We start from the raw sequence: 60948 nt of genomic DNA, 5'->3' as shown, positions 1-60948 counted from the left end.
ATTTAAGTCTAAGTGCTTTATGGAACAGGTAAAACCTCAGTTTTAAAGAGATTTAGGCTTGATCAAGTTCTGAGGGACAGGAGTGGTCTGAGTCCATCTTGCTGTCCAGAAGATGATAGAAAGTTCAGTGGGTGAAAAGGGATTGTGTTAGTCTTGGTATTGGCATACCAGTAAGCAGGAAGGAGTCTGCCTTGGACTAGAAAGCTGCTTCCTTATTAATAGGCCCTGATCTTTGCCCTGAGTTAGTCAGTTATAGAGAAATACATTTTGTAGGCAGATTTTCTGGGAGATAAGGCATTGGCGGCTAGAGATTATCTCTGATGCTCTTTTACCATTGGAAGCAATGCTCAGACCACTCACTGTATGTGGAAGATGAAGGGGCATGCTCACATGGCACAGTGAAAAGTGAAATCCTTCCCCATCTTGGTGCAAGACAATACCTTGCACGTTGAAAAGCATGTGTGATCTGGTTATTTTTAAATGACCGGAAACGCTGGCCTTTTGAAGAATCAGGCGTTTCCTCAGCCCAGAAAATAAAGACTGGCGGCAAATGCGTCTAGATCCCAATTCTGGGCCCCTTTGGTTGCAGTTTTCAAAGGGATGTGTACAGTTTCCAAAGAGAGCACCACCAAAAGGACTCTAGGACCCAGAGGCTGCGCGCCGGGCCAGCAGGGCCCGCCGTCTCCTTTAGAGCTCCCGCGTGGCGCGAGCTGTCGCAGGGCGCGAGTTCGCGGCCCGCCTGGGGACGGAAACGGTCGCCACGGAGAGGCCGCGGGCGCTGAGGCGCGCGGGCGGTACACGGTGCGTGTGGGCGTGTCCCGGCGCGGTCGCGCTGCCCGCCCCACCCCAGCCAGGTCGGTCGCCCCAACTAAGGTCCACTTCCAACGCCGGGGCCAGTCGGCCGGGCCCGCGTGCCCTCGGCGGGCTACGCTGAGCTCGGGAGCAGATCGGGGCCGGGCATGCCGGGAGCCCCTCAGACAGCCGCAGCCGCCGCCGCCGCCGCCGCTACCGCCACCGCGTCCGCCCCCGGTACGCGCCGCTGACGCGCAGAGATGAAATTCCCGGCCTCAGTGCTGGCGTCCGTGTTCCTGTTTGTGGCCGAGACGACGGTGGCGCTCTACCTGAGCAGCACCTACCGCTCGGGCGGGGACCGTATGTGGCAGGCGCTGACGCTGCTTTTCTCACTGCTGCCCTGCGCTCTTGTGCAGCTCACGCTCCTCTTCGTGCACCGCGACCTCAGCCGCGACCGCCCGCTCGTGCTGCTGCTGCACCTGCTGCAACTTGGGCCCCTCTTCAGGTGCGTGTGCCACAGCCCCCGGCCTGCTCCCAACACCTGCCCTAGCCGAGGGAGGGGGGCGGCCTTCCGGTAGGGACAGGTGGCTGGGCCCACGGCCGGCCTGCCCCATCATTCCAGTCACAGGAATGCGACAGAGTCCTTGGCATAATGGTAATAAAGCGGAGGCGCACTGCATTACAGTTAGGTTCCATTACATGAAATTGCCAACATTTAGCTGATATTGACCAACAAAAATGGCAATTTCGTGTTAGACACATTGCTTTCTCTGCGGTCCAGTGGGCTCTGGCGGGATTGGCTTGTGTGGTCACAAACCCTTGGGAAATGTGTTCTCAGTGGCGGTTATAGCCACATCGTATACAGGTAATTTAATAATTTCTCAAAAATATGGAGCTTACTGTGTGCCAGGCACTGTTCTAAGAGCTTTACAAATATTAATTTATTTAATTCTGAGGAGGAAGTCTAGAAATCCACCCGCCATTCTTTTTCCTTGGTGGTCGTATGAATATTACAGGCTGTGGAAACATATGGGGTTGTAGAAATGTGTTCCGGCCCTGCCTAACATATAAACATCATCATGAAAGCTGGTACACAGTGTGCCATGAACACTAAAACTTACTGTGTGTTAAGTGATGAAAACCTGTTAGTGACATTTCTGGAAATTAATTTTTATTAACACAAAGCAAGTGGAAATATATGACAAAATAGACTTGGGCTTATCTAAGGAGCGTGGAGGGAGTTGAAAAATGTGTTGTTTTCATATATTTCATCTCTATAGGAAGAGCAAAACAAAGACTCTCTATCTGGATTAGAAATAAGTTTATACTACTGAAATTTAGACATAGGTGACCAGAATTTGAAGAAAGACCAGAGACACCTGAGCCGCCAGAAAATTGAGCTAGCCTAGAACCTTTCCTACCAGAAAATCAATACAATCTCTTTTCTTACACACATACACATACACACGCACACAGTCACCGACACACACACACAGAGTGGAGTAGCAAGATAGATTTTACAAAGACCTATTATAAAACTTTTGTGCCTTATATTAAAGACAACTGTCCCAGCTGACACTCAGACTACCGACTTGCAGTTTACATAAAAACACTACAAACTTGGTGAATGAGCTTCCCAGCCTCCAGAAGCTGCAGAATCCTAGAAAGGAAGAGAAACAGGTACACTGGCAGGAGCAAGAGGTTGCTGCTGACATCCTGATAGCCAGGAAAGGGTCAGGGGAAAAACGGGGTTGGAATTTAAAAAGTCCTGCAACCTTGAGTCATTTAGTGAGGAGAAAGTTTAGTCCCCCCCCCCAGCCAAGTAAGCCTTGTGATCCTGTTTGTATTCCTGCTCATTAAAATAAATAAAGCAATTTCAAGGCGCTCACCATTTCTTAACCTCATCTGTGAAAAAAAAGAACTCACGTTTAAGTGGAGTAACAGGGAAAGGGAGACTGACATTTCTCAAAAGCTTCTTGTGCTAGGTGGTTTGATATGTACTTACATGCCTTAGTTCATTGAATCCTTGCCATGAGGTATGTAATTCTCCCCATTTTACAGATGAGGAAAATGAGGCCCCAGAGTGACCATGTTCCTTCCCAAGGCTTCTTAAAAATGGAGTTAAGTATGTTCCCTATGCTCAGTGAAAGAAAGCCTAGGAGTATGTGGTACATTCTCTGAGTAGTTCCTTTCTAAATTAAGAAAAAGTTTGGTCATCTTGGCAAAATTAAGGAAACACAACCTAAATAGCCATCCAAGTAAATGATAATACCCTGTTGTTACTACCATTTAAAAATGTTTCTAGGAGTAACCCAAGACAAAGCTAACGACGTAATATATATAAAAACAGGATGACAAGTATAAACCTGAGCTCAAGGAAATATGCCAAGATGTTAAGAGTGGTAAATTCTAAATGGTGGGATTATGGGTGCTCTTGAAAAATATAGAAAAGTATATTATTTTTCTCTTATACTTTTAATACTTTTTAGTTATAGTAAAAATATTCTAACTTAAGGAAAGAAACAGGTTAGTGCTTTGAAAAGATAACTTCTCAGCTATTTAGAAAGTTTCAACACTATAAAAAGACCTATTTACACAAAGTTTTGAATGGGTCATTGTCTTGGAGGAAAATCAAAATAAAAGATAGAACAACAATCAACTCCCTTCCATTAACAAGGAGACTCTCGTTCTATTGCAGCTGATTTATTTCAAGGAGATATTGGGCCCATGATCTTAGAGCTGAGATATATAAAATATGGTTCCACGTCTCTCAGCTTCCAGGTGAAAAGAAAAGCAATTTGTTGTTGGGCATTATCATAACTTCATATCTTACTGGAATTTCTTCCTGATGACTGAGTCTATTTTAACTCTTAAGACATCTGCTTCACATAAAGATCAAAATGCTTTCCCCCAAACAAATACCAAACGTGGTGTTTCTCCCCACCATTCCTTACTGGTCGGATTTAGTAATATTTCTAAATTGATTTTGGACAGTTTAGGTCTATTTACCTTTGGGTGGGTAGTAGCCAAACTCATGTTCTTAGGTAGATGGTGCATTGAGTTCACACAGGATGATGTCCCAGTTAAACTGCAATACATTACACTAATGAGTCTGGGCTAAATACTACTAACTAGGCTGTGCTCCTTCTTTTCTTTAGGGAGATTTGGGGAGAGTACCATATTTCTTGTATTAGTCTCATATTTAAAGCTGTAGTTGCAGTTTGTGCGGTTGTTTCTACATTAAGCCAGGGTTTGAATGATATGAACTTTGGATAATGTCTTGAATTTACTTTTTACAATTTTAAGGAAAATCTTATTGTGAATTATAATAAATATCCTGGAAAACCACAGGGGGAAAACATCTCTTACCAAGAAAAACAATCATTTAAAAAAACATTTCTGTTTATCATTCTTTTACAGTTATACTAATTTTAATTAATTAATAGAGAAGAATAAATATACATGAGTTACAAGTTCTGAGAATCCCCTCCCATTTTTATTATGGATATAATAAGGAAATATGGTACATGAAAAATTTGGGTTTATAAAATAAAGGCTAAGAAGTTATAAAAATCTTTCTAGAACAAAGCAAAATGATTCACCATAGTATCTCTCTATACTAAACTTTCAAAAGAATTTAAAATAAAATTAGTCTACATTTGAAGAGCATTATTTTTCATTTGCAAAGTGCTTTTACATATAGTACTTAATTATGTCCACTGTAAAACCCTGTGAGCTAACTGTCATTATCTTATTTTTACAATCCAGGAATTGAGGTTCAGTGAGATTAAGTAAGTGGCTTTTTAAAAGTCTCACAGCGTTTTTTATTTAACCAGTTTGGTTCTTGCATAGCACATGTCATATGAAGATAACATGGCTTAGAGAAAATCATAATCACTATTTCTTTGGAAAAGCTATTTTTATTAGGGTCTCTGGTACAACAGGTTATTTTTGTGGGCATCAACATGTATGGTTTCAGCTAAGGAATAAACTCCTTCTGCCTTGATGCTTGAAAAATGCGATATATGGTGCTTGAAAATGGGGTAAAGTGAAAAATATAGATCAACCTGCTGATTATCTACTTCAGGGTCAGCAAACTGTGCCCCACAGGCCAAATCCCTCCCTACCTATTTTTGTAAATAAAACTTTGCAAAAGCTTTTACTCATTTACTCATGATCTCAGCTCTAAGATCATGGGTCCGATATCTCCTTGAAATAAATCAGCCTTACTTATTGGTTTATGTATTGTCTACAACTGCTTTCACACCACAGAGGTAGAGTTGAGCAGTAGAAACAGACTATGCCCTGCAAAGCCTAAAATAATTTACTCTTTGAAAATACTTTACAGAAAAAGTTTGCCCTAGTCTACATGATACTGAAAAACTACACTGAATGATTTTGATGAAAGTATCTAATTTCTGGCTTTATTTAGACAATCCCTCAAATGAAAAAACAAAAATGAAGAACAGATTTGGAGTAATTAGATGAGTCTTGAAGAATTCCAAGGACAGTAGTTTGTTTCTTATCAATATTCTTAACTAGCAGTGGCAGGAGGTCTTAGGGCCTTTCACAAATTTATTAAAAGCCTACTATGTGTAAAACTCTGTGCTAAGACAAATGTATTAACTGGAAAAAAACAATGGATTTCAAAAGGGTCCACTTGGACTTTAGGGCCACTTGTGCCATTAGCTCATTCTAGGACCTTCTTTTATTTCCATTGATAGATCACAGAATTTTAATTTCATCTACAGTTCTGTAGAATGCTTCCCATTTCAGATAGCCTATTCCACGGCATCAAGAGAATTGCTTTCTGCTCTGAACCCTCATTTCATTCATTCAGCTCTTATCATGTGCTGATGTTTCATTTGTTTGTTGGTTTTAGTCTTTAAAAACCCAAAGTTTGATTTTATCATGCAGGTAAAACATTTGTTGTTGAAATGACAGAAGATCAGAAACATATACACGATGAAGAAAATTAAACCTTTAATTCAGCTGCCTAAAGAGAATAATTCTTAATGTTTTTGTCGTGTATCCATAAGAATATCTTTACAGTGGTATGCTTGTAAACTATGTCTCAGGGAAAATAAACCCTGATTTTAAGTGTTTGCTGATTTCTCTAATGTGTATATTCCCATCATGTCTGATCAAGCTACCAGTTGTTTAACATCTGGCTCACAAAATTCCTGTTTCACAGTTGGCTCTCTTTCATCAGTATGAGCCAGCCTCGACCTTTGTTTTGTGTATATGTATGCACGTGTGTGAAATTTGTAAATATTTTCATATATGTGATTTTCTTTTCACAAAAAATGTAATTTTATATTGTAATTTGCTTCTTTCACTTACCAAATATGGTAAAAATATTTATATATTAGTATATGTATTTTTATACCATCAATTTTAAGGATGGCATAATATTTCATTGAATGGTTATATTATGATTTATTTAATTGTTTCTTATTTTGAATCCTTTAGAGTATTTCCAGAATTTTGCTATTACAAATAATGCTATGATTCAAATTCTTGCAGTATGGTTTTTTCCTAAGTGAGACAATATATGAGAACATATTTTATAAGCTAAATGTGCTATATAAATATTAGTTTTCAATATTTGTCATTCTTACGTATATATCTCAGTATTCCATTTAGATTGTGAGTACCTCCAAATGAGGGAGGGGTATCCATCTGTCTTTTCATTCCCCAGAAAAGCACTTAGAAAAGTGTATCTGCATTCATCATGTATTTGAGCATAGAGATGATGATCAGTTTATTCTATCTTCTAATTCTTGCTGTGGTTAGTGGTCCAACAGTATAAAGTGGCTAGACCTCCTACAGTCCTCAGTCATAGGTTTGAGTTGTCCCTCAGAGAAAATTCAGTTGGACCAGCTGGGCATGAACTCATGGCCTGAATATCATTAACATTATTTTCAGCTAAACAAACTGGTCCATGCTGTTTTACATGTTTTTTTTATGTAATATATTAAAGTGTCCTTGACCACACTAGACAAAATGTAGTAGAAAAACCTGTATGTCTATGTGTTGTCTGTCTGTCTGTCTCTCTCTCTTTTTCACACACACACACACACACACACACTCACTGCTATGTGCCTACTTTTTCCCAGGAGCAAATAAACAAAGGTAATAATCACAAAATATGTCCACTTTGTACTTGCCAAAAATGTTCCTGCATTTCCTCTCTTATATCAAAGTTTATTTTATTATTTCAAATTATAAATGTATTATTGTTGCCATAGCACCTGAGGGTGAGAGTATAAAGTTAACATTCAATAAAATAGATGAAGCCATAAAAGCTTCTAGAAGCATCATAAGGTTATTATAAAAGTGTGTACTTGAGGAAGAAAAGTCGTTTAACGATGTTTAAACCAAAGGCCATGAGCATTTTTCTTACTCCTGGGGAAAACCCATTTTTCCCTCAGCATTTTATTATGAAAATATTCAAATACACAGGAAAAAACTTGAAAGAATTCTACAGTGAACACCCAAGTACCCACTATCTAGATTCTACAGTTAACATTTTGTTTCACACATCTATAAGTCCATTTGTGTGCATGTGTGTGTGTGTATGTGTGTGTACTTCAAAGTAAATCACAAACATTGGTACTCTTCCCTGCTTCGGCATCCTTATCATTACCTACAGAGGAAATCCCAATTTTAAAAGCCAAGTACTCTCTCCATCTAGAGAGGTCACTGGATAAGGTTCCATCCCTAGGGCAGCCTTGGAATTCCATAAATAAGACATATCTGGCAGGCCTCCAGGCATGATTGAGTTTATCCCTGCCCTGTAAGAGCTCGTAAGAACAGAGACATAGGTATTAATATGTTGTGGTCTTCCAGTGAAATGCTAGATGAAAAGCTGCCCTGTGTTGGGGGATCTCCCAACAATAGCTTCTGCTTTAACTGGGGTGGTTTGGGGCATCTGTGGGTTTTGGAACATTTTTATGTATATATACATATATATGTACAAATATGTATATATATACACACATATACATATATGTATATATACACACACATATACTGTATTATTTCCATCTTTCACAGCAATGTAGCAATGTAAGTATTATCTCTACTTTATAATTGAGGGAAATGGCTCAGGGGGGTAACTGACTTTCCCAGGGATGCACAGCTAATATGTGTCAGGAAGGGAAATTGAACATTTTTCTGTGGGTCTGGAGCCCAAACCACTTTCCATTTTCTAGTAGACTTCCTTGTCGCAGTGGCCTTCAGTGTCACCTCTCAATTTGATTCTCTCCCAATTCCCATTGACCTGCTGCAGGGCCTCAAGAGGACTTTGTGCTCTGAACTGGTCCTTGGAGTGGATAATTCAGAGGAGTGACTACAGTCTAGAGTAGTCAAGTCAAGGTTTTGAGAATCAGGCTAAGTGTAAGTAGAATTAATGTGAAAAGACAGACAGAATCCTATCTGCCTCTAATTATTATGACTTGCTGGTTTGTTTCCAGGTGTTTTGAAGTTTTCTGCATCTACTTTCAGTCAGGCCACAATGAAGAGCCTTATGTCAGTATCACTAAGAAGCGGCAGATGCCAAAAAATGGCCTCTCTGAGGAGATCGAGAAGGAGGTGGGCCAGGCAGAAGGCAAGCTATTCACCCACCGATCTGCATTCAGCCGGGCTTCAGTGATCCAGGCTTTCCTGGGCTCAGCTCCCCAGCTGACCCTGCAGCTGTATATAAGCGTCATGCAGCAGGAGGTCACTGTCGGAAGAAGTATGTATACTTTTTACTTCTGTCTGCATTTGAGGATAAAAATGGGAAGTGATACATACTATTTGTTTGTTTCAAGTGAAATTTGTTCATATGTACATTCAGTCCTCAATCTGTGTTCCAGTTACTAAGCTCAAAACTTAATGGGCTAAAATAACATTTGTTTTGCTTATGAATCTGCATTTTGGGCAGGGTTCAAAATATATATGGTCCACTGTGGATCAGTCAGGGTGGCTCAAAGATGGGGGGCTAGAATCCATTGAAGTCCCATTCACTCACATGTCTTGATGCTGGCTATTATTGGGGGTCTCATATCTTCATTTGATCTCTCCATGTGGGCAAGCTTAGGCTTCCCTCATGGTATGATGGCTGCTTCCAAGGGTGAGTGTCCTAAGAGTGAGAGAAGGCTGGGTGGAAATCATATCACCTTTTGTGATCCAGCCTTAAAAGTCATGGGACATCACTTCTGCTGCCTTCTCTTTGTTGAAGCAGTCACTAAGTCCTACTGACATTCAAGGGAAGGGGAGGGAAGTAAACTCTGACTCTTGTTGGGAAATGGAAGAGTTCTGGAAGATCATGTCAGACCAAAAATATTGTGGCCATATTTAGAAAATATAGTTTGCCACAGTCTGAAAATATAGCTGCTAGAGGCTGGTTCTCTTGGGATTCAACTCTATCTTTCACTGATAGTTCTAAACTAGGTGAGGCAGTTGGTTTAACAGCTTTATGGTAAATGATGGAACAAGGCCACTTTCCTCTCTTCTTGGAGTTCCCATAGATATATTAGCTTTTAAGTGAATACAGTTTTCTAAGCGTTGAGCTATTCTCATATCATTAAATTGACAGCAGATTTTGGTTAAGTCAGGTTTCTAAAATATCCTCTATTTGTATTGGATGCAAGTGAAAAGCCTTCAAATGAGAAGGAGAAATAATTCTTCCCAAATATTACTATTATGGGTAAATGAAAACCAGACATTCTGGTAAGTTTTACTACAGATATACACAATGATTTAAAAGTCTTAAGTTGAAAAAAAAATACGTATTTAAGAAAACATTAAAATTGGAATTAAACACTCTTGTTTATTTCACTCCACTCAATTTTATCCTCCTTCTGCCTATATTTTAGACTGGCTGGCAAAATTTCTTAATTCTTGGTGGGGTCACAGGATACTTGCATGTTAGAACTGTTTTCCTTAACCAGGTTACCTGAATATGAGTCTTAAGATATGAGTCAGAATCTTAAGTAGAGGTCTTGAACCTTGGTGGATTAACATTTATATGAAAATCCCTCCCACAATCCCTGGTAGACAGTAAGTGCTCAAATATATATAGCAGCATCCTTGTTCTCTAAGGACTTAATGGTTCTTGACCAAAGTGAGTCCTCTGCATACCACTATACCCTTTTCCCAGTTTATTACTTTTTCCAAGTGGTACAACAAGAAACCAGATTTGGTGCTCACCTGTTTGATTTTTACAAGTAGATCCATTTCTTTCCTCCAGTTTTTGATAGTGAAGACTGTCTTATAGTTGAGGGTCTCTAGTTACAATAGAGACCATGGGGCCCACAAAGCCTAAAATATAGCTCCTTACAAAGAAAGTTTGCCAACCCCTGTTGTAGTCTTTCAGACAGAATTCTGTTCAGGAAAAAAATAAAACCTATTTTATAAAATGTCTTCAGTGTCACAAGGGATATCCTCCAAGAACTTGGAAAAATATAAGTCCTCTGAGAGTTGAACAAAATATATATTTATGTAGAAAAAAATCAACCAAGGAAGGAAAAGCAGAGTTGTAGATTTGGTCTAATAATTATTTTGAAATATGAGAGGTATCAAGTAATATGTAAATATAAAGGAATAGTTCTGTGAACAACGAAAATATATAAAGTGTTATTTACATGTGAAAGCATATAAGAACACTTATAAACAATATAAGATACTTTATTTAAGGTAAATGTTTGTAGGTACCTTGTTACCAAGTGAAAAACTAAATAAAATAAGATAATGAATTTAAAAAAAACAATACATCAAATAGATATGGGAAAAGGAAGTAGGCACAATCCTGTTAAAAAGACAGATGGCTGCCATTTATTCAGGTGTTTACTAACCCCAATCACTGCCTTAACATATCTGAGGAAAGAATCCTCACCCACAAGAGGCAAGGGCCTTATGAATGGAGCATGGGCTAGGGTGTGTCACAGAAGCAAATGTTGGTCGTGTGTGTCATATGGTTAGGAATGCATTTGGTGCAAGAGGCAAACACTTGATCATAGGTTTAAACAACCCAGGGTTTATTTTGTTCATTTACTAAAAAATTGGAGATGAGCAGTTGTTGGCATAATTTCACCTGCTCAACAGTGGCAAAGTTGATGTCTGTAAATCCACTGGCCTCTCACTTGCATTTCTATTGCAGCTCCAGCCATCACAGCTGCATTCAAGACAGGAAGAAGGGCTGAAGAGGGAAGGGCAGGTGTCTTTCTCCTTTTATTAATAAATATAGCTTTCCCAGAAATCTCCCTAATAGACCTTACTTTAGGTCTCATTGAACAGAACTGATCACATGGTCACTTAGCTGCAAGGAATGCTAGGAAAGCCAGGCATATAGGAATGATTTGCCACCAATGGTTTAAACCAGTATTCCTTAAACTTGCCTGAAGATGCTGGGGGCTTGTTAAATATGTACATTATCAGGGCCTATCTATAGAAATTGTGATTTTCCAGGTCTGGGATAGGAGCCAAGGATATTCCTTTTAATTTTATTTCTCTCTCTTTTTAAACAAGGGCCCCAGGTGATTTTATTCTCAGCAAAGTTTAGGAACATTGTATTAGACTAGTCATGACCTGCCTGAGTTTGGACTTGTTGCCACCTAGAACAAAACTCTGTTTTCTTAAAAGACAGTGGGATATTGAATAGATAACTAACAGTATCTGCCACACCACCTAAACACAGTCCAGACCAATAAAAATGTCTATCCTCTTGTCAGAAGAAGGACAGAGAGTCCATCAGAGCCTGACCCCATTTAACATTCAAATTATGTAACCCTCTCCTCTCTGATTCTGTGCTCACTGAGCAAACATCAATGAATATGGTGTCAGCAGAGTTTGGCATGAAGGAGAGGAGGTGGAGCCAGCTACATGGTCACTGGAGAGTTGGTTATTTTTTAATAGTAATGTAATTCATATAATATAAATTTCACCATTTTAAGTATACAATTCAGTCAATTTTAGTATATGCACAGTGTTGTGCAATCATCACTACTATCTAGCTTTAGAACATTTTCATTACACCCAAAAAAAACCCCTACCCATCAGTAGTCATTCCTCATTCCCCCTGCTCCTACCACCTGGTAACCACTAATCTACTTTCTGCCTCTATGGATTTATCTGTTGTGTATATTTCATATAAGGGAATCAAACACTACTGGAAAGTTTTCTTTCTGATAGTTGATGAATAATGAACACTGTTTCTGTGAGCTTCGGTTTTGGAGTTTGGCCATTGTGAGACTCCTTGAGGCTTGTCAGTTTTTAGCAGGGGCTTGCTCAAGTCTCAGGACCTTGATGATGGGTTGGGCTGAAGCCCAGGAGAGCACACCAAGGTTACTGTGCTCTATCATGGCCTCTGCAGCTTGCCATTTGGCCTGTCTGGCTCTCACAGTGCCCTCCTCTCTTCCACTCAAAGTGGTAATGTTGATAGTAATCATGACTATTTCATGAATCCTTGCTTTGTGCCAGACACTGTGATGGGCATCATTGTGTTTCATTTTCACAGTGTCCCTGTGAGGTAGATAATATTATCTGTATCTTAATAAAGAGGGGAAATGTACTCACTATGTGTCAGAAGAGCCAGGATTTGAGGCTAGATTTGTGTGACTTCATTCATGGATTCAATGAGCATTTCTTGAGTATATTCTGCGTTTCAGACTCTGTGCTGGTCTCTGAGGATAAAGCAGTAAATAAGTGATTGAGTAATAGGCCTCAATCATCTTGGAACAGGATAGACAAACATGAAACAAATAATAAATCATATATTTATTTTATTTCAGATAATCCTACAAAGTGAAAGTTAAGGAGCCAGTGCAAGGGTATATTTGGGAAGTCTAAATGAGTTTAAGAGATGAGGCAAAGATTTCCAGAACTTAGGTTTAAACTGAAAACTGGTAGATGAGGAGGAGAAGTCAGGTGGAGGAAAAACAGGAAAGAGCATCCCAGGATTTCAAGCTTTATCCCAGAGGCAATGGGAAGAGCACTGATAAGTTTTAAGCAATATAGTGTCATGATCAGATTTAGTTTTAGATTTAGTTCCAGATTACTCTGGAAAATGATTAGAAGGGAGCATGGGGTAGGGTGTGTCACAGACCCTGGGGGTTGGCTGGGGCCTCCTAGGCTTGTTGAATTCCCAGAGGAAGGGAGTGAGGGAAAAGACAGGAAGGCCAGTAAGAGGGCTGCTACGGTTGTCAAGGTGAAAATGATAATGGCTTGGACCAGAATAGTCAGAGTGGATTACTAGAACAATATTAAGGATGTAGAAGTGGAATGACATGATTGATTGGATATGCAGTTGAGGCAGTGGGAGATGTCAAGAATAGTTCCCAGGTTGCTGACGTGGGCAGTTGTGGCCATGGATCCCCATTTGTACTGGTAGAGCACTCTGGAGAAGGAGCAGGTTTGTGGGGTATATTTTGCTTTCAGTTTCAGACTTCTAAAAAAATGAACAAATTTTAAAGAATCTATTTAATTCATGAGGAAACAAGTAGCTGTTGAAACCAGCTCAAAAGAGAATCCAAAGAGCAGACATAGGAATACTGACTAGGGATATTGAAATGAATATATAAATGGTGGTAAAACTGGTTTTATTACAGCATGCGAGGTGGGACAATTGAACCTCTACTGTAAAAGACATTCAGCATGTCTATCAGTCATGTACAATGTACAGAGGGATGTAAACAAGCTTATAGGCAATACTAGGCTAGAATCAGAGAACCTGGAGTAGTATCCTGAAGACAGGGCAATGTTTCCATTGAAACACATTTTTATTTTTGCTAGAATGTTGGAGTCAAATAGAAATTTAGAGCTCCCTCAAAAAGAGGGTCCAGTCATTAAGGTGAGCAGATTCCTGTCAGAGACGTTTCTAGCTCAGGCTTGGTCAGGGCTCAGTGGATATTGATAACATTGCAAAGTCTAGGTTGTGACAAAGGCAGCTCCCTGACCAATGAGGGACTTGCTCCTCATCTTGAGAGGCCCAGGCCGGAAGGAAAATCAGTAAGGTCTGATGGGGAAAAACCCACCAAGACCATGTTAGGGTAAAAAGGAGCTTTAGGAAGGAGATTCTCCCTGTTCCATAAAAGCCTAGGTGTAGTTCCCAGTTATCCACATGGACCTCCTCTTGTGAGAGGTCACAGCCCAGCACCTGAGCTCAGCCACATCTGTTTTCCTCACCGGCATTCTCTAGTACCTGATGGCCAACATCCTGGAGCTGGTCGTCAAGGAGGACGACAACAGCCACAGGGTACGCATCACCCCTGAACACATAGAGAGGGCAATGGACCAGAACTAGCAGCTCAGCTGCCTCTTTGAGGGTGACACTCTCAGATTGATGAGATGCCCCAACCCAGGAAGAAGTAGAGATGCCTGGGTCTCAGAGCCCAGCAGGACCTCATCGATAGCCCCATCCAGTCCCCAAAACTGTCATAGAGAGGGAGCCCAGGCTGCCACCATCAGCCCATGCTATTAAAGTGTTTAAATCTATGACAGTGCTCCTGACTCCTCTCAGTTTCTGCCACCTTGGGTAGGAAGGGTCTGTGAGACAGCCAGGGGGAGCTATCCCATAGACAGTTGGGGGGTAGAAGGCATGGTCAGTAGGGGATATTTGAATCAGTGATTTCAGAGGAGCAGTTTCCAATGGTGACGGGTATGGGCAGTGGCCCTGGTGGGAGCAGCTGGCTGAGGGAGGGGGGAGAGACATCCTCATTGACTCTGAGCAGGGAAGGCCCTGGGAGGCCAGGGAGTTGGCTGGGGCCTCCTAGGCCTGGTGAATTCCCAGTAGGAAGCTAGGAACTGTGCTGGGGTGCAATGATTGCAATGGGTGGGGGGAGGGGGCACACTGGCGGGCATGAGCTTAATGGGGCAGGGGCTCTTACATGGGGATTGGGGAGTCATGGGACCATAAGGAAAAATACAAAAAAAAGGAATTATGGTTAGGTTGATACAGTGTATTTATTTATACCCTGACTGATTCCAAATGAGGACTTGAGACAGAGATAGGTAGCTAGTGCTATGGCACTTGGTGTGGAATATATCCTTCTGTTTTCTTGTGGGCACTGGTAAATTAAATAGTAATATTATATAAAAGCTACTGTCTGGCTTAACACATGCAATTCAGTCAGTTCTTAATGGTTGCTAAATATTACTGAACTTATTTATGAATGTATTCCATTATAAACATGATTATCAATCATTCTCAGATGAAACACATAAACATTTTAATGATCATATATTTGATAAAAACTTGGCACTGTCAAGGGATGAATACGTGTCTGGAGAGCTAAAAGCATATGCTGTGTACATTCTGTTCATAGTGATGGACTCAGAAGTACATGCAAGCTTTATAAACATCCTTATGTGCTATTTTAAGTTAGAAATAGGTGTCATATCAAGTGTTGTACCAATATGTCCCTTTGCCTATGAGTACCCACATTTGAGGTTTTTATTGTTGATCAGGTTATCGAGGACCAGCCTGTGCTTCCTGCTGACCTTTCACAAAGGATTGGTCGGAAGCTGCCCAGCCACCTCAACAGCAGGATCAAAGAACTTGGGTTCAAGATTCCCAGTTCACTCCTTTCTGGCTGTGTGATCTTGGACATATATCTATTCCCTCTAAGCTGCAGTTTCCTTATGTGAAAAATGGGGGTAATAAGAATCCCTTCATCCTTGATTTTACCAAAGATTAAGTCCCTTGTGCCTGTAAACTGCTGCCTCACACTGTGCATGGCATAGGGGAGCCCTTAATAAACAGCTGCCTCTGTCTCCTTCCCTAGCACCAGGCGCGCAGGCATGCTTCCCCAGGGTGCAGCTGGACCTGGTTCTCAGGTGACTGCTGGATGCTTGGGCACTGGCTGTGAAAACCGCAGCCTGCCGGACCCCATGGAGAGACAGGAGAGGGCCGGGCAGATGAAGAAGACAGGGCAGAGGAACATGCCAGGTGGTCCCCACCCCACTTTCCTCTCTGTTCCTCCTGCCTGCTGACTCGCCCTCTCTCTGCCTCTGTCTAAGCAGAAGGACCTGGCTTGGCCTTTGGCTAGTCCACAGGAGTGTCCTGAGAATGAAGGAAATAGTGTCGGGGTTGTGCTTAGAGCTCTTTGGAAGATGTGCTTGTCTAAACCCAAGAAGTCTTTCTTGGCACGTGATGCTCGCTGAACCTCATGTTTCCAGACACCTCATTTTCAAGATGCCCACCCACAAATGTGGGGTCCCTAACAGAGAGCCATGAAGCCCTCTCAGCATTAGCTGAGCTCATCTCTTCCTCTTCTGTGCATCTGAGTAGCAAGCAGGCCTCTCCCCTGCAGCCACAGGTGGAATGTCATCTTCAGCTGATCACATGATGGTGACAACGTTGCCCCTCCCTCCCTCCCTGAAATGAAGCATCTTTGTGTCCAGGACATGGGTCTCTCATAGTCCTGTGTCCTTCAGTGAAAAGTGGGTTCCTCTAGGATGGGTAATGCCAGAGAATTGATCATTATATTCAGATCTTGACATGTTGAGTAAAAGTTATCTTACATTTTTAAAACTATTTTGGCTTGTGACTGGCTGGTAGAGCAAAACATAGACTCCTGGATCCTACATTGGAATGTACATCTGAGGAATTCATTGAAGGCCAGGAAGGGCAAAGTAGGTGGGTTAACCATGGTGGGTTAGCAGTTCTGTGTGTGGAGGTGGTCACCTTACAGTCCATGTGCTACTTGACACTCATGGTCACTGTGACCCTGTAAAGAGCCAGGCTTCCTGGGCTCTTTCAGACTCTCCATTTGATGCCTGAGGTGGAGTTTGGAGTGGGAATGATCCCATGGTGTCAAGCCCTCTGCAGAGCCAAGGGGCAGGGGAGGGTCAGCAGCGAGGCACTGCCGTCCCTCTAAGAATCGTGCTCAGCTGTGCTTGTGGGTTTCACAGGGAACATGGAAGCCAGGCCCAGCAGAGCATCAGCTTAATGCAACCCCTGCCAAATCCCCCTCCACATGTGCAAGGAATCCCACACTCAGGGGAGGGAGGGAGGCAGAGAAGGAGCATTGCTGCCATGGGAAGGCATGAGCCCACCCGAGTCTAGTCCTTTTGTGCATTTCTAGAAAGTGGAGGGGCATGTTGAGGAAGGATTTCCTCTAGCATGGGCCCTATGGAGAGGACACCATTGGTGGCTGTTCCCTGTGGGAGTAGGAAACCTAAAACCCTAGTGAGTAAAGACAGAGACTGGGGAGGGTGTGGCTGCCAAGCAGGCCTGTGATCACAGGCAGTGTCAGGGCAGGCCAGGGTCAGACATGGGTCAACACGGTAGGAAATACCACCTGTGAGAAGAGATGAGCCCAGGAGCTGAGCCTGGGGGGAGCTTGGAGTGTACAGTTGCCTTGGTGTTGGCGTGAACACAAGGCCTGGTTACCAGGCTGGCCTCCCACCAAGAGCATCCTTTGGGAGCAGGGAAATTTTAAAGGCCCATGTCCGTTGGTCCCTGCATGTGACAGATCCTGCAGGATGTGGCCATAGTGAGATAGCCTGGCTCTTTAGAAAGGGCCTTTATTTCTCCTAAAATAGGATTCTAGAAAGAAGGGTCATTTTACTAACCTATAATAAATTATTTCCTGAAGTGCAATTTACAGAGTGGCAGCTTATGAGGGAATTTGGATAGCAGATAGATTTGGTAGTCCTACACAGACATCTTAAAAGAAAGTTAAAAAGCTGGGAACATTTAAAAATCAAGAATTTTATATGAATAACATTAATCGGATGTAGGGCAGATGGGGGGGAGGGGATGGGTGTATACATATATAATGATTGTGATGCTCACCATCTAGGGGATGGACACGCTTGAAGCTCTGACTGGGGGTGGGGCGAGGGCAATATACGTAACCTGAACTTTTGTACCCCCATAATATGCTGAAATAAAAACAAAGCTGGCAGCATTTAAAAATCAAGAACTTTTTACCTGAAATTCTTGATTTCTGGCTTCTCTTGAGAAAACAAAATGGCCATACACATGATTACAGTCAAATAGAAATGACTAGCTGCTGCTCCATTAAGACTGGGCCTCTGGTTTGCCACAGTCCTTGCTCCTCCCTATTAAGTCTCATATCTAACTCACTTCATTAATTTATAGTTACTGACCACAATAGATACTTTGTTACTCCAACCGTAAGTTAATTCTAGGTCCACAATATTCAGAAGGATCTATCTTATGTAATGAAGTAGTATAGTGCAGTGCTTCTCAACCTATCGTTGGTGTAGGGCCAGTATCAGCAAAATTTCTTATTTTTCTTTTAATTCATTGTGAATTCATATGTGGTTGTATTAGTAGTATGCAGCTCATATTTGATTTGTTGCTCAAGTTTAACACCTGGACTGGTATGTACCCTGTTCAACAGGTTGTTCAACCTTGTTCAACAAGGGAGACCACTCACTTAAATGTTGTGGCAAAACCAGATTGCTGTAAAGTTTCCTAAATGCCAGTTCTCAGTTTCTATACCTGTTGTAGGTGACCAGTAACCAACAATTCATTGACCTGTACCAGTCCACAAACCACAGTTTGAATAGATTGGGATAACAAATTTCTTTTATTTTTTTTTTTTATAAGTATTATTTTAAATCTAATGAAATATAGTGAACAGGACCTGCATTTGGTATTGTTTCTCTTTTAGCGTCCATGTGAAAACTGAAGATTTTTTCCCTTCTTATATTTAAGACTTTAAAATAACGCTGATGAAAATGTCACTAAACTAATTCTGTTAAAGTAAAATTTACTAAGGAAACCAACTAGCAATAGGGGGGTATGTTAGATACTACAGTTGTGAGATTTTTGACTTCTGAAATCTAGGACAAAAAGAATTCACCAATTCAACTGTGGACGAGAGTCTTCATGACAAAAAGTGGCAAAATAGTGAAAGGAGAAGGAGAACTGGGATCTGGTCTCCTATAGTGTAGTTTACTTGGGGGCCCATCAGCTTCCATGGATGTAAAATGAGCAGGTTGGGCCAAATCATTTCAGAAGTCAGCTTGAGGTGTACAATTACCAGATTTTTTTCTAAGAAAAGATCTATACTAGAAGTAGATAAATGGGACAGAGGAGACAGGGATTTGGGGGGGGGGGCTCCATTTTACAGCTGATGTTACTAAGGCCCAGTGATGGTATCTGCTCTCCCAATGTCACATGATGAGTGGGCAGCACAGAGGAATGACAGCCTGGCCCTCCTAACCTGTTGGTGAGGTTCTTTCCTCTATCCTGAGAAAGAGCCTCAAGATAGAAAGTGTTGAATATTCTCTGGGAAAATGAAGATCAAGCCTTCAATACTGAGAAACTAGGGTGTCTTGGATTTCTAGGAAAGCACTCAACAACTCACTCTCAAGAACTTTCACTTATGCTTTATTTGGGGATGGCCAGACAGGTTAGGAAAAAAAGGACTGATCTTATAGTACATGACTTTAGACTTTGCAAACCTAGGTCTTGTTCTGTTGGACAATGTGTTAAACCGTGTCATGAACACATACTTCTCAAAGGTGTTCTGGAAATTCTGACACTGTCCACTGACATCATCTTAAATGTGGTTATATCATAACATGAGAAACCTGTGTTCAAAAGCCTATTCTTTGAAGTACCTGAGGTACTGTTCTTTTTTTCATGGGGCTCTGAGCCAGTTCTTTGTTGAAGATAAAATCTTTGTCCTGTAGAGTGTAGCTGATTATAGGGCCTTCATGGAAGCATCAGTGTAAATTAAAAACTATCTGGAGATGATAGAGACTTATGATGTGACACTTTTTCAAAGGGAAAAAGTCTCGTGGCAGTATATAACAAACAGAACTGTAGAAGAAAATTTTTGTGACATGCAAAATAAGGTAATAAAGCCAATGTAATAAGACAAAATGTCTGTAGGCATAACGATGAAGCCAATTTTCAAAGAAGTCTAGAATAGATTGTAGACATCTATATTTTAATAAAGCTGCATAGAAAAGTTTGATGTGCATACTCAATTGAAAAGCACTGGTAGAAGATGTTTGATAAAATTTTAAAAAGAAGGTTGTGACCAAATATTTTTTAGAAATTTACTGAAATGATGGCAGACAACACTATAATTTTATTATCTAATATCATGAGGGAAAGCTCCATAAGGACTCTGATAATTAGAAACTTATAATAGACAGTATGATCACTGACCAGTCTTTAGGACCTTCCCACACAACCTAGAACTTTTGAAATACTGATATTAATAATATTTTTTCTATTCAAATTTAGGGAAGGCTGAGCACCTCTTTTGAGTTGACATTTTCCATGCAACCCATCAATGCTAACATAGCAAATAAAGCTAATTTTATCTAATATCTCTCTTTTGATAAGATGAAAGGACAGATCTTTTTATTTTCTAAGGACTTTCTGGGAAATCTCAAAGACAGTTTTAAGTACAAAAGATATTGTGAAGTTTATTTTATTTCATTTGATTTTGGAAGGCAAAATTGAAAAGTTGCCAGGAGATTTGAGAATTAAGAGAGGATCATGGGTGTCTGAATACATGAATGTTTGTAGCTTGGCTATCTATTATATTAATTAAAGTGACAGGACAATATTAAGGTAATCATACAAAAGTCCTTAACATGTTCATGAATGCAGAATTTATGTTCTTTTATTGTAAAGAGAAGAGCATGATAAAGTCAGAAAAAAAGTATTACTGTGGTAAGATACAGAATCTCTGCTATTTGAGCAGGATTACATAGGTGATGTGGTATGCTGAGTAATAACCCCCCACAAATATTCAGATTTTAATCCCTGGAACCTGTGGATGTCATTTTATATGGCAAAAGAGACTTTACAGGTAAATAGATTGAGATGGAGATATTACTGTGGATTACCCATGTGGGCCCCTAATGTCCTTATAAGGGAGAGGTATCAGCAGGTTTGATTATAGAGGAAGACAATGTGAGGATTGAAGTAAGATGCTACACTGCTGCCTTTGAAGATGGTTGGAAGGGGCCAGGAGCCAAGGAATGCAATTTTGTAAGCTAGAAAAGGCAAGGAAATGAATTCTCTGCTAGATCCTCTGTAGGAAGCGTGGCCCTGTTGACACCTTGACTTTAGTCCAGTGAAACTGATTTCAGGCTTCTGATCTTCAGAAGTGTAAGAAAATAAATACGTGCTGTTTTAAGCTACTATGTTTGTGTTAGTTTGTTACAGCAGTCATAGGAAACTAATATAGGCCAAGAGTAATCTTTTACAACCTCTTATTAAAAGCAGAACAATACTTCAAGAAAGCTTTTTCATTTTCATAGGTAAAAAACTAACTTCTGTTTTGTTTCAATGAAATATTTGATTCTAAAGAACCTACAATCTCTTTTTGACAGTCTTATAAATAAACCCATCAAAAATGAGCCAGATTTGACAAAATGTTAACACAAAATGTCTTCCTTTTCAGATAATCTTTCTGCAGACCTTCTACAGATTTCTTTATTCATTCAGGTTTTGTCCTTTACCATTCTTCTCCTTCCTATTCTAGAACATGTCATTTTACTTTAGGGTAGAAATATTCTCTTTTTCCCTCAATTAAAAAAAAATGTCATCTTGAGATTCCTAGTAGAGTCTCATTCATGTATATTAATTGTAACTTTTAAGTGGTCACTCGGATTTCATGAAGAAAACTAGGGGGTAGATAATTGTGAATTTCTGTCATTTTAGCAGCCTATCAGATCTCATGAATATACCTAACCCAGCTTTATTCAGCCACATAATTCCTTTATTCAGTTTCATAATGTGGCAGAAATGAAGATGTTCATTTACAGACCCAAAGATAGAGCCTCTTTGTAGCATGTACAAATAAGAAACAAAAGTGTATAAACTTAAATTATACTCACTAATCAATTTTTCAGTGTTCTATCTTAGAAATGATCTAGAAAACCACTGAATATCCAATATCTTCAGTTCTCTAAAGATTTTGGAGATGCTTTTCAAACTGATATACTATAAAACTTCATTACTGTGGAAATATAAGTTCATCAAAACAGTGATTCTATTATATTTGCTTAAAAATAAATTTGGGTTTTTATAATTTCAAAAATTCAATAGGAGTAACTCTAGCTCCTTTGATCAGAAAGCTATATAAGTTTAGAAAAAACATACCCAGGAAGCATAAATATGTATGCTTGTATTTTATTAAATCACTGATAAATCAGAGATGTTTACATTAAACTCAGACTCTTAAACCAGTCTTATTTGCCAAACATTTACATAAATTATGTAAATCTGAATTTTTAAAATGGTATTGAGTTGATTTTTCAGAGAATATGTATTTTTAAACTAGCACACTTAGAGTATTAGTAGTTCAATTTCCGTATTTTAGGAAATTTTAGTTATATTCAATTTATATAGCCAATTATTTGTTTAGATATACCAATCAGAAGAGAGCTCCTTTAAGAGACTTTATAATCCAATACATTAATACCATGCAGAGACAGGAAAACATTACACACTCTCACAATCAGAGGTTAAGGTATTTCTGAATTACAGACATGTAGACATACAGACAGAGAAATAGAAATTGTAGCTTCAAATCTATAATTTCATGCATAGATCAACACAAAACCAGAAAATTCCCCCAGTCCAGATGTCAAATAGCTCTTTTCCTCCCAAAGGGCATGAAATTATTAATTGATTTCAGCTAAAAAGACATAAACTAACAAACAAAAAGACTGACAAACCAGATTATCTGTTGCCTCTCACCCAGTGGAGACTAGATTTCTATAAACCATGAATACATTTTGAGAGATCTCCAGATGGTCACACACTAAAATCAAATTTCCAAACATTTCTGCCAACAATGGGGAATAACTTAATGACCATAAATGAACCAAAACAAAACAAACACAAAATTAGTAGAAAGATGATTTAAAATTAGAAAATGAGAGTGTCAACAAAGTTCTATTGGCCCTCTGGATTCACTTATGAGAGCCAAGGAAAGACACGCCTGAGCTTTAATTGCATATGGGGTGCACTTCTCTGTCAACAGTATTTACCTAGCTCTGACAGGTGAATCTATTAGGCATCTCATCATGACTTCCAAAGCAGTAAAAGGTATTTTTCAAAAAGGGTAAAATCATGTTGCTCATAGAGATATGAACCTATGTTATTTATTTATGAGGGAATGGACCTATGTCCAAAAGAGACCTATGTCAAAAGAGAACAAACAAAAAACAATTGTAGTTCTTAGGTAAGCAAGTTGGATGGATGGAAGGGGGTGGTCAGCATAGTACATTTGAATTAGTGATTTCAGAGGTATTTATTGTCTCTTGGATTCCTAGGGAAGCACTCTTAACTCATTTCCACTGTTTTTCACTTCTGCTGTATTTGCAGGAAGGCTAAATAGGCTAGGATTCATAGGTTTAATTTTACTATACAGTTCTTTGAACTTTGGTAACCTGACACAGTTGTCTTCTATTTGATCATGTTGCTGCCCAGAGATCTACCTTGGCCATACATATTGGCTAACTTCTGGGAAAAAGAAAAGCCTTACTTAATTTGTTGCTTGTTTCCAGGACCAGCTATATTTTGTGAACTAGTTGAAAGATAATAACATTATATTCATACATTTTTAGAGGCATATTTTGGGGCGGGATTTGAAGGATAGCTTTTTGTGTTTGTGTTTAGTGCTTTACATGATACGAACTTGTAAATTTCTGCCATGACATTATCTCAGTTTTTGTATGTGTGTACTAACACACACACTGTCATGCGCACACTGTACACACATACAGAAAATACAAACCTTCAGAAAGTATGAAGGGAAATAGACTGGAATGTCAATTAGTTGGTATCTTGAAATAGTAAGAATATAGGTGATTTTCTCCTTATTTTCATTAATCTGTGTTTTTCATGCTTCCACAATGAGTGTAAGTTTTTGTTGGGAGCAGGGAGAGTGTTTAGGCATGAGCTTCTTGGGGGTGGCTGTGGGTCTTTGTCTTTGTGACCAGTTCTGGCACATATGAGGGTGCTCAATATATGGTTAGTGAATAGTAAAAAGAGAATTAACTGCTATCATAGAAGGTGTTTCTGTGAGTTAGGGGAGTTATATTCATCTTATTTTCACAGATGAAAAAAACTGAGGATATTAAGATCTTAATTGCAAGTAATAAAAGATCCAAATCTAACTCAGGTGGGGAACCTTTTCATGTTGGAAGGCTACATTAATTTAGCTATAATCAAATAGGGTCACATTCAAGAAATGTCAATTAAATATACTTAAAACGTCCATTATTTTGTAAAAATCTAACTACTATGTACTTAATAATTTCAGAAAATGAAAACTATTTGTTAATTTTAAAGTTAACTAACCATTTAATGACTGTGTTGTGTCTGCTCTTTTGTTGGAAAGCATTTAAATATTTGGTCACAGCATGGAGGTCTGCAGTCTCAGTTGATCCTCTAGATGGGGATCAGCCATTTGTGACCTTAAGGGTGTCTTGATTTGGGTTAGATAGGAGAATGTAGATTCACAGCAATAAGTGGTTGAAAAGCAAGAAAGCATTTTTCGGGCATGTTGCTTAAGGTGTGGGTATTCTGCATTTTTCCGTATTTCAGTTAGATCTTTCTTAGCATCAGACAATGACTTTAAAATGTCATCTACTGAGAGCTCAATCAATTCCATCTGTAGTTCTTCAGGTGCCTTAGTGATATCAACTAGGTGAGGCTGGGATGCTAATTTGAGTATGATGTCATGATTCTCAAAGTCAGTGAACCTTTCATTGTATTCTCCAATTAATAGGTCTTATAGCAGCTGTGTCTTCTTCAAATGATTCACATATATCATCCTGCTCATCAGTGAACTTTGCTAACTGGGTAAAATGTTCATTCAAAATATCGTTTTGAAGAAGAAGTGTTTTTGAAAAAAGATGGGTTTTTTTTTTTTTTGGAAATGCTTGGATATTTTGCCACACACCATATATAGACTTAGTTTTACCTTGCAAAGTAATATTCAAGTTGTTTTGATTTGACATGATATCACACAGAAATGTTGCATTCCTATAGAAATCTTCTTTCAATAATTCACATTGCTGATTCTGTTCATAAAATTTAACTGTCTGTTCTCACACAGATGAAATTTTGGCTAACAACTGTCCCTGTGATAGCCAACATACTTTAGAGTGATATGTAAGGCAAATCCACAGTGAATACCCCATCCTTCAACTTTAGCATATTAGGAAACTGATGATGCTGTGTTGCATTTGCATAAATATAGTTAACAATAATTATAACTTGTTGCAAAATGTCACTTGAAATGGTAGCTTTAGCACAGAGATGTTGCTGATGCAAGATACAATGAAAAGAAATAAGAGCATCTGGACCTGTTAATACTTATTTTATCTGTGCAATAAACTCTTTATATTTTCCTGTCATGGAAGGTATACTATCTGTAGACACACTCACTAAATTTACCAAATGCAGTCCAAATTTATCTTGAAAGTCATTGAAGGTATCTATTCTCTGTGTTCTGTTCGCAAGAGTGCCCAAAGTGAGTTACTCTTCATAGCAAAGAAAATCTTCTAACTCGAATGAAGTATAAAACCTGCACTGAGTCAGCCATATCAGTTGATTCCAATTTCCAGTTCAATCCAAAGTGATTGAATAATATATATTTTCCTTTTGAAGTATTGCGTGAAGTTGTTCTGTTAAGTTGAAGGCTAATTCATGCTGCTGATCAGTTATGGTTCTCCTTGGAAGAGGCACTTGTTTGTACTTTGAAACGTTATCGGGGTCTAAGCATCCTACAGCTTCGACAATGCATTCTTTCACAATTTCTACAATGGCTTCCCTTTTTTCCTGAGTATATAAGCTACTTTATAAATTGCTTCAGTGGCATTATTTCCAGGTCTTATTGCTGCTTGAAAAAAAATCTTTGCATTTGCTTTCATCTTTTAATTTCTGCAATATAACCTTTCATGCCTCTCCCCCTAATTTAAAATATTTGTGGTCCTTAGGAGCATTATAATGCTGATGAGCATTGAATTTCTTTAATGTTGTTATTGCAGTATCACAAAGCAAGCAAATCATCTTATTTTTAGAAGATACAAGATAATATTGCAATTCCCAATCCTCATTAAAAAGTCTGTTTTCTTCCTTCAGCATTCTCTTGGTCTTCTTTGACATGATGGGTTGGTAAGCAGGCAGCATTAAAAACTACTGTCATCCTGTGCAGGTATTCATAAATTCCACCTCAAACAAAAACACAGTGTACCATTGTCAAAAGCTAATAACAACCTGGCGTATTTGACCCCCATAAAGTCTCACCAACCAGCCTTGTGCAGTAGTGGCGCCAGTTTGGGTTGGGGGAGTTAGAACTAGAACTAAATTATGAGCGTAGCAGCCATCAATTTAGTCCTTATGGCTTTTGTGCCAGTCAATCTGGGAGGATTATTTCATTGAAACTTATCTTATTCTTTGGCATTTTAAGTATGTTCATTTTTAAAATAAAATAAAAATATAAAAGATTAATGAAAATGTATTAATAAAAATAAAAGAATTTGTTCTGTAAAATTTGGATTCAAAAAGCTGCACTTAAGGACCTAGAATGCCACATGTGGCCTTAAGGCCGCAGGTTCCCCACCCCTGATCTAACTAAAAGTGGCTTAAAATTTTAAAAATGTATTATCTCACATAATAAGTTCAGAGCAGAGTGATCCCATGGTTGACTATTTTGTTGGCATATCAGTGTCATCAAGAACTTGGGCATTCTCTGTCTTTTTGTCTGTCTTTTTTGGTTTGTTACTGGAGTGTCCCCTGATGATTGCAGGAGGACCGTGTATCCATTAGATATGTCTTCATAACAAACCACCACAAAACTTATTGACTTAAAATAGCAGCAGTCATTTCTTGCAGGCACCACCAAGTCAAGAAGAAGAGGGAGGTTTCTTCCTGTGTACTACATTTTGTTGGGGAGAAATATCTTTTCCTTAAGCAGAATTCTATTTAGTTTCCATTGGCCAGAATTGGGTCACATGCCCATGCTAAACCAATCCCTAGCCACAGGGATAGAAAGTGAAGTTACAGATATCTCTGAGGTATAGATGCCCTTGACTGTACAGAGCAGCTGGGCAGGGCCTGTAATAGACAGACCAACTTCATCTACTTAACCCAGTCAATACACCATACAAATAGTATCATTTTTCTATTTGTATGTGACGCTAAAAAAGTTAGGAGACTGATCTACAATAATCTTGATGTACTCCAGTGGCCAAACCTTGGGTCATCTTCCTTGAACACATGAAAGGGTGAGCAGCATCTAATCAGATTTAGAGTGCTGACTTTAAGGAAGAAGAGAGGAAGGATACCAATTAAGCAGGAGGCCCATAGTATATTGCAACACTAAGGTTTAGGAAGTTTAAGGGCCCAAAGCCAAGACCAAGACCCAGTTTTTGGATGCTTGACCCAATGCTATTTGTTTTAGCCAACATTGATTCTCATGGAGTTGGAGGGTGTTAAAGATAGGAGTGACCTAAGGGGCCATCATATCTGATTTTGCAAAATCCTTTATCTGGTGTACCTGAAAGGTAGTCCATCAGCCTCTGTTTGACTATATTCAGCAATGGGGCTCTCAGTGCTCAAGAGACATTGTTCCATTGTTAAAACACTCTTGTTGTTAGGAAATTCTTCCTGATATAATAAGGAATTAGGTGAAGCTTTTCCTTTCCCTCCAGAAATGACATCAGGCCCAGGTAATCTGAATGTGATACATCACATTCAGAAAAAAGCCACTAAGAATTGGACAGATTCCTTCTGTCAGAATTTTCCAAAAGTGACAAACCAACCCTACCACAATCAATCCCCCACACCCCTCCCCACCCTCAGATTCTATTAATATAAGAAAATACCTGAGGAGAAGTGGTAGGAGAGAATAGGACCTTTTGTAATTTCTGTGTTTATGGTGAGAGGTTACTTCCTCTCTTTTATATATATACATATATGTGTGTGTATACACACACACACACACACACACACACACATATATAGACAGAGAGAGAGAGAGAGAGAGATTGATTACGAGAATTGACTGACACAATTATGGAGGCCAAGAAGTCCCACCATCTGCTCTCTGAAATCTGGAGACACAGAAAAGCTGGTGGTATAATTCAGTCCAAGTCTAAAGGCCTGAGAACCAGAGCAGGTGATGATCTAAGTCCCAGTTTGAGTCCGAAGCCCTGGGAACTGGGGTGACTGCTGGTATAAGTCCTATTCTGAGTCCAGAGGCCCAAGAATCAGAAGCTCTGATGTCTTAGGGCAAGAGAAGATGGATGTCAAGCTCAAGAAGAGAGAGAATTTGCCCTTTCTCTACATTTTTATTCTATTTAGGCTTACTCTACTGATTATAATGCTAGTCTCATCCAGAAACATCCTCACAGACACATCCAGAAATAATGTTTTAAGAGCTATCTGGACATCCCTTAGGCCAGTCAAGATGCCATGTAAAGTTAACCATCACAGCTGGGAAGTTGTGGTCTAGGCCAGGATAGGCTGATCTTGGCCCAGCTTGCTCAGTAGTACACAGTCAGCCTGTGGGTCAGCTGGGAATGACTGGTCTAGGATCTCAGCACCTGGAATGGCTCTCTTCCATGTGATCTCTACTTTCCCAGCAAGATAGCCTGGTGGTAGCAGGGCACTGAGAGAGTCAAAGCATGGAAAGCTGCAAAGCCTTTTGTGGTCTAGGCTTAGAACTGGGGCACATTAATTCTTCCACATTCTATTTCCACAAAGCACAGTTCAGAGAAGATTGAGGAAAAAAAATAAATTCCTTTCATGGTAATATCCCCAATGAGTTGACACTACTAAGTACTACTAAGTAGAGCATTTTCACTTGTATTACATAGAAATCAACCTCCCTTAGTCTTCAGCCTGAGGATTAGACCTGAATTTTCCCACTCAAAGCAATACTAACACATCTACCCCTATATCATATAGTATATCTCCAAATAGTCACAGTTAATCCTGTATATCCAGTCTCCTTTTTCTTTTCCATTCCCTAGATCTTCCAGTCCTTTCTCTAATGGCATGCTTTTTAGGCTTCACCATTAAGGTTTACTGTACTTGAGATAAAATCTTCCTTGCTCATTTTTTTCATAAAATGTGGCATTTGTAAGTGAATGTTATATTGCAGACTTATTTTGACAAGAGCAGAAAGCAGCAAGGCTGTGTTTTATTTTATTTTTGCTTTAATCAGAACTCTGTGATTTTATTTACCTGCCCAAATGTTGTGGCTTTTGGCATAGCTGAATCACATAGTTGGTTTATATTGAAGGATGATCTAGTAAATTTTCCTAGACCCAAGACTTCTTGTACCTGGACAGTATATTTTTAAATGTCTAAAGGAAGGGCTTGATATTTTTTCTTATTATATTTTATTTTCTTGGATTCAAGCCCAAAGTGGCAGCCTATTGAGATAATTTTGAATCATAGTTCTCTTATTTGTTTTCCCAGTTTTGTCTCAACAATAAGCTTATGTTTTTGTCCAATACATGACAAGAATGTGAAACTAGGGTACCCCAAAAGCCACAGTCCTACTCACTCCTTGAGAAACACCTCTTAGACTGAGGTGGAGTAGTGAAGAGTATGAGTATAGATTGCTTATCCACTGTGAACCTATCTAATTGCTCTCACATTAGCCTATTGCCCTGATTTCTCTGACATGTCCACAATGATATCAGGATAGGGGTTTTTTTTTTTGTTTATTTTGTTATTTTCTGGAGGCCTTGCCGATAACCACTGACCAATGTCTATAATATCTACTCACTTATTAATTGCAGATATTTTTCTTTATATGTTAATTCGAAATATTGATACTGTAAAAATACAAACAGAAGTAGAGAATAATATAACAAACACATACCTCCTTGACTGTTTTATCAAATCTTCACATGGCATATTTGCTTTAGAAACATCTTTATTTTATTTTTAAGAAATAAAATTACTAGTACAGTTGGGGCACCCTGTGAACCTTCCTTGTTGTGATTTCAGAGTATATCATTCTCAGGCATGATTTATAACTTCTGCATAGGCACTGTATCTGTAAATATTACGCACTGGTTTTATAGATCTTTAAATGTTACCACACTACAAATACCATTCTGCAACTTGCATTTTTTGCTCAACATTATATTTTTGAGACCTATATACACTGATGATTATAATGCTAATTCACTCTTTTTTTGTGGCTGAAAAGTGTTCTATTGCAGGGCAGGCAACCTTTTTCTGTAAAGGGATAGAATAAAAATATTTTAGATTTAATAAAAATATTTTAGATTGCAGGACATCTGTGGTCTGTGTCACATATTGCAAATCCAAGAAAGAAGTGACTGGTACATCTCTGAAAGTAGACTGAAAGGCTTGGCTTCACTTCTAATGACAATTCCATTTGTGTTTTTTTCTGCACCAAAGATCATTTTTCATTTTCAGCTATACTCAGTATAGTATACAAGGGCTGTCCAGAAAGTATCCAGCCATTGTTAAAATATTTTTTATATTACATGGCTGGATACTTTGCAGACAGCCTTCATACCTAGCTGCTATAGCAACCTAAACAATGGTCTATGTGATTGTGTAATGGTTTATGTCAATATGTAAGATAATATAAAGTCTGTAAGACTTGAGGGTGAGTTCATATTCATTCCTCCTAAATTGTACTCACCTCCAAATGTGCTGAGAAAAAAAATGCTTTCATGGCATCCCATGAGTTTTCATTGAGGCTTGGCTTTTGCCTGGTGTTGCCTCTGAATTTTTCTGGAGTTTGTGGCCAGAAGCCAATTGAAGTTATTTAGTAGTACTCAGTGGGAAGACACACACTTCCCACCCACCTCCACACAAGAGTGTGTTGTCAAGGCTATGTTTGGGTTTACTGTAACATGGCAATGCTGCTTATATAGCTTTTTGGATTTCTTTCTGGGGCCTATATTTAAATAATCTGATATCCAGTATAGGGCCTTCTAATTCCTCACCCACATCTCTGTAAAGTAAGTAGGCCTTGGTAGTACAGCTTAGAATTGGAGGCACTGAGCAGGTACAATCACACACAGAAGAACTGAGATTGTTGCAAGGTCTAAGTCTCTTATTCATTTATTTTTATTTGTTGTATCCTGCCTATTTCTAAAAGGTTTTCATGTTGCTTACGACCATGGACACATATCAAACAAAACCATAAGATAAGGAGAGCATAATAAAGTACTCAAAAAGAGAGAAGGGAAGATAGATTTGAGGGAAAAAATATACTGAGGATTATTGTGGGAGTTGAGAAGATTAGTGGGAGTAAGGATGTGTGTACAAATATTTGTGAGTGTTTATGGTTCAAAGCAAGGGAAATAATGCAAGAGATTATTTCGGTCATAAAGGGTCTAATGGTCATGCCTGATTATTTACAAAGTTCACTGTACATGAATAACTGCATTTTAAGTCTATTTGCCATACCTTGCCCTAGCTGAGAATCTGCAGTAGAATGGAGAGCCTCTGTCTTGGTGTTCTGAGTGATCCTGCTACCATTTTGCTGTTAGATAACCTGACAGCAGGCCCCACACATGAGTCCAGGTACTTACTTCCTTCATCTGGCTATCGAGGGCAAGGGTGTTTTTTGTCCAGCTCAACTCACTGATGCCCCAATTTTCTGCCTGAGGCAGGATGATAAGGAAGGAAGATGACAAGTTGGTAGGGCAGATAGAGGAGTCTTCCCCTTCCCCACTTCTTTCTGATCATTGGTTGTGCCCTGGGAGGCAATTCCCAGAAATTAGCTTAGCACAGTGAGACTTACCCACTCCCGGGTACCTAACCAGCGTGATTTCGGGGGTCTTTATATATGGAATGCTCATATAATAGAAGACAAATATGAAATTTGGGCTCAGTGATAGCAAGGAAGAATTGGACAACTCCCCAAAGTACTCTGGGGGATTCTCCAGACTTCTTGAGGCCCTGGGCAGTTTTAAAAGTAGCAGACTCCTTCTTTTCACCCATTGATAAAGAGATAAAAAGTGGATCTGAGACCACTGCTAAGGAAATAGACCTCGTTTTATTTATTTGGGCAGAAGAACCTACTGGGTAAGACCAAGATTCCAGAGCAAGATTGCTTAGGTTTGAATCCCAGCTCTGTTAGCTGGGAAGTTATTTAACATCACTGTGTCCCCACTTTCTTATCTGTATTATGAGGATAATAACAGTATCTACTTTATAGGACTGTTGTTAGAACTAAGTGATTAGTACCTGTAAAATTCTTCCAATAGTCCCTTGGCATGAAATAAGAGTGCAATAAATCGTTTGAGCATAAGAAAGGTGAGCTGGAGGAGATCTTATCATCTATGTTCTCAAGAAAGAAATTGAAATATGTCTGGGAGAAAAAGCACACAATCATCCAGAATCTCTGGAAATTGTAGAGTATACAGTTATAATTACATCACATGGGTTGTGAATGATGGGCCATAATATTTGTTCTAACAATTCTGAGAACTAAACAAGATATAAATATGTATTGAAGGGAAATTCCTCAATTTCTTACTAAACATCTGGTAAACTGGCAGACGTTCAAGAAAGATTTTGGTAGCAGTAAGATCTTCGTCACTAAGACTTTAAGAAGATTTTTACAGTACCAGGGTGTCATACTGGTTATATCTGTAGAATGAGTTTTCTTTAGTGACCTAAGTATGGGTTTATGCTATGTTTATTTTCTTTTTTTTGTATGGGTATTCTACCCCTTCATTAGCAAAACTCCTTCAACTGGTAGGTACTACAAGTGAAGAACTGTCATGTCTGTACATTTCTGCTATACTGGAAACTTTTTCTTTAATATGGGATGGTTATATACACACATAATGAATGTGATGTGCACTGTCTGGGGTATAGACACGCTTGAAGCTATGTTATGTTTATTTTCTACTTGGCATTTTGCCAGTGAAGGGAAGGAAAATATCTCTGAAACAACTTCATTATAATAATGAAAGGGTAGTCATTTTTGCCTTTAAAAAATCCAGTCTAATAAACATTTAGTGAATGCCTACTAAGTATAGTAGTAGCACACCTAGTTTTTTAAATATATATTTTTATTTAAGTATAAAATGCATACAGGAAACTATACTCATCTAAAGGGCAGGGCTTGATGAATAGAATAAACACACCCATGTAATCCTCTATCCAAGTCAAGAAACAGAGGAATACAAGCAACCCCAAAAGCCTCCTTGTGTCCCTTTTCAGCCACTTTCCCTATTCTTCTCCCGAAAGGGTAACTAAGTGGAAATCAGACTTCTAACACCACAGATTAATTTTTCCTGTTTTTTATGTTGTATAAATGGAATCAGAGGTCTAGTCTCTTTCATTCAACACTGTATTTTTGAGAGTTATTCATGTTGTGGCTTATAGCAGAAGTTTGTTCCTTAGCATGACTATGCAGTATTCCATTGAATGAATATACCACAACGTATTGATACATTCTGCTCTTGATTAATATTTAGGTTATTTCCAGATTGCGATTATTGAAAATAATGCTTTTATAAATATCCTTGTGCATGCCTTTTAGTACACATATATGCGCAGTTCTATTGCATATATACTCAGGATTAGAACTGCTGTGCCACAGGGAATGCTGTTGTGTAGCTTTAGTAGAAACTGCAAAAGTGGTTTCAGCATTTTACACCCCCACGAGCAGCGTATGAGAGTTCCATTTACTGCACATCCTTGCCAACACTTAGTTGTTTTCGTGATTCAGTGGATGTGTAGTAGTAACTCATTGTAATATTAATTTGCACTTCCTGATGACAAATGAGCATGATATCCTTTTTACATCTTTAGTAGCTATTTTGGTGTTGATTTAAAAAATTGAGTTGCATTTACCTTTTTGGTCCCTGTTCATACCTTCTTGTATCTCTATGCTTCCATGTGGGAGCATTTCCTGTGGGCCTGAACTACTACCTATAGTATCTTCTTTAGAGTGGTTCTGCTGGTGACAAATTCCCTCTCCTCATTTTTGTTTTATCAGAAAGTATCTTTCTTTCACCTTCATCTTTATATATGGAAGTCAGTGTTAGAGGTTATTTACTTCCTACATTGAGGTTATCATTCCTTTGTCTTCTGGCTTCCATTATTTCTGTTAAAGTGCTGCTATCACCGTCATCATTGTTGCTCCTTTGAAGTCAATCTGTTTGTTTTTGACTGCTTTTTAAGATTTTATCTTTGGCTTTGTTTTTCGGTGATTTTAACATAATATGCTTAGTTGTGGTTTTCTTCAGTTACCCTACTTGGGGTCTGTTGCATTTCTTCAATCTGTGATTTGATATTTTAATGGTTTGGGAAAATTCTTAGCTTTTATCACTTCCAATATTGCTTCTGAGTGATTCTTTTTTTTTTTCCTCTGTCTCTCTGGGACGTTTTCGCCTTCACATAAGTTTCTCATGCTTTTTGTTTTTCCATTTGAGTATTTTCTTCTGACATGTCTTCTAGTGAGTACTAATTATTTTTATGGCTGTCTAATCCACTATTAAACCCATCTGTTGATTTCTTAATTGTAATTTTATGGTATTTTTCAGTTCTAGAATTGTCATTTGAGTTTATAAAATAGTTTGTAGTCTCAGATAAGTTCTCATTTTGTTATATAATTTCACAAATATATTAATTACAGTTATTTTAAGTCCATGACAGATAATTCCAAAATCTGTGTCTCCTATGGGTCTGTTTTTATTATCTATTGTTATTTTTGGATTTTGGTCATTTTTTGTTTTTGTTGTTGGCATGCCATGTTATTTATATTAGGTCATTAAATATGAAATATCTGATTTTAAATCAAAAATGTAGTTTATTATATCTCAAACAAGAAGCAGTATAATTAATCAAAGTATGCACTTAAACTATGGAAGTAGTTTTGCCATGTTAACTGTAGCTTGTTTATGCCAGCAGCAGAGAAGCCTGGAGAGCAAGTAGTGAAGAAATTGTGAAAGGCTTTTTCCACAGCTTGTTGAGAATTGAATATTTTCCTTGCAACAAGTGGTCCAAAGCCTGGAAGAAGTGGTAGTCAGTTGGGTGCAAGGTCTGGAGAATATGGTGGATGACAGAGAGTATCCAAGTCCAGCTGCTGTAGTTTGAGCAGTGTTGTTTGTGGGACATGTGGTTGAGTGGTGTCTTGCAGAGGATTGGCCTGTCTATTGACCAATCTCAGCTGCTTAATTGCAAGCATCCTCATCATTTTGTCCAATTGGTTGCAGTAGACATCTGCTATAATCAATTGACCAGGTTACATGAAGCTGTAGTGGATAATACCAGTGGTGGACCACCAGATACCGTTAGCTTTTTCTGATGAATATTTGGTTTTGGACTGTGTTTCAGCACTTCATCTTTATCCAGCCATTGTAATTAATGCTTGCGATTACCAAAAAGAATCCATTTTTCATCATACATAACAATATGGTGTAGAAATGGTTTGCCTTTATGTCGTGACAGCAAAGAAAGGCAAGCTTCGAGACAACTTCTCTGCTGACACCCGTTTAATTCATGCGGACCCCAACTATCCAGCTTCTTTACTTTTCCCGTTTGTTTCAAATGGTCCAATATTGTTGGAATAGTATTGTCAAACCTTGCTGCTAATTCATGCGTGGGTTGAGATGGATTCCCTTCCACTACAGCTTTCACCTCATCATTAAACACCTTGGTCTCAGGTCACCCATGTGGCTCATTTTCAAGATTAAAATCACCAGAATGGAACTTCTCAAACCATCAAGGTACTCTACGTTCATTAGCTACATCCTTCCCAAACACTTCATTGATATTTTGAGCTGTCTATGCTGCATTGGTTCCATGACAGAACTCATATTCTACAATAACAAAAATTTTTGACTTATCCATGGTTTCATAAAAAATGCTCTAAAAAATTTGAAAGATTATCACAAGCCCAAATGTGTGTTTGAAAGACTGAGAATGTACCTTTACAATAAAAATAAAACAAGAAGTATCAAAGTGGCCAGGCGCGGTGGCTCACGCCTGTAATCCTAGCACTCTGGGAGGCCGAGGCGGGCGGATTGTTTGAGCTCAGGAGTTCGAGACCAGCCTGAGCAAGAGCGAGACCCTGTCTCTACTAAAAATAGAAAGAAATTATATGGACAGCTAAAAATATATATAGAAAAATTAGCCAGGCATGGTGGCGCATGCCTGTAGTCCCAGCTACTCGGGAGGCTGAGGCAGGAGGATTGCTCAAGCCCAGGAGTTTGAGGTTGCTGTGAGCTAGGCTGATGCCACGGCACTCTAGCCTGGGCAACAGAATGAAACTCTGTCTCAAAAAAAAAAAAAAGTATCAAAGTGAAATGTCAGAGATATTAACTGTAAAGCTTAGTACTTAAGGAAATCGTACATTTCATACTTAATAATCGAATAATTTAATGCCAGATATTTGTATAAAAATAGAGATAATTTGAGGCTCTGGATGAGATATCTTTCTCCAGGAAGATTTTACTTTTGTTTATGGCAGGCAATTGGACTAGATGCAGATCCACTTGATTCAACCATACCTTGAACTGGTTGAAATCTGTGCTTTAGTCTTTGTGAGGTCTTAATCTATTTCCAGTCACCCTTACTCCTAGTATCCTTTGAGTTCCTACCAGAAAGCTTGGGATGTAAACCAGGGCCATTATGGTGCCTGAATGTCAATATTTGCTCCCATACTTACCCACTTTGAGAGCCTGCTGAAAGTTGTGTTCAACTTCATAGTCTCTTAATACCTGCTTTCATTTGGGCAATGTCTTGAGGGAAAAAGCAGCTTCAAAATTTTCTTTGGAGACTTTTTTTCTCTCTAAGATCTTAGCCCCAAAAGTACTTACTGCTTTGGTAGACCTCTGATGCCTTTGAACAAAAGTTTGTCTAGTTTTTCTTGGCAGAAATAATGGATCAAAACAAGACTAATCTGCCATGACCACTGTGGATTTTTTTTTTTTTTTTTTTTTTTTTTGGTTTTTAATGCCTTTTAAGGGAATTCGAAAAGCCTGAGAAGATAGAATTGTCTTTTTTTTTTTCATTTTAAATGCTCATTGATGGCTGTGGGTTACTTTATTCTATAGCACATTTAATCTGTACATATATGGCTTTTGGAATCTGGTAAACTTTTTGAGATACCTATAGGACAATGTGAATTCTATTATGAGTTTGATTTATAGTTAAGAACCAAAAGCAACCAAGGAAGTTATATAAATGGCCAATGCGCACATGAAAATATGTATGTTGGAAATCGGTAGTCATCAGAGAAATGCAAATCAAAATCACAAGATACAACTTCTCGCCTATTAGGATCGCTACAATCAAAAAATTAGATAGTAACAAATTTTGATTAGGATGTGGGAAAATTGGAATCCTCATACACTATTGGTTGGAATGTAAAATGATGCAGCTGCTTTGGAAAACAGTCTTAGAGTTCCTCAAACCATTAAACGTTAAGTTACAATGACCCAGTAAATCCACTCTTACAAACCCAAGAGAAAAGAAAACATGTGTTCACACAACTTGTACACAAATGTTCATTGCAGCACTATTCACAATAACCAGAAGATAGAAACAATCCAAATGTATCAACTGATGAATAGATAAACAAAGTCTTGTATATATTTACAATATACCATTATGTGGTCATAAAAAGGAATGAAGGACTGATACATGCTACAACATGGATCAACATTAAAAACATTATGCTAAGTGAAAGAAACTAATCACCAAATATCACATATTATATAATTTTGTTCATATGAAAGTCCAGAATAGGGAAATTCATAGAGACAGAAAGCAGATTAATGATCATATAGGGCTAGGAGGGGAGCAAGATTGGAGGAGTGATAGCTAAAGGGTATGGGGTTTCTTTTTGAGGTGATTAAAATATACTAAAATTGACTGTGATGATAGTTGCACTTATCTGTGACTATACTAAAAAAAACACATTGAATTGTTCACTTTAAATGTATGTGAATTATATCTCAATAAAGCTATTAAAATAAAGAACTAAAAGCAGTATTTTTGGTAGCAACCAGGAGGGGGACAGTTGGCAAATGTGGGTACAAGCTCATAGTGATGATGATCTCTTTTTTTCTCAAGCTATTTACCAACAATTTCCTGGCCAGTTGTTAGGGCCTGGGCTGGAACTATAACAGAAAAACACTGGGTTCTAGAATAAGTGATCAAGGCTAACCCCAAGGAGTAAGCCCATGGGATCCCAGAATAGCAGTAATCTGGGTAACTGGCCAGGAAGACACAACACTGCCAAGATAATCCATACTTTTGTTAAGTCCTGGTTGGGCCGTATATCCTGAAGCAGCACTTAGCTTGCTTAGTTACTCCTATGATCAGAGGATACTGCATTGTTCCTATATCTCCCTGTTTTGCAGGCCTCTCATTTATTTCACAGTACATTTTTAGATTATAGACTCAAACTCCTTTTCTAATTTGAATCCTACTTCTCAGGAAATGTTGGAAACAGGTGCAACTTCTTGATTGAGAAAGGCATGTGGAGGCAGATGTATTTGCATAGAAAGCTCATAACTCCAGAAGCCACCCTATGGTAAGGGGCTTTGACCTTGGGAGCGTGGTTAGAGGTTCTGGCAGGAGAGCACAGCTATTCATATACCCTTGACTAAAGAATGGTCCTCCTCTATTGTGGAAAGTAGTCCTCTTCAACTGAGTGCACAGCTTTGGGAGGAATGCACATGGAGCAGTGAGGGAGAAAGGGGACACCCACCTAACCAGCCAGATCAGCTGACTCAACACTGGTGATCAATGAGGTGACAGAATCACAGCCAGATTGCCCTCCCATCTTGATAAGGGGCTTTGAAAGTTCTCATTGTTCATTCGAGTTATGTCTGTAGGAGAGTTGGGGCTTAAGTTCCTCATTCAGTGGTGAAAAAAGGCGATTCATAGCTTGTGCAGTTTTTCATTCATTTATTCATTCACTTATTCAGTGTAAATATATTGTTTACCTTCTTTATGCCAGTCAATATGCTAGGTGCTAGTGATAAAAATCTGTAAGAAACAGTAGCTACCTTGAGGAGATTATACTGTACTGAAAAGAAAACAAGTAACTCAAAGGTACCAATTGATGAGATCCAGGTATGCATAGGTGGCTGTGAGATCCCAATAGAGTGGCAGTTAACTGGACTTGGGAGAGTCTTTGAAGCATTTAGCACAACTGAATGAATGTAGTTGAATAAGGGCTGAGGACATGAGGAAAGCATCATTGATGAAATGCCACTTTAATTGAACCTTGAAGAATGAATAGAGTTTAGCCAGACAAAGAGGAGAAAGAAGAGGGTTGGTGGCAGAGAAACACGTGAGTTAGGATCTTGTGGCAAGAGCCATATGAAAGTTAATAAGTGACAGAACCAGAAAGGGAGAGAGGAACATAACTTAGAGCAGTACTTCTCAAGCTTTAATGTGCATACAAATCACCTAGAAAATCTTGTTACAATACAGGTTCTGACTCAGTGGGCCTAGGGTGGGGCACTTTAAACAATCTTCCAGTCAGTGCCAAAGCTGCTGGTCCATGGGCTGTGCTGAATAGCTAGAGCTTAGAGATCTATTTGGTGTGATAAGGGAGGAGGGTAAAGAGTTCTAGCTAACATATAGATTTCTGGATAGGATGATCTGTGATGATGGCGTCAGAGGGAATGTAAGAGGAGATTTTCAGGGAAATACAAGGTTTGTTCTGTCCGTGTGTGTGTGTGTGTGTGTGTGTGTGTGTGTGTTTTACCTTATGGGCTATTTAGGAAGAGAAATATGGTAGGCCCTGGGATAGAAGGAGAATATACATCATATTTCCTGAGTAGGAATAGAAAGATGTGCCTATGAAGGCACTGTGAGAAAGGACTGCCAGGAAAGTGAGAGGATGATTAGGAGAAAATGATGTGATAACTACTACAGGAAGAGTTTCAAGAAGGTGGGAATGAATAATGTCAAATGTTACAGAGAGATCAAGAAAAAGCAAGACCAGAATCCAGACTGCAAGGAAATGAGGATTAGAAAGTGAGTGCTTTGATTAGAGACAACTCAAGAGGATTGACAAAAAAGTGTCAAAGAGAGTATAGTAATAGACAGAAAGGCATGTGGGATAAAAGGGGGGCTCCTTCCTACTTCTTTCCCTCCCCCCTCCCTTCTTTTCTTCCTTTTAGCTCTGTTATTATAGAAATTTTCCAACATATAGAAAGATTCAGAAGATATTATAATGAACTGCCATGCATCCATCACATGTCTTCAACAATTATGTATGGTTTTGCCAATGAAGGATGTTTTTTTAGATGCAGCTGACTTAGGCAGATTCATACACTGGGAAAGAGCCAGAGTTGAGGGAGCAGTTGAAAATTTAGAAGAAAAAGATGATACTTGATGGAACAAAGTTTTTTTAGGAAGCAAGTGGTGGAGTGTAGCACAGGTAGAGATTCTGGTTCTACATAGTAAGAAAGAACCTTTGTTCACTGAGTTGAGAGAAAAAAGATAAGAATCACTGCCTCTCAGAAATATGGTTAAAATTCCAATTTCTGGAAGTTTACTGTGCTAAATTCCTCCAATTTCCCTCTGCCACTACACTCCATATCCCGTTAGGCTGCCTCAGTTCCCCCTTGAAGTCATTCACTATGTTTTTTTGAAACATCTATTCCACCCAAGCATTTAATGAGTTCAGTCATTTTACTGAAGAAGATTCAGCATATACAGAGAGTAATCACATTACAGACAACACCATCTACCATCCTATATCTTGCCTGCAGCCTCTGTTGTATCTCTAAAGTAACAGAGAAATTGTTCCTTTGTCCTACAAATAGAAGTCTCTTGCTACGAGGAATTCTGGGGTAGAAAATGTTCTCCATCACTTTGCATACAGATTAAGTTTTGGTGTCACGTCAGGAAATGAGCAAATCCATGCCTAATGATGATTAATTTATTTGCAAAATAGGAAGAATTCATTTGGAAGGAGTTCATTTGGCTGGAATTGGGTAGGAGGAAGCTTTAGGAGTGTGGCAAAGGTTTGGAATTTTGCCAAAGCCTTCTTTCTAGCTTTACCTAAAGTGATGTCTTCTTGCCTTCTGATAAAAAATTAAAACTACAAAATGCCCCCACCCCACACACCTAGGAAATGAGAAGGGGATTATTAGGGGATGTCGGACTTCTGTGAAGTGCCACTTAAGTAGGAAGGACTGCCAACTGATCCCCTTTTGTGATGACTATGGGAAAATAGGTTAGGAAATGGTGTCAGGGAACTTTTCTCCATTTAAGTCTGTATTGGTAGGTATTTGCATGAGCATCTTCCCAGTCATTAAATAACAACTTCATTCTAGAGGTAGAAATGTACATTGCAGACATTTTTACAAGCTTCTTGTCTCCCAAGTGTATCTCCCTTCCTGGCCCCATTTCTATCTGTGACATTTTGCAGTGAGCACCCAACAGTGGGAGTGATGATTGAAGCCAGTGATTTCTAGATAATTTCTCTGCATTCTCAGAAGGCTTCCAAGGTTGATTACCATGAAGCACCAACTGGGTAATAATTGCCTAATTCCCTTGATAGAGAAAAAGATGTAACTTGGAAATAATTGACCTAACGAGAGAAAAATGGATAAATGCTTGAAAAAATTATTTGGATCATTGTATTGTTAAAAGCAATAAATATTTTAGAGTTAAATAAAATACCACAAATATAGCAATATAAATATTGTATCTGTATGACTACATAATTTACATTTTAATCACTTATGCTTAGCTCATTTTCTGCATTTAAAGTATTTTTCTTATAGTGGAGAAAACATAAGGACTAAAAAGGATTTAAAACTGAATACTTAGAGTGTTGAAATTTGTAACCACACATATAAAAGTATATCACTAATATGTTATTCTTTACAATAATCCACAGAATTTACTTCTCAGGAAAAATAATTCAGTCCAGTTACTTCCCACTCTACTCAAGTAATGGTATTTCTATCTTTTAAATTTGATTCGTAAATGCCAGTCTTTCCAGTGAATGATATCAATAAATTAAGTCAGTGCCAACAGACTATGAGAAAATTTGATGCTTTGAATAAAATTGAGCTTCTCCAAGGCAAATATATGCCAAGCCTTCAGTTTTTATGCCTACCAAGTATAGACATTTTTTCATTGATTCAGAACTTGAATAATCAAAAACTTTATTCCCATGCATTTTAAATTATACATTTAGGTAGAGACAATTATTTTATGTAGAATTACATAGAATTGCATTTTAAGAAACGGGCATGGAGAAAGCTACAATAATCAAGACAGTGTAGTATTGGCAAAAGAATAGACAGATCCACAGAATAGAATAGAGAGCCCAGAAATAGACCTACATAAAAGTAGTTAACTGATTTTTGACAAAGGAGCAAGGGCAATACAATGGAGAAATGGTAATCTTTGTAGCAACTGGTGCTGAAACAACTAGACATACACATGCAAAAAATTTAATCTAGACACAGACCTTACACCCTTCACAAAATTAATTCAAAATGAATCACAGACCTAAATGTAAAACACAAAACCATAAAACTCCTAGAAGATAACATAGGAAAAAAATCTGACCTTGGGTTTAATGACTACTTTTTAGGTATAATACCAAAGGCATAATCCATAAAAAAGGAATTAATAAGCTGGACTTCATGAAAATTAAAAATTTCTGGTCTGTAACAGACACTGTTAAGGGAATAAAAAGAGATTATCTCCCATATACTGGGAGAAAGTATTTGTAAAAGACTTATCTGATAAACGACTGTTATCCAAAATATACAAAGAACTCTTAAAAACTCAACAATAAGAAAACAAACAATCTGATTAAAAAATGGTCCAAAGACCTTAACAGACACCTAACCAAAAAAGATATACAGATAGCAAATAAGCATATGAAAATATGCTCCACATTATATGTCATCATGAAAATACAAATTAAGACAACAATGAGATACCACTATATACCTATTAAAATGAAATATTATTTCAGCCTTTAAAAAGAAGGAAATCCTGCCATTTTTGACAACATGGATGAACCTGGAGGACATTATTCTAAGTGAAATAGTCAGACACAGAAAGAAAAATACTATATGATCTCTGATCTCACTTATACGTGTCATCTAAAAAAGTCTAATTAATAGAACCAGAAAGTAGAACGGTAGTTACTAGGTGCAAGGATAGGGTGAGGGAAATGGGGAGCTGTTGGCCAAAGGATGCAGTTTCAGTTATGTGGGATTAATAAGTTCAGGCCTACATAACTGATATCCAGTGTACAGCATGGTAACTGTAGTTAATAATACTGTATATATACTTGAAATTTGCTAAGAGAGTAGATCTTAAGTGTTCTCCTCACAAAATAAGGTAACTATATATCAGGTGACAGATATATTAATTAACTTGACTATAGTCATCATTTCACAATATGTACATATATCAAAACATTAAGCTGTACACCTTAAATGTATTGGCCAAAATCCAGAACACTGACAACACCCAGTGCTGGTGGGGATGTGGACCAACAGGAATTCTCATTCATAGCTGGTGTAAATGCAAAATGGTACAGCCACTTTGGAAGACAGTTGGGCAGTTTCTTACAAAACTAAACATACTCTTACTACACCATCCAGCAATCACACCCTTTGGTATTTACCCAAAAGAGTTAAAAACTTATGTCCACATAAAACCTGTGTGGGAATGTTCATAACATCTTTATTCATAATTGTCAAAACTTGGAAGCAATCAAGATGTCCTTTAGTAGGTGAATGGATAAAAAAACTATAGTATATCCGGACAATGAAATATTATTGAGCACTAAAAAGAAATGAACTATCAAGTCTTGAAAAGATATGGTGGAGGAAACTTAAATGCATATTACTAAGTGATAGAAGCCAATCTGAAAAGGCTACATATTGCATGATTCCAACTATATAACATTCTAGCAAAGGTAAAACTATGAAGACAGTAAAAAGATCAGTGATTGCCAGAGGTTAAGAGGGAGGGAGAGGATTTTTAGGGCAATGAAATTACTCTGTATGATAGTGTCATGGTGGGAACGTGTCTTTATATATTTGTCCAAACCCATAGAATGTACAACACCAAGAGTGAGCTCTAATATAAATGATGGACTTTAGGGGATAATGATGTGTCAATGTGGGTTCATCAGTTGTAACAAATATACTACTCTGGTGTGGGATGTTGATAATGGGGGAGGCTGTGTTTATGCAAGGTCAGGGAGTATATGGCAAATCTCTGTACCTTATGCTCAATTTTACTGTGAACCTAAAACTATTCTAAAAAATAAGGTTTATTAAAATAAACAGAAAAACATATTTCAAGACAGTTTAAAAAATGAAGCAGCAGGCATAGAGTGTTTTGCTCTGTGGAAAACAATATGGAGATTCCTAAAAGTATATAAGTTTAAAAGGTTCTGAAGATAGAGAGGAACATACTGAGAAATTTACTATTGAGTGCCCTCTGTTTGTATACCTACTACTGGTATATATTGAGGGCATCAAGAAGAAATATAAGACATGGTTGGTCTTGACTAACCAGAAGCTTATAAGCCGATTGAGGACACAAAATACACCATATCAAGGATGCAGCGTGTTCAGACAGACAGGAAGGTGTTTCAGTTTTGGTTGCCCCTGAAGCAGACCCTGAGAGGAGGATTTAAGTGCATGTACTTTGGGAGGAAGGTATAAGGAACATGGGGGAAGAGAAATGAGGCAGGGAAGGGGAGGCAGCCAATAAAGGGAGCATTATTAGACAGCGATCACAGTGGGTGACTAGAAGTTAATCCTACAAGGAAAAACTGGGAAATGGTACAGAACACATGCCTCAGAGTTATTCTACTCAAGGAATGGGGAAGCCAGGGTACTTACATTCCAGCTGTTAATCAGGGCTAGAATTGGGGTGTTGAGGGCTCTCCCAGAAGTATTAATTCCTGATACTTAAGCCTGCTAGGCACTTGGGCAGAGCAACATTCTTCAGATCTGGAAAAAGTCCTCAGGCACAATGAGCAGATATTGACAGTCAGAAGTCAGCCTGTGTACATAAAACAGAAAAGAGTCCAAGGAATATGGACTGACAGTGTCTGCAGTGGTAGGATTCCTGGTGGAGGTGAGACTTGACATTGCTCTTTCTCTTTTTCCCCTAGGCCTCTTCATGACTCTATCCCTGTTGTCCATTGTGTACGGAGCCTTGCGCTGCAACATCCTAGCCATCAAAATCAAATATGATGAGTACGAGGTCAATGTGAAGCCTCTGGCCTATGTCTGTATCTTCCTCTGGAGGGGCTTTGAGATTGCTACTAGAGTTACAGTCCTAGTCCTCTTTGCCTCCGTCCTGAAGATCTGGGTGGTGCTCATCGTACTCGTCAACTTCTTCAGCTTCTTCTTGTGCCCCTGGATCGTTTTCTGGTTCAGTGGCTCCCCATTCCCTGAGAACATAGAGAAGGCCCTCAGTCGAGTGGGCACCACCATAGTGCTATGCTTCCTCACTTTACTCTATACCGGTATCAACATGTTCTGCTGGTCAGCTGTACAGCTGAAAATCGACAGCCCCGACCTCATCAGCAAGTCCCAGAACTGGTACCAGCTACTGGTGTACTACATGATCAGATTCATTGAAAATGCCATCCTCCTCCTCCTGTGGTATCTTTTCAAGACCGACATCTATATGTATGTGTGCGCACCTCTGTTGATTCTGCAGCTGCTGGTTGGGTACTGCACAGCCATTCTCTTCATGCTTGTGTTCTATCAGTTTTTCCACCCTTGCAAAAAGCTCTTTTCCACTAGTGTTTCTGAAGGCTTTCAGAGGTGGCTCAGGTGTTTTTTCTGGGCCAATAGGCGGCAGAAATCCTGTGAATCAGTAGGAAACACAGACCTAAAGTCATACAGACATAAAGATGAGACACCTTCTAGCAGTAGAATAAGTACTGAGCCCAGTCAGTTATTGAATGCTGATGAACTCTGCTCTGCTTAATGGGACCCAAGGTCTCTCAGGGCACAGGCACATTTTTTTTCCTGGGTTTGATACCTGTTCTTAATACAAGTAATGAGCCCTGCACAGGGAAAAAGGCAGGAAGTTAGCTGTCAGCTCCTTGTGATCTGCTCTTTATAGAGCTCTTGGGTGTGTGGAACTATGGGGAGAAGCCAGGGAAACCTCTGAGTGTTGAAGAAGGGTACCACAGTTCCCAGGTGACCAAATTATGTTCTAGGCATTACTGGCCTTTTCACTGACAGGGTACCCCTGAAATCTGAGTTGGGCTGGTTAGATCCATCAGGTAGAATGAGGAGAGGGGCTTACTTGTTTTCTGGTTTTCTGGACTGTTGGTCTGGGTAGCCTGATGTTTTATTGTTCTTAAATATAATTTTTACCCTAGAGCTGTCCTGATGACCAGAGAAGGTTACTGGGGTTTTGCCATCAGCAACATCATTCCTGTCAGACCCTACAGGGAGGGCTGTTGAAGTTTGGTTTTTGAATAGACAGATATTCCATTTTCATCTCATTAGGACTCTTTGTACATAGCCAGCTGTAGCCACCCTGGCATGCTGTCTAATTGATTCAAGAGCCTAGATTTAGAGACATTATTCCTTAGGATCCATGGGTACAAAAATAAATTCTAAATTTGGCTATGGAAGTTCTTTAATTTTAGGAAAGTTCTAATCTTTTGGTATGTTGAATAAATTCTGGATCAGGAGGGATGTTAAAACATGGTAGAATTCTTACCATCGCAGGATGGTTGAATATGTGAATCTGCAAGAGGGTATACTTAAACCTCCTCAAGGTTCAGTCTTGTCCTGTGACTCTGGGAAATTTCTAGTAGAATTTTCTGGGATTTACCTTTTTAGGAAAGAAGAGAATAAAACTTACAGTCTCCGCTTCCACCTTCCCCTTCCTTGCCTGCCAGGAAAGTTTTAGATAAGAGTTACCTTGGTTAACAAGTTTTTCTGGAAAACCCCACAGAAATTTCCCATTTCAGGTGTACAGGGAATTTTAATTTTCATTATTTGAAGGAAGAAGGTTTTCCTCGCCACCACCCCTAGTTAGAGATTGACTTCAGAAACTTTTCTTAAATTTTAAAAGAGATGAAATGACCAGATTTTTATCTTTTATTGAATGCATTTTGATTTTCCATAATTGTGAGTTAGTTTGAAAAAAGACTTCCAATTTTATCCTCCTATGTCCTTTTATCATCTGTATAATTTTTTCTTTAATTTGGAACCCTAATTGCTTCATAAAAGAGGATTGGATAGCATATCCTCAATTGTCCTAGAAAAATGCCTAGATCCAGTGCCCCTATTTCTACCATTAAAATATTCATAATGAAATACTTGGAAACAGGTGACCATAAAGATCATACCAATTTAGAATGAAGATTGGAGTAAAATCTGAGAAATTTACAAAGGGGACTCTATTTTACCAGATGGAGTAGGGATCCACTTGTCTGACTTTATTAGCCTACAAAATGTGTTTATCTGGCCATCACACTTCTGGTAATTTTCCTTTTTAATTCTTAGTGTCAAATTTATAAGTAATTTCATACACACAGATAAAAATGCAATTTGGTAATCAATTTCCACTACATTCAGGGGTCAAAGAAACAGTATATATTCTTTCACAATATTCCATATTGTTTAATATTTTTATGAAGTTCCATAGAAATATATCAATAAGCTCCCAAACTGTAGAACCTCAATTTTAGTTTTATGAGATATTTTTTCTCATTTGAAATTTTCTTGGTTTATCAATATTTGTGGTTTAATTTTGTGGAGATGTCCAGAAACAGATCATTTTTTGTCTACTTTTAATCAAATAAAAATAAAACTCAAGATTGTCTATGTTTTGTCTGTTAGCACCACCTAATACTTACCCTATTTTTAATAGGCCTAAAATAAATAGCATACATAACCAAAATGATACTTCTTACAACATATACTTCCATGCACTCATGTAATCACATATGTGCATAGATACACAATTGTAATACACAAAAGCACCCTTCAATATAACGACTGTGAGTAAAATAAAGCTAAGATGCTAAAGCATCCTTTTTTGGTCATTTCCTAGTCAGCAGAAGGGCCTATGATGAGGAGAACAGTAAGGCCATTCCTAAATCATTCCAAGTGTTTCTTTTTATCAAACCAGTTAGTTGTGTTCTTTGACACCAGATATTTTCAATCTCTTTTGTGAGAAAGACATTCTTGACTTGATGGTTTGCAGTAGCTGATGGTAGGGCTAATGATGCCCATTTTCCACCTGAAATGCCTTCAGGTCATACCTTGGGATTGAGGAGTGTGAGCAGCCACCAGCCTGTCACTGACTAAATGTGTTCAGAATTGGACAGGGATGGAGAGACTGGAATTTCCCAGCTTTAGTTTGGAAGCCTGTCTTAAAAACCATTACAAAGTCTTAATCTTTAAATACATTTTAAATCACTTTAGTTTAGAAGATAGCTAAGCACCTTGAGTGACCCCAAAGCAAACTAACAGTGATGGTCTGTCAGATTCCCAAAGCCTAATTCACACATTTATAAGGACAGAAGTTTGGTAACTAAATTGGACATTTTGTCAGCTTTAGCCCTTGATATACAGGTACCCCAGCTTTGGGGACATGTATGTCCATTCACTTTGAAGGAGAAAAATCACTGCTTTTTTTTCTGCATGGTGAAAATGTAAGTTATAGTGAACTGAGAATTTTTGTATTTAAATTTTTTACATCTTTGAAATGGCAAAACTCCAGTTCACACTGCAGAGCTAGGTTGTCCTAAAGGCGTAAAATAAGTCAAAATTTCTTCAGATCGGGCATGTTCAGGGTGGTATGGCCGTAGATACATGAGTGGATTAATAAAATGTGGTATATGTATACCATGGAGTATTACTCAGCTATAAGAAATAATGGGGATATAGCATCACTTATGTTCTCCTGGATAGAGTTGGAACCCATTCTACTAAGTGAAGTATCCCAAGAATGGAAAAATAAGCACCACATGTACTCACCAGCAAATTGGTTTCCCTGATCATCTAAGAGCACATTCAGGAATAACATTAATCGGATGTCGGGCAGATGTGGGGGGAGGGGATGGGTGTATACATACATAATGAGTGCGATGCGCACCATCTAGGGGATGGATACGTTTGAAGCTCTGACTCAGGGGCAGGGGGAAGGGCAATATACGTAACCTAAACTTTTGTACCCCCACAATATGCTGAAATAATAAAAAAATGAAGAAGAATGATACCCTGAACACCTAACTTATACATGACTTATAACACTGTTATAAGTCAAACAAAAAGAGCTTCTCTATTTAGATTTTCATCTTACACCCTATGTTTCAATGCTCTTAATCTTCCATGACAGAGGTGATGTGAATGATTTCCACCTGATATAGAATAGCCTCTCATAGCTCAGAGGTACCAACAATCAACCACATGCCTTTACATAAATAGTAGAAATGAAAGAATGGCATCAAATTTCATTACATCAATAGTATTTGTTCAAATCTCAAATACTGTCATTACAAAAAGTATACATTGGATATAGTTATACCCACTGAAACATTAATCTCTTTGTTCCTTTGACACATACAACTAAATTATCTAATTGCTAAAAAAAAAGAAAATTTTTTCATGTGTTGAGAGTTAGAATGTGTTTTTCAGTTATAATTTCAATTTTTAAAACTCTCAGTTCTTTGTCTAATTAATCACGTGCCATAACTGGTCATGAGAGCTCGTCTAACTGAATTGCTGTCATTTGGCTGGATGAGGGTAAAATATTTTTTCAAAATACATTGAAATAAGTTTATCAAACATGTTTAGACTTCCTCTCATCGTTAATAGAGACAGCCCAGTATAGAGACTGGCATCTCTTTGTACAGCCCTACAAGTTACTTAATTGCTGTATGCCTCAGTTTCCTGACCTACCAAATTTGGATGATACACTTGTCCAACCTACCTCACAAGGTTATCAGAAAGATCAAATTAAATAATAGGTATGAAAATGCTTTGAAAATATTTTTAAAGTGTCATGCATATTTAAAGAGTTATAGTTATTTAAATCCATAGCCAGGTTATTATTACTTTCTTACTGTTTGAAAAGAAATAAGTAGTGTCATCCACATGAGTGTCTTGAGTGCATATGTGAGCCTTTGGCCTTCTAGGCAGTTGCCCTTTCTCTTACCACCAGTTGCTTACAAAAATTAGTACACAAACACATGGTACTTGAAGGAAAAAGACCCACTGAATCTGAGAAAGTGTTTCTGATGGTAAATGAGTTTATTGTTTTGGTATAGTTTTCCATGTAGGATATAGCAACATCTTTTGATAATTGTGCTTTACAACTTGAATGCCTGATTCAAGTCATTAATTGAATGTGAATTTAATCTTTTCATCTTTGTAAATGGAAAAATAAACATTAAAATTGATTGTCAAACAGCATTTCCTTGGAAACCACCTTAGAACATTAGTGCTATGGTTATGGGTGTATGTGCCAGTACTTCTCAGCCAATGCATTGTGGATGTGAGCTTTTGTCGACTGCTTCTCTGCAGTCATTGACTCTAATAAATATTGTTGTGTTTCTTCATATAATAAATTAATTTTTCAATCTCCTTGCATTTCATTTCTTATACAGTCCTTATGTGCCTTTTTTTTTCTTCAGGGACTGCTTTAAAAACAGAAATTTGAAAATGGCTTATTATGACTAATTACAGTTTTATAACCTCACCTGGAAATTCCTTCTGTAGGATGAGAAATTTGAAAGTGCTGACATTCAGCCTTACAAGACAGCAACAATCCATGAAAACTCATCTGATTGTTTTATAAGCATTTATGCCATTTGTTAAAGCTGTACTACTGGATACTAAAATTCTGCTCAGTTGTCTGTCAGTTGCTGTGTATGATACAAAGAAGAGTGTGTGTGTGTGTGTGTGTGTGTGTGTGTGTGTATAAATGGTATACTGATTCAGAAATATAAAACACCAAAGGGATGGCTTGATATTATCATAAATAATCAAATGTAAATGACCATCCATGGTTGGAAAAAATATCAGTCATTAAAGGGATCATTCCAGAGCATGGAATATCCATGGACTGTTTGAATAATTTGTTTTCTTCTGAAGGTCACCTTACAGTTTGCAAAGACTTCGCTGTAGGATAAGTCTGTTTTTTAAAGCAGCTTTATTGAGGTATAATTGATAATAAAAATAACTACACATATTTAATATATACAATTTGATGAGTTTAAACATATGTAAACACCCATGAAGTCATCGCCACAATCAAGGTAATAGACATATCCATCACCTCCAAAAGTTTCTTTGTGCCTCTTTGTTTTCTCTCTCAATTTTTTAAGAACACTGAACATGACATCTATCCTCTCGAAATTTTAAGTACAGTAGATCTCTAGAACTCATTCATACAGCATAACTGAAACTTTATACCCATTGAACATCAACTCCCCATTTTCCCTTCCCCTAGCCCTTGGCAACCACCATTCTATTCTCTGCTTCTATGAGTTTTACTATTTTAGACAACTCATGTAGGTGGAATCAAGCAGTGTTTGTCCTTCTGTGTCTAGTTTATTTCACTTAGCATAATGTCCTCCAGCTTTATCCGTATTGTCACAAATGACAGGATTTCCATCTTTTTAGGGCTCAGTAATATTCCATTGTATGAATATGCTACATTTTATTCATTCACCTGTCTGTGGACATTTGGGCTGTTTTCATGTCTTATGAATAATGGTGCAATGAACATGGGAGTGCTGATATCTCTTCAAGATCCTGATTTCATTGTTTTGGATACATACTCAGAAGTGGGATTGCTAAATAATATGGTGGTTCTATTTTTAATTTTTTGAGGAGCCTCCATACTGTTTTCCATAGAGGGTGCACCATTTTACATTCCCACCAACAGTGTACAAGTGTTCCAATTTCTCCACATCCTTGCCCACATTATCTTTTGTTTTTTTGATACTAGCCAGCCTAGTAGGTGTGAGGTGATATCTCATCATGGTTTTGATTTGCATCTCCCTGATGACTAGTGATGTTAAGCTCCTTTTCCTATACCTCTTGGCCATTTGTATGTCTTCTTTGGAGAAATGTCTATTCCAGTCCTGTGGCCATCTTTCAATTAGATTTTTCAGGGCTTTTTGCTTTGAGTTGTAGGAGTTTCTTAAATATTTTTGAGATTAACCCCTTATCAGATATATGTTTGCAAATATTTTCTCCCATACTATAGATTGCCTATTCATCATTCTGTTGATTGCTTCATGTGCTGTGCAGATGTCTTTTAAAAGAGATCTTTTGGTGTTAAGAAAACTTAATGTCAACAAGTTTAGCATTCAGTTGGGTTAACATAAAATTACTTAATTTGATGTTTGTAAATGTTTTATTGTGAAACAATTTTAAACTAATATAAGAGCCTGAAGAATAGTGCAAGGAATTTCTTTATATCCTTCACCCAGATTTACCTATTATTAATATTTTTCCATGTCTGTTTTGTCATTCTTACTTTGTATTTCTCTCTCTCTTATGAGCCATTTGAGATTATGTTGCTGACATTACACCCCTTTATTCCTAAATACTTCAGTGTGTTTTTCCTAAGAATAAAGGTATTCATAACCACAGTGAAATGATCAAATTCAGGAAATTTAACGTTGGCACAATACTAGTATCTAATCTATTCCGTATTCCAGTTAACAACTGTGCCAATGACTTTATTTGTTTTCACAAAGCTTCCTCAACCATGTGAATCAGCGCAGTTCTCTTCTGTGAGGCTGTCTTTATTTAAAACTGTGAGTAAATTTTAACTTCCCTATAAATTCTTGGAAAACTACAGCGGACTTTGAAAAGTTATTTGAAGAAAACATATGTATTATCAGTACTGACTAATAGCATAAAATCATAAATTTGAAATGTTTATTGGCAAACTGGGTAATTCTTTTTCATGGATATGTGTTTTAGTCTTCATGTGTTTGCTGTTTAATATGTGAACCTGTAGTTCACTCCCCTTCCCATTCCCACTGTGATAGCTGTTTTATACTGTTTGGGCCCAAGTTTTAGAAGATTATGAATGAGGTGATGGAAGTAGATATTATTCTGCTATGATCATATTTCCCTGGGTATTCGCCTTCCAGAGGACTATATTTTCTATGAACATCTTTCCAGCTGGGAAAGATCTCAGAAATCTCAACTATATATTGTAATTAAATGGATAGCATTTGAGCATTTTCTCTTTTTTCAGTAAAAGGCACAGAGAATTGTATAGAGCTGGAAATTCAGAAACATCCCCAATCCCTTCTTTCCCAGTACACAACAAACTCTGTCAGATGAGGCCCTTAAGGTGCTCAGAAAGTGACTCTGCTGCAGAAGCTGCTCTAGGGAATGCCTTCGCTTCTTATCACCTTCTGTGCATGGTTGTTTCTCTGGAAGTTATTAGGCCAAGAAGGTCTAAAACAGTGTTGGTTTAAGCAGATTTTGGAACCCAGAGCATCATCAAGGAGTGTTACTGCAGCATGCAGCAGCATCTCTCTGCAGCAGGTTATCAGAAAATTTCCCACCCAGACTCTGCTGTGGTTATGCACCATCACGGGAGAGAGTTGCAGGGTTTGCTTCCTTTCAAGGAGGATAGATTCATCCAGATTGATTTTGAGATTCTGCCTGTGCTTTTCTCCCTCCCTTCCTCCCTTCCTGAATTAATTTTCTCTCTCCGAATGATGATTTCCTGATTGAAACCTGATTAGCCTGCTTCCTAGAGCCCTGGAAATACCATCCTCCTTAGACATCTGCATTATGCGTACTGGTTTAATTTCTTATCAGTTTGCTTCCTATCTTAATTACCTAAACTCTACAGTTAATGAGTCAGGTTTTCAGGAGCAACAGCATCCAAGAAACACCATGGGATTTAGAAATTCTGTTTTGGAGTGGTGCTGCAAGACCACCCTCACCACCACCCCAACAGAGAGGAGAAGGTGACCTTCTTAAGTGAATTGGCAGAATTTTCTAGAACAGTGGTGCCCAGCTGTAGGGCTGAAGGCCTCCAAGAATTGGAGAGGTATTGCGATCCTCTCCACTAAGTGGAGATGTCTGGCACACACTTGTGCAATTGTTTTTCAAACCAATGGGAATGCTGTTGTGAGTGATATTGGATGGGACTGACGATAAGCGTCACTGTAGTCAAAGTAACTTTGCCGTTATTCTCCCAGTTCCCACTATGAGCAAATATTAAAAATTTAACCCCTATCATGTGGGTGGTGACCTTAAAAGGTGTCCTTTGTAATTGAAGCTACTGGGAACCCTAGGAAGGTTTTTCTCTGCTGGAATATTTTCTCCTGTGGATTTATAGTATACTTTTTTCTTTCTAAAATGAGGGTATTTCACTCAGAAATCACTTGACTTCTCTCATTTCCTGCTTAATTCAAGAGATGAGAAAATATTTTTATTTTAAAAGTATACTTTAAATGTTCTACCTTCAAAAAGTAATTTTTTTGTCTTCACAAAAAGTATGTCAAGGTGAAATGTTTTTGCAATTTCAAAGCATTAATAAATGTATATTATTATCATAATATCTACCCAAATAAAGTAAATTTCTACACATTCTTCAATTCACCTCTTTGGACTCATTTGATATAGCTGATATAGATATCAGCTACAATATGTAGAAAACCTGGTTTAAAGTGGCTTAAACAATAGGATTTTGTTGTCTAAATTAACAAGCAGGTTGGAGAGAGGTGATTCTAGATTCTGGCAGGCAAATCATCCTCAGGCCCCAGAGCTCTCCCTCTTCCCTGCATCACCTTCAACCTGTTGCTTCATCTTCATGCTTCTCTTCTTATGATTTCAAGATAGCAACCTGAGCTCTAGGTACCATATATGTAAAACTGAATCCAAAATTAGAAACTGGATTTCCCTTTGGGTATCTCTTTTATTTCATCAGGAAAATCTTTCCTAGAAGCCACCCACCACCCAGAGGAGAATTTCTTAAGTTTCTTATTGGCCACAGTTAGGTCACATCTCCACCTCTGAAGCTGTCTGTGGCAAGGAGAAAGGAATTGCTATGGCTTCCTTTGAGTACGTAACATTCACCTCTTGGAACTAGTGAAGGAGCCATCATCCCTGATCACATGGAAAGAAGAACACCTGTAAAATTAGGGTCCTACAAGCAACAGAGTGGGGGAAATGGCTATTTGCTGGGTGGTCTGTAGGGTCTTTCACTGACATGTTATTAATAGAAAAATAAAGACTCACCTAAGCTGATGAATTGGGGAAGAATGTGAAAACTCGTTTCAAAAAAAAAAAAAAATTCCATTACTTACCCCATATCTCTTGCATTGTATATCCCTGGTTAAAAAGCCCTCTCTAAGAAGTCATATATTGAATAAATAGGAGCAATCCTATCCAATTATCCTGGGAGAATGCCTACTAGTGGGATTCTCTTGGTGTCCCGGGATTGAAATTGTGGAGCTGTGGACATCTGGAAGGATAAGGCAGAAGAATTTTCAGCTCTGGAGAATCAAAAGACTCCAGAGGTTAGAGGGGGAAAACCAGATATTCATCTATTAGTTCAACAGATATTTAAAGAATACCTCCATGTGCCAGGTGCTAGACTATGCACTGAAGGTAGGCTGGTGAACAAGAAACTGGCCATGTATTTCTCGAACTCGTAGTCTATTTGAAGAGACAGACATGCAACCTGGTGATTTCAATGCACAGGCATAAGAGGTATGGCAGGAGTAGGCCCAGGAAGTCCTAGAGACACAGATAAAGAAGCCAGGTCTGATCTTCTAGGTTCGGAGAAGATTCACATAGAAAGTGACATAAATTCTGAGACTTAAGGTACATTTATTCTGAAGTTTATAAAGCTTAAGCCTCAAGGCCCCCAGTGAATGCTGGGAATTGTAGCATGTTCTAGATGGGAAGGAGAAGTCAGAATGCATGTCCTATAAGCCACATTGCCAGAAGAGATCACAGAAGGAAGGGACCTGAATCTCTAAGGCTCCCATAATTTATTGTGATTTTCTTTTCATTCTAAATAAATATTATTTCATTTTGTAGCTAATTTTGAGTTCATATTTTGTTTTTTTTCTCCAAAGTCTCTCCCCTAACAAAATTTCTAAGCTTCAGGTCCCGTAAAAATTAGGTCTACCTCTGCCTGAGATCTGAAGCATGAGTAGGTGTTTGCCTGGTGAAGACACTGGGAAGAGTGTTCCTGGCAAAAGGAACAGCATGTGCAAAAGCCTGGCTTTAGTAAAAAGGACAATTATATATAGGGAGCAGCCCATAGGTCAGTGTTGCTGGAACATGGGAGAGAGGTGAGATTGGAGAGATGATCGGGGTTCACGTTGTGAGAGGGAGCAGAAAATGATAGTGTTGACATGAGCCAGGCACTGTACTAAGCATCTTACACACATGATTATTTTTATTCCTCATAAAAACCCTATGCAGCAGTTAGTGTAATTATTTCCACTTTACAGACTAGAAAGCTGAGACTGGTGAGATGAAGAAACTTTCCTGTGATTGTACAGTTAGTAGCAGGGTAGGGATTCAAGCCCAATACTGTCTGATACCAAAGCACGAGTGCTTAATCACTAGGGTCTCCTGACTCCCAAACTTTGCCAAATTTGCAGATGTGGTTAAGTCTGGCAGATGTCAGAGACTGGGGGATAAAGAAATCCTGGTAGCATTTCCCTGTTATGAAGAGACAGGAGCTTGTATAGGGCAGCCCTTACTGTATGGGGGAAGTGGTTTCTGCTGGGGAGTAAGGTGGGGGCAGGGGGGTGAGAACCCCCTCCACAGCTACCAGCTCTATAACCATGTTCTTAGGAGCCACAAGGGGCCATTGGACTGAATCCATAAAGGTCAAAGAGGAAAGAACTCTGGGGTTGAAATCAGAGCCCTGTATAACAATATTTGTGCTCAGGACCACTCTCTTTTCCTAGAAAAAATGATAGAACTTAGCCAAGGCCAACTAGTGAGTTAGAGCATATGTGAGCTCAGAATCTGGTTTCTCACAACTTATTAATATTTTTTATTCTTTGCAACCAAAAAGTTAACATATTTTTAATATTAGAAATAATTAGAAATTAAGTAGAAATAATTAAAAAATATATATTTTCTTTTGATATTTTAGGGGGCAGTTTATTAAGTGCTTTCATTATGGAGGAAGACAGTTTGATTAAGGGGCCATAGTTACATGACATTTGATGGTGTCAGGTCAGAGTCAAGAAATACTTTAGTCCTTACCCAGACCCTCTCTCTTTCCCTTCAATGTCCCCAAGGACAATGTGTATCAAAAGAAAGAAGCAGGAAGTTTTATCTCTCCCAATTCCAATGCAGAACTACAGTTAGATGGTCTGACATATCTGGAAAGATCCTTTCCCTCACTTTAGACAAGTTTAAGTAGATTAAATGTTTAAAATCAGGCTACAAGACCTGCCCTATGTATTCTTTCTCACTGCCAATACTCAACTCTTGGAATCACAAGACCAATGGGAGGAAAAGCTCAACCAACTGTACCAGAGGGCGTATCTTTCACCTGTAAGGGCCCTATCCACATAGACTAATCCTGGCCCTGAAATCTGACCAATTGGCTCTGGACTTCTCCTTCTGGAAGGAAGGAAAGGGTCCTAGATGGCAGAGTGATATTCAGCCTCCAGGGACACACATTTCTCCCAGTACCAAGGGTTACAGAAAAACAAAAAAGAAAAGATTCTAATTCCTCTGCCTGCCTATTGACTTCATTTTCTAGGTCTTAGAACTCCCTGGCATTGCCTTACATTCTATTTTCCACCTCCCAGACTGAACTCATTCTCTGTTTTCTCTGGAGAACTGATTCTGAAGGGAAAAGATAAGCAAGGTTTCTATTAAGCCCCAGTGAACTGCTCAGGTAAAGCAGGACTACTTGTACCCAGATAAAGCTACCTGGGATTACAGGAGAAAACAAATATTATGTTCTCAAGCCCTCGATAACATCTATATGTTTCCAAGGGGAAATAAATTTGATGCTAGAAGGTCATTCCCTTAGATAGCACTCAGATTCAGCATCTAATACCAACGAATGCCAAATGTTTACATGAGCAGTGCCCAGTATGGCAGCCACTAGCCACTGTGACTGCTGGGCACATACTAAATGTGCCTGTTCTGAATTGAAATGTGCTGTAAGTGTAAAACACATGCCAGATTTTGAAGACTTAGTACAAAAAAGAGTGGAAAATATCCTACTAATAACTTTTATGTTATATGTTATATTGAAATGATAATATTTTGTATATACGGGGCTGAATAAAAGATTATCAAAGTTAATTTCACTTCTTTTTACTTTTTTACTGTGGCTACTAAGAAATTTGAAATTTCCTCTGTGGCCCCCGTCCGTGGTCTGTGCTGCAGTGGACAGTGCTGCTTGAGACACCTGGCTTGGCAGACGCCTTGCAGACCGTTTTTCCATGAAGAACACTAAGTGCACCAGAAAAATGCCAGACCAGCCAAGGCCTGCTCCTTGGGTGGCATTACCCTCCTGTCATGTCAGGAAAGTGTGTTTACGGTAAGAACAGGGACTCTGAACTCTAATTTATTATTTCTGGATTCAGAGAATGCCCTGAGCAGTAGGGAAATGTTTTCCTATTAAGTGGTTCTCAAACTTGGCTGCCCATTGGTATCACCTGGGGAGGTGGTCAAAAAGTGCTGCTGCCAGGCCACACCTCAGGCCAATTAAATCAGCATCTCTGGGCATCAGGGTTTGCAGCTGGGCTCTCCAGTGTTCCAGAAATCCTCCTTTATAAGCAAAGGCAGGTGTCTGGGGCCTAACAACAGTGACTCATTCCTCGGATATATGCGTCTAAAGGTAGCAGAATCACTGATTCCTCACACTGTGCTCACATGTCCAATTAAATGTAGCTTCTTTATATTCTAGAACGAATTTGAACATATGCATGATTCCCCACCCCCACTGGGTACCAAAAAGAAAAAAAAAGGAAGAAGGAGGTGGTGGGGAGGAGGAGGAGGAGGAAGAGGAGAAGGAGGAAAGGGAGGGAGGGAGGAGAAAAAAACAGCCTTGCCAAGCCTGATGTTTCCATCTCTGCTAACCCGAAGGGCCTCTTTGGAGGAACTGGACGTGTTTGACTTGGACTTGAACGCTAGAACTATCGTAATGCCTCCCTTGCCATCCCCTGGGCAAGGCTGGGCCTCAGGATCCTGTGTGGCTTCACCAAAGGGCCAGTGCCTGCCCTGCGTCTGCAGGAGCCACGCTTCTCCTCCTGCCTGGTAACGCGGGATCAGGCGGGCCCCAGACAAGCTTCCCTCAAAGAGTCACCAGTGGGAAGAGGCACAAAAGCCCCTAAGCCTTTGCTATCCGCTCAACCTATTTAATGTGCCCCTTCCAGGCTAAGCTGTGGAGGAGGCTGTCAGGACACGGGGGCCTCCCCGCCAGCCTCCGTCCCCCCAGGCCTCCCTCTCCCACAAGCCATGGCTGGGCCGCTGCCCACTTCCCCTCCCTCACAGCCTCCTTGCTCTGGGCCAGCAAGACTCCTGTCCTGGGCATCCCAGGCTGAAGTAGGGTCCTCTCTGCCCTGCGGGAGCAGTATGGCCTCAGCCCTCTAGGACTTGCTTTTGATGTGCCAAGTGACAGCCAAGGGGACTTGGACAAGGGTCCCCTCTCAAAGCAAAGCCTGGCTTTCAAGATCATGGCTTCAATTCAGAAAGTCTTGGTGTTGCCAGCCCCAAGTGGAAACACTCTACCTTCCTCTTTCTAAGTCAAGCCCAATTCATATCCTCCATCCCCCCATGCTGGGCAGAGAATGCCTCAGGGGGACTAGGACAGTGTCAGACAAATGCAAAAGAGAAAAGTTCATTCATATGCGTTTTATTAATAATACATGATTATTTCTATTATTGCAACTGTATAGGAACAGTTTATTGATTGTCAGGCCCTGTAATGTGTGCTCTACAGGAATTAAATCATCATAATCTTGGCCACAACCTAATGAGGAAACAGGCACAGAGGGGTTAAGTAACTTGCCAGAAGTCACACAGCTTTCTGATGCCAACCAGGGACTTGAGTCCAGACTGGCTCCACAGTCTGTGCTCTAACCACTAAGCTCCTCTCTGCCTCGCCATGGCCCTTTCCCCTCTGCACGCTCCCACTTCTCTTGGGAGTCACAAAGAGAAAGAGCTGCAGGAAAGCTTTCTTTTGACACGAGAGGCCTGAGAGATTCTCTCCTGATATGCTTTTGGAAGGAGGTGAAGGACAATATCAGTGTGCAGGAAGACTATGTCAGTTGTGTTCACGTCCATCATGAAAGCTCCCCCTCCCCACAGTCACTGCAGAGTCCAAGTCCTTTGCTTAAGGCTATTTGAATTTGGACACTTCCATTAACCTAGTGTTGCTTATCTTAAAACTCTCCCACCCCACTGCACAGCCTCACTCATCACTTCCTCCTTATTTGGTCTGTTCATCACCTATTCTCTGCCCTGCACAATTCACAGCATGTCTTCATGCAATTGTATGTTGCCTTCTGATTGCTTCCTACATGTGTGTTTTATATCCACAACTTAATGATGACCGCCTCACAGGTGGGGACTATATCCTGTGTCAGGTTTGTCTAGCACAGTCAGGAGCACATCGTAGATGCTCAGGAAATATTTGTGGATTGATTCACTTGACAAAAGATAAATTATCTCCATGCCTTCTTTGTTACTCCTTTCCCTACTTGTTTACTCTCCAAATCTTTGAAACTTACATTCGATCTCCTGTTTCTTTTATGTTTCAGATATGTGTGATGGACTCACCCTAAGGTGCCTGGGCTAAAAGATTAGCACCACCAGCTCCTTACTGAGCAACCTTGAGCTAGGGTGTATTCGCCTCTCTGTGCCTGATTCCACACATGTAATGTAGGGACATAATTGTACTTTTTCATAAAGTTCATGTGAGCAGTAAATGAGAGAGTTCACATTTAACACTTTGACTAGTGCCTGGCACACCATTGACCTTCAATAAATGTCAGCTATTAAAAAAGGATGCCAACAAACATGAAAAAATGCTCAACATCACTAATCATCAGGGAAATGCAAATTAAAACCACAATGAGATATCACCTTACTCTTGCTAGAACGGCTTTTATTAAAAACTCTAAAAACAATAGATGTTGGCATGGAGGCAGAGAGAAAGGAATGCTTATACACTGTTGGTGGGACTGCAAATTAGTACAACCCCTATGGAAA

The 60948-nt window shown here is 38.9% G+C and overlaps 1 protein-coding gene across 1 annotated transcript; it reads left to right on the top strand.

The window, feature by feature from the left end:
* Positions 1 to 908: 908 nt before the first annotated feature.
* On the top strand, positions 909 to 46883 carry XK (X-linked Kx blood group antigen, Kell and VPS13A binding protein). Its single transcript, XM_069463342.1, has 3 exons — positions 909 to 1297; positions 8271 to 8533; positions 44892 to 46883. Exons 1-3 carry the CDS (start codon positions 1053 to 1055, stop codon positions 45716 to 45718), a joined length of 1335 nt encoding a protein of 444 aa, XP_069319443.1. The 5' UTR covers positions 909 to 1052; the 3' UTR covers positions 45719 to 46883.
* Positions 46884 to 60948: the final 14065 nt, after the last annotated feature.

The sequence above is a fragment of the Eulemur rufifrons genome, chromosome 30 (assembly GCF_041146395.1).
Source record: "Eulemur rufifrons isolate Redbay chromosome 30, OSU_ERuf_1, whole genome shotgun sequence".
Lineage (NCBI taxonomy): Eukaryota > Metazoa > Chordata > Mammalia > Primates > Lemuridae > Eulemur > Eulemur rufifrons.
Note: the sequence above shows the minus strand (reverse complement) of the source record. Positions and strands in the feature narration are given on the sequence as shown.

Coding starts and splice junctions, on each gene's coding strand:
- XK (XM_069463342.1), top strand. CDS start 1,053: ATGAAATTCCCGGCCTCAGTGCTGGCGTCCGTGTTCCTGTTTGTGGCC. Junction 1,298..8,270: donor CAACTTGGGCCCCTCTTCAG/GTGCGTGTGCCA, acceptor GTTTGTTTCCAG/GTGTTTTGAAGTTTTCTGCA. Junction 8,534..44,891: donor GGAGGTCACTGTCGGAAGAA/GTATGTATACTT, acceptor TTTTTCCCCTAG/GCCTCTTCATGACTCTATCC.